Source organism: Mytilus edulis, chromosome 13 (genome assembly GCF_963676685.1).
Source record: "Mytilus edulis chromosome 13, xbMytEdul2.2, whole genome shotgun sequence".
NCBI lineage: Eukaryota > Metazoa > Mollusca > Bivalvia > Mytilida > Mytilidae > Mytilus > Mytilus edulis.
Window position 1 is genome coordinate 53515637 of NC_092356.1, and position 72089 is coordinate 53587725.

General features: G+C 31.9%; 2 protein-coding genes across 2 annotated transcripts; one reads left to right on the forward strand and one right to left on the reverse strand.

The window, feature by feature from the left end:
- Positions 1–1273: 1273 nt before the first annotated feature.
- Positions 1274–5503, forward strand: LOC139500992 (sodium-dependent glucose transporter 1B-like). The gene is made up of 3 exons (XM_071289931.1): positions 1274–1380; positions 2782–3073; positions 4390–5503. The coding sequence occupies exons 1-3, from the start codon at positions 1279–1281 to the stop codon at positions 5427–5429; spliced, it is 1434 nt and encodes a 477-aa protein (XP_071146032.1). The 5' UTR covers positions 1274–1278; the 3' UTR covers positions 5430–5503.
- A 361-nt stretch (positions 5504–5864) lies between these two features.
- On the reverse strand, positions 5865–22670 carry LOC139500993 (putative defense protein Hdd11-like). The gene is made up of 4 exons (XM_071289932.1): positions 22397–22670; positions 13316–13544; positions 12404–12480; positions 5865–6543 (listed from the first exon to the last, which is right to left on the reverse strand). Exons 1-4 carry the CDS (start codon positions 22602–22604, stop codon positions 6158–6160), a joined length of 900 nt encoding a protein of 299 aa, XP_071146033.1. The 5' UTR covers positions 22605–22670; the 3' UTR covers positions 5865–6157.
- Positions 22671–72089: the final 49419 nt, after the last annotated feature.

A 72089-nucleotide genomic window follows, 5' to 3' on the forward strand; every position in this document is an offset into this window, starting at 1 on the left:
GGTCAGGTTATGTTTATTAGTGCTTAAAATTCAACATCTTTAAAATTTTAAAGGAAAAAGATTACTACGGTAAGTATTTGTTAATGAAAATTTTAATCCCCGATAGAAAAATAATAATTTGCATCATAAAGCAGTTTTTCGTTAAAAGAAACAAAGCTGAAACAAGTAAGATCTAGTATAAACTCTGTAGGGGGTATGAAAGCATAAATTTCATTGATTTGATTCTTTTTTTTTAAACGATCTGTTACAAATTTAAACTTAAAAACTTCGAATTCTTTCTTATTAAGTTTTAATTTGTAACAGCACATGTACAAATCGGCCAAATCATTTCTAATGATGCGTGCATTTGTCCTTACCTGGAGAAAGGGAGATAAATCATGTACATAAATACGCATATTTTGTTTTATTCTGATACATAGATATATTATTTGTTAGCTGAAATAGGCATTGAACTAGCTTAAAGTTCTTAGTTAAAAACATTATCGAATATACCAGGCTTATTATTTTGCACACCAGACACGTGATTCGGCTTCATAAGACTCATAAGTGACTCGCAAAAAAAGAACATTTAAAAAGGCCAAATTAAAGAGCATTAAAAACAAACACTTCAAAAATGTTTGCCAAATCAGACTTGCACAATCTATACCTGGGGTTAGAATAAAACCCTGATATTTCGAATATTTCAACATTTTTGAAAACATTAATTTTACAGAAAAATTTGATTTAGGTGTATTCCCTCGATTTTAAATTTCCTCTTTTTGGAAATCGGCTGCTTGATATTTCTACAATAGCTTATATGTATGATGATAATTAAATACTATTTGAAAAAAAAATAATGGGTTTTAATTACTGGTTTTCCTCCAGACGAAGAGAAAGGGGGATGCCATTGATGTCTTTTGACAATACTTAAATAGTGTATCTATCCTTTTGAACTCTGTCGACATATTGTCTCGACATTCTTTGCGTTCATGCTTAATCTTCATTTTTTATTATAAAGTATATACAAAAGCATACATTAGCTTTTAAAGATCAGCAAACAGGACTATAATGTACATTGTACCAACTGAATGCAAAAGTTTTTCAATAAGTAATTCGACAATACACATGTTACTCTGGATGCGTAAGGGTTCATATTTCTTAATTTTTTTTAATAATAATTCATTAATAATTATAAATTATTCCGTTGAAGATTCAATAGAATACTTATGATTACGTAAAATACTTACATACATGTATAACTTATCTAAAGTTTTGATCTATTATATCTAGATGAACGACATGGAGATGAGGCATACAAAAGACAATTTGGAGTCAGAAGACTATACCAAAAGAGAAAAGATCGTCAAAACTTTATTTCTGATATGTTCAATGTTTGCATTGGTAGGTTTATAAAATGAATATGAGAAAACGATTTATTTAGTCAAAAATAAAAATATAATGATAATGATCAACAGTACTATTTAGTGAATTTACATACATAAAAGAGAGGGTTTTGCCGGTTATTTTCCTTTTATTTTGCAGTTCGGTATATTCTATTCTACTACACATTCAGTTGGAGTTCTGAAATATTTGTATCCATGATGTACGGGATGCAACTCTTGTTATACATTTCATTAAAGACAAATGACAACATCAGTTTTAGAGAATAAAACTGTAGCACGGAAACGCACATAAGGAAAAATTGAAGACGGTTCTTGTGTCCTCACAACATTTACCATAATCAAAATTATGTTTGACGAAGTTACCGTGTGTACAAAAATGTGCATACAACTATGTATAGACTAGGTACTGAGAAAGTATAACAACAAAATATTCTTAAAATTATTATTTCCCTTTAACCACTAAGTTATAACTGTTAACACAACTAGATGTTCTGTTTGATTTTATTGTTGTATTCTATACTTTCTCTTGTTATTTTTGTAGATTATTTTAAGGATTTACAGTGTTCCAATCAGAACATACCGAAATAAATGTATTTTAATTAGCACTTTGGTTGAATCTCGTATACAATATTGCAAAATTTCATCTTACACTATATGAGCGTTCCTGATGAAGGTAAATCCAGAAAAGCGCTTCGGACGCATTAAATTATTAAACGTGTTGTTTTCTATTTTTTACATCACTGGGTCGATACCTCTGCTGGTGGACTATCAGTCCCCGAGGGTATCATCAGCTCGGTAGTCAGTGCTTCGGTACTGACATGATTTAACAAACTTTATTAAAATTGTCCGTTTATAAATTATTATGAAACTAAGGTTTCAACTCCCTCAGGCAAAGTTGGCTTTAGATGAATTTGGCTATTTATTTTAGGTAATTTTGACATATAGCTCTTCAACGATTTTCGGTACTTACACATCTTCGGATTTCAAATGTTTGACTTTGAGCGTTCCTGATGAAGGTAAATCCAGAAAAGCGCTTCGGACGCATTAAATTATTAAACGTGTTGTTTTCTATTTTTTGGAATAGCATGAATTTAAGTGGAGCCAGACTGGTTATGTCGGGAGAGTAAACGTGTTCGGCTATGAATCAATTATGTATCATATGTATACAAAATCATTTGGCATATTGCCTTAAGACCTATAACAGATTGAGAGTAAATTAAAATTTCAAAAATTATCAACTAGACAAAATCTGAAAACGCGTAAAAAGCTTAATTCGTGCCATTTAATGAATTTTTTGTGCGTTTTTTACTTTTTGATTTGATAACTAGAAAAGATGACAGAAACTTTGATTAGTATAGATAAGAATAATTGCATTACATATTTGTTTGTAATCATTTAGGGACTAGAACAAGAGCTTACTGGTACAACTTTAAAAGATCTGATCATTCTTACTAATTCAAACTATGAAGTAATGGCACGTGCGATGGTTGGGTCTAGTGTTGGCTACATTATATTAGCTGTTTTAGGTGGGCCGTTGGTAGATAGATTTGGCAGATACTGTGACCTAATGGTGGCTCTATGTTTATCTGTATCTGCATTGGCTACACTGCTCACTCCGTATACACCCTTGTTTGGGGTACTGTGGGCGTTGTTTTGTATAAGGGGCATGTGCGCAGGTTTACAAAATATAGGTGAGTAGATAAATGTATAAGAAAGATGCACACCTACACGTAGTATCAAATACGGTAGCGTAAATTAGAAAAGAATGATTTCCAAATTTAAATTATCAATGCGAAAGGTATGATACTACTACCAAGGAAACCAAAACAAGGATGATCAATGACAATTCGAAGAAAAACAGCTGGAAAAAAAGACAAACACGCAATCTACATAACACATTCAACTAAAGATCAACAAACAAGAATCCTACAAACAATCGGGGAGTGCTCTGGACTGATACATGTTGGAGAAAGATGTGCCCAATATATGTGAATGATGAGCCTAAAAAGGTGAAAAATTTACCCGATCTGTGAATAATGTACCCAATAGGCGAATAATGTGCCCCATAGTTAGATGATGTGCCAAATATGCAAATGATGTGACCGATAGTAGAATGAATTACCCAATAGGTGAATGATATTCCCGATAGTCAAACTACAAAAAAAATGTATGGGCCCGATATGTGGAAGATGTGCCTGATAGGCGAATTATGTAACCTATAGGTGAAGGATGTGCCCGATAGGTATATGATGGTCCTGATATGTGAATGATGTGCCCGATAGGTGAATGATGTGAACGATAGATGAATGTGCTCGATATATAGATGAACGATGTGCCCGATATATAAGTGTATGATGTGCCCGATAGGTGAATGATGTGTCTAATAGATGAATGATATGTTCGATATATAGATGAACGGTGTTCCCGATATATAGGTGTGTGATGTGCACGATAGGTGTATGATGTGCCCAATAGGTGCATGATATGATCGATATATAGATGAATGATGTCCCCGATAGGTGAATGATGTGCCCGATAGCTTTATGGTCTGCCCGATAGGTGAATGATGTGCACGATAGGTGAATGATGTGCTCGTTAGGCAAATGATGTGAACGCTAGGTGAATGTTGTGGTCGTTAGGCAAATGATGTGAACGTTAGGGGAATGATAAGCAAATAGGTGAATGTTTTTCTCAATAGGCAAATGATGTGCCCGATATATAGGTGAATGTTGTACTCGATCGGAAAATTATATGCCCGATATGCAAATGATCTCGACGGTATCTGTCGTTGTATTTAGTATGCATTCGTGTGTTAATTCTTTGAGGCTTATAAGTTAAATAAATCCTGACAAACGATTTTACAACATATTGGATTAGTTGGTGTTAATTGTATCTATATATAAAAAATAAAAAAAATAAAAATAAAAACATTATCTTACCATTGCCGAGAACAATAAAAGAAGCATATTAACTTTATAAAAATTACTGTATTCTTTTTTTTTTATAGCTGGTCAAACTATTTTAATTGGGATATGGAAAGAAAAGGCAACAGGACCGTTACATGTTTTACATTTTGGATATGGCATTGGAGCAATTATAGTGCCATTGATACTTAATCCCTTTTTAGCAGTCTTGTCACCTGATAGTACAAATGAAACGTCGTTTATTGGACAGGTTCTAAATATCACAGATCAACATATCCGAATGAAACATGACAATGAAACAATTAGTCAGTATTTGAAAGTCTCGAGAATCAAAACCGGCTATCTTATCGTTGCAATCATTGTTGCATCTGTAGCTACTGTTTTTATTTTCTATCAATTTTGTTACAGACAGATAACACATGTGTCCATCAAGACAGTCAGAGGAAAAATCAAAATCAAAGAATTAACGAAATTTATTGATCCAAAGAAATGTACTGGTGGAAATCGTTTGTATAGTGTACAAATAATGGGACTTTTATTCTTTTATTTCTTCAATACTATTGGTGGAGAGATAATCATTAAAACGTTTCTCAGAAGTTACTCCATAGATAAACTGAATTTTTCGGGAGACGATGGGTCAATTCTGAACACTGCTTTTGCCATTAGTTATACACTATCTAGACTGGCAGGACTAATAACCAGTAGATATATACCAGTACGTATTTTAGTCGTACTCGAATCCTTCGGTTTACTGGTGACTACAGTACTGTTAGAGATATTCGCTCGACACAGCAAGCAGGCGTTGTGGATTTTAAGCATATTTCTGGGCATGTTTGTATCTCCGTTATACCCAAGTGGAATGGGATGGGGAAACTTCTTTATCAATTTAACAGGAACGGCAATCGCTTTTATCGTAACAAGTTCTGCATTTGGTGCAATGGTGTATGGATGGTTGCTTGGATATTTATACCAGAATTATGGATACGAAATGTTTCTACATCAGACTTTAGTTTGCGGAGTAATGTTATTTCTCTGTACGATCCTTATGGCTGTCGTTACACATAGTTCTAAAGGAAGATATAATAAGAGCAACGCTGATTTGAAAGAAGAAAGTGATGAATAAGATACATTTATGTCAATGAATTATTAGTCTGGGCCTTATATAGCATGTATACAGTATGAGTTTTAATATTCTGATAAAAAATACCACAAAACGAAATATTTTGACATTGATGATTAATTTATTTCAAAATTTCTTCCCAAAAAATGATGTATTGATTTATGTGTTGGTGTTTAACGTCGCTTTCAGCATTATTGGCTACTTCATGTGTAGCCAGATTTTATTATTGGAGGAAGACGGAATTTCTTGGAAGAACCACCGAACATTTGATGCATGCAAACTGGCTATCCTGGTCAATTAAGATTGTACTTGAACGCACTTTCCATGTGCGGAAAATTATGCAACTGTAGAATTGTCTTAGATGGATGGTGCTGATTTCTTATATCCTACAAGCAACGGCGTTTCATGTATTGTATGTATAAGAAATAAAACAACAACATTTTATATAGTTTTAATAGGAAAAAATAATCGCGAATATTCATAACCACTCTCTTGTCAAATTATAATAAAAGCTGCTATACCATATAACCTCCTGACATGGAGATGCATAACATTTAAAATGATAGAGGGACTTCATGTAGCATCTTTAATGAGAAAAAGACGCATTTCAGTAAACCGCAGCTAACCTAGGTTAACGTAAAATTATGTCCGAATATCCGGTTCGGAAATATGTGGACATTTTTATTCGATTTATATTTAAATTGTGTTTATTAGTATCACAAACGTTTCAATCATTTCTTCATTCCAAATAAGGATTTCACCATTTGAAGGAATGCATTATTCGTAGAGCCTCTACCTGCATTACCTCCACCACGCCCTTGAAACGAATTCCCCCGACGTGGTTGTTCATTCCATATCGACCCGCCCTCTGTCGGTGTTGGTTTAGTGGGACCCTCTCCTCCTGCTCCACGGGCAAAACTGTTAAACCCTCTATTGTTGTTAAATCCTCCAACATTGGGGGAAAAACCTCTTCCTCCTCCTGCTCCTCCCATGCCTCCCACTCCACCTCCTCCTCTGTTGTTGTTGTTGCTCATCCATGATGCAGTCGTTGGGTATCCCCATGCATCTCTTCCTGTTCCTGCAAATAAACCTCCCGCTCCTTCTACGACTGCTCCCTCTGGAATATAAGATATGTTTATTATAGTTGGACTGAAAAAGCTTTTGACAGAGTCCGGAGAATCGCTTTTATTTCGGCAGCATGCTTGACAAGTTCAATTTTACGCAAATATTTATGTATAAAAAAGAAGATGTGGTATGATTGCCAATGAGACAACTATCCACAAGAGACCAAAATGACACAGACATTAACAACTATAGTTCACCGTACGGCGTTCAAAAATGAGCAAAGCCCATACCGCATAGTCAGCTATAAAAGGCCCCGATATGACAATGTAAAACAATTCAAAAGAGAAAACTAGGCTAGCGGCCTAATTTGTATTAAAAAATGAACGAAAAACAAATATGTAACACATAAACAAACGATAACCACTGAATTACAGGCTCCGTATTTTGTTTTGCCTGACTATTTCGTAGTTAATGGTGAATCGACAGGTTAGTAACAATTACCACCTCCTAATGTTCCTTATGAAATGAGTGCATTTGAATAGGTATCGATCATTTTGATCAATACATTTATTCCATTCTTGACTACATCAATCCCTTAATAATCTCTGTTGCTCTAGATCTGTTTTTGATTTTTTGTCAGATAATCAAAATTCCCCAGTTTTATTCATGTTGTGCCAAGAAAAATGTTGCTTACCCCTAATTTTCTTTTCATTATTTTATAACATATAATTTAAAATGCAATTTTTTCAAATTCTTAAACAGAGGAGCGAACATCCTTAATGCCCTAGCCCCTGTCTTGGCTGTCGAAAAATCCATTAAAACATATGTATGTTGAAGACATTTCATAGTTTTTTTTGATAGCTTTTTTTTATAGTGTTGTTATAATGTCAAAACTTGTAATTAATTGAATTAATATAACTGAATAGCGGACTGCAAACAATAGAAAAATGTAATTCAAAGTTATATGAAATAGTCGGAAAGTATGTAGATGATCGAGTGACCATGAACAAAAAATATAATGATCTAAATCAGCAAAATATCAGCGATAAAGCAGCCTTCCATGCACTTGCACATGCACACACATCAAATCCTTGAAAAAAGCATACGCAAAAATCTATTTTTTTTTGTGCTTACTTCAATATTTATCTTATTAAACTTAACTGCTATAATTCAAACGTCAATTAGTGTCAAATTACATGATTTTACGTGATAAATGATAATAATTTGATGAATTAAAACAAGAAAAAATGTAAGTAGCAGCTATTTGTAACCCCCCAAAAAAAGCACAAGTGGGACGAATGTGTTGTTTAAATTTGGTTGATGCACTATTTCTTATATATTTTAAAAATTTATTTTATTTGCGTTATCTTTGAAATTGTCGCGTATTAAATGTATATTGAGCATTTTAATATTTTATAAATTATGTTTCCAATCTTTATACATGTATGGTATTTACTTCAAACAGATCGGGTGAAAAACAAGAGGCTCTCAAGAGCTTGAATCGCTCACCTTAATTCTTTTGGTTAAATCTCTCATCAATGATTATTTTGGCTTTTCAATTTATTTAAATGTTTTTTGGATCGTCCTATTTTCTTCAAAAGCCAAAAAAAATAATCATTTTCTCCTATGTTCTATTTTAGCCATAGGAGCTATGTTTCTTGACATACAAGGAAATAAAATATAAAATTTATACTAGATACTCTGAAACTCATTTAGCCTAAGTTTGGCTGAAATTGATACAGCAGTTTCAAAGGAGAAGATTTTTTAAAGTAAGTCAACATGATGAACAAATTGTGAAAAAAGTCTTTAAAGGGCAATAACTCCTTAAGGGGTCAATTGACAATTTTGGTCAAATTGACTTAATTGAAGATCTTACTTTGCTGAACATTATTGCTTTTTACAGTTTATTCCTATCTATAATTATATTCAAGATAATAACCAAAAACAGCAAAATTTCCTTAAAATTATCAATTCAGGGGCAGCAACCCAACAACAGGTTGTCTGATTCATCTGAAAATTTCAGGGCATATAGATCTTGACCTGATAAACAATATTACCCACGTCAGATTTGCTCTAAATGCTTTGTTTTTTGAGTTATAAGCCAAAAACTGCATTTGACCCCTATGTTCTATTTTTAGCAATGGCGACCATGTTTGTTGATATATCATAACTTCGGATACAATTTACAAACTAGATACCCTAAGGAACATTCAGTTAAAGTTTGGAAGTATTTGGCCCAGTAGTTTCAGAGGAGAAGATTTTTGTAAAAGATTACTAAGATTTACGAAAAATGGTTAAAAATTGACTATAAAGGGCTATAACTCCTAAAGGGGTCAACTGACCATTTCCGTCATGTTGACTTATTTGTAAATCTTACTTTGCTGAACATTATTGCAGTTTACAGTTTATCTCTATCTATAATAATATTCAAGATAATAACCAAAAACAGCAAAATGTCTTTAAAATTACCACTTCAGGGGCAGTAACCCAACAACAGGTTGTCTGATTCATCTGAAAATTTCAGGGCAGATAGATCTTGACCTGATAAACAATATTACCTCGTCAGATTTTCTCTAAATGCTTTGGTTTTTGAGTTATAAGCCAAAAACTGCATTTGACCCCCATGTTCTATTTTTAGCAATGGCGACCATGTTTGTTGATAGATCATAACTTCGGATACAATTTACAAACTAGATACCCTAAGGAACATTCAGTTAAACTTTGGAAGTATTTGGTCCAGTAGTTTCAGAGGAGAAGATTTTTGTAAAAGATTACTAAGATTTACGAAAAATGGTTAAAAATTGACTATAAAGGGCTATAACTCCTAAAGGGGTCAACTGACCATTTCCGTCATGTTGACTTATTTGTAAATCTTACTTTGCTGAACATTATTGCAGTTTACAGTTTATCTCTATCTATAATAATATTCAAGATAATAACCAAAAACAGCAAAATTTCCTTAAAATTACCAATTCAGGGGCAGCAACCCAACAACGGGTTGTCTGATTCATCTGAAAATTTCAGGGCAGATAGATCTTGACCTGATAAACAATATTACCTCGTCAGATTTTCTCTAAATGCTTTGGTTTTTGAGTTATAAGCCAAAAACTGCATTTGACCCCTATGTTCTATTTTTAGCAATGGCGACCATGTTTGTTGATAGATCAAAACTTCGGATACAATTTATAAATAAGATACCCTAAGGAACATTCAGTTAAAGTTTGAAAGTATTTGGCCCAGTAGTTTAAGAGGAGAAGATTCTTGAAATAGTTTACGACGACAGACGACGACAGACGACGACAGACGACAGACGACGGACGACGACGGACGTCAAGTGATGGCATAAGCTCACTTGTCCCTTCGGGGCAGGTGAGCTAAAAAATGGAAGATGAGAAATAACTTCCTTAGCAATGACTATCACTTGCATAGAATATTTCAATATCTATTGCGGGCGAACATCCTACTTAAAGCAAATAGATACCGAAAAAAGTTATTAAGATTTTAAATGAAAAAACGCTGTAAAAAAAGTCTGTTTTTGATGCAATGATTGTTTCCCTTGTACTGCTGGTCTGTTCTTTTTTTATTCATTTCTTTGGAAATTATTTCTAATTAAAAATAAAAAAACCAGGTAGATATAGTTGACACCTATAAGCCTAGCTTTTTGCGTAGTAATATTTCTTCGTATACCTGAATATATGTATATGTATATTATACTCTGTATATAAGTTTCTTATATGAACCATTTTATATTGATATATATATGTATACATTGTCGAGGTTTAAAATTTCCTTATTATGTACTATTCACATATAAATGTCAGCCTACAATTAAAGTGGTTTGCTCTATACAAGTATTCATTCTTAAGCTAATTGGACTATGAAGATGTATACAAAAGCCTTTTTGGGGTATAGTAGAAAGAATACTAATATTTACCATAGTCTGAAATAAATAGAAGAGGGGAAGTGAATTTCAAATCCTTTAACATGATTTCGTTAGGCTGAATTTAATTATAAATATGAATTGGTGCTTGACAAAACGTTTAGCAACCACTTTTACATAAAATTGAGAAAGGAAATGGGGAATGTGTCAAAGCGACAACAACCCGACCATAGAGCAGACAATGTTTGAATATGGATGAAATGGTAAAAAAAGAATGATGAAAAAACAATAAGGATCTTAATTAAATGCGTTTCCATATTATATAATCCATCCTTCTTCCATTTAGATTGTAATTCAGATCTAAAATACCGTGCACATCTATCTCGATAAAATAAAATGAAAGATTACTATTGAACACGGTTTTGATAAAATAATTTGGTTGCTTTTCTTAATTTTTCTCGTATCATAAAAATAGATAAAACATTTTATTGGATTTCAATACGGTTAACGATTACTAAAACATATAAAAACGTTTCGCCTTTCTTAAAAAAAGGAATTTCGGACATTCTTGTGGACGATAAGTCAAAGTGTTACTGTAAATTCGTACCAGACCAAAATATCCCCGTTTTCACATGCCCAAGCAACAGTTCCGCTCAGAAAACAACAGCAAAGTTTTCATCAATATAACATCTTTTCAACATAATGAAAAGAGTGTTTTTGTCTTCATATCTTAAGTGCTTTATATACAAACAGATGCTTATCTAGTTAAGGATAATGTTCTTTAAGTGTAAAAAGAAAATACAGAAAGAAATACATAAATGAATATTTTGCATAGAAAGGAGCTAAAATTAATAACCAAGAGAAGTTAAATAAAATCCTTTGGATATGTTAGAATATTTTAACCCTTGACAAAGACTTTGCCATTGCTTTGACAAAATGAGTATCATGCATATACCTTGTTCTGATTCTGAAATAACAATGATTGTTACAGCGGTTAAAGGAAGCGACATCTCTTGAATACACGCATGCGCTGTTCAAAACGTTGAATCCAGATTGTGCATAACGAATAAGATAATATAAAAACTTTTCTTATTTCTCACTGAAGATTAAATGTAAAATTAATAAAGTGCAAACACACATAGCTATTTCAGTTTAAATTGTTCGTGGGTTATAAGCCAACAATTAGCAATTTTTTTAAACCAATAAGAAACTGACGGTAAATGAGCATTAAAATAGTTATTCAATCTGCCGTGTCTATCTGGATCCAACTTTGTTTTAGAAGATTAAAATTATCGCATAAAACATAAGCATATATATAAAAAGCAATCGAGATAATTAACTCTACTTAATCATTTGCGCATTTCACATTCAAATCTTTAATATTTTCACTGAATTCTCAAATTTCTAGATCTTCTGACAGCATGTTAAAGCTAAAACTATATGCTCTTAAGTATGAACATATTAAGTTAAGAAGTGATATAGTTTTAAAATGGAATCTAAAAGAAATGAACAATTAGTACTGGTTATATATATAGGTTTCTCATTAAACCTTAAAATATGAAGTAATTCATTGTAACTGGTTTTCGCAAGAGGTTTAACTACTAGTGTGTTATCTTGCATATTAATTTGTGCAATAGATATGTAACTAAGGCACTACAGTACAATGACTCTGGAACAATCGAATTATAACTAATACCAATCGACTCTCGAACAATCGAATTCTAAATAGTAAAGATACCTCTTGAACAATCATAGTGTAAGTAATACTGCCAACCCTCGAACAATCGAATTATAATTCATGATTGACTCTCGAACAATCGAATTATAAGTCATGATAGCTGACTCTTGAACATTCGAATTATAAGTATTTTAAGCAGTAGACTCGCGAACAAATGCAGATGTAAGTTACTATATGTTTCATTGTTTTGTCAGCTAATTTAGTGATAAGAATCAAAGCTCCTACTATTTCTTTATCTAAAATGAAGTGTGATGATAGGAGAGTATAATACTGTCCCATATTTCGTATTGTTACCTGCAGCTTGACCTTGGGTCATCACTGGTCCTAATATGTCTGTCCAGTATGTTGTTCTGTTTGTAACAACTGTAGCTCTGCAATGTTTACAATTTATACTTAAGTATTATAATAGTACAATTATAAAAATATGACATAAAAAAATGACATGTTGTTTTAAGTTGTATACTAGTATCTATTTTTTGAGGTTCGGACGTTGGTGTGGTCTACTCCTCCGTTCAATGCTTTTGATAATTCCTTTGGTCATTTGTACGTTATGCTTTAAAGTTTGGAATCTCATACGATAGTTTGAGCTCATGGTTGAGTTCGGTAATTAATGATTTTGAATTTTTCACAAAGTAATGTAAATTGAGGTCTGGGGCTGACATGTCAGTAACTGCTAGTTTTCCTTTGATAATTTATGTTAATCATTGTCATTTTTCTTAGATACTTCTGTTAACTACTATATTTGAGTATTATAACATTGGACGCAGACTTCTTGAGAGTTTCATAGTGCGTATTGTTGTGTGTTTGTTTACTCCATACGTACTGTCCAGAGAAATATAGTGAGTGTTAAAATCTCACAAATATGTTTACTCCCGCCGCATTTGTAAGTCTCGTGTGGTTTTTTTTTTAAATTTTGGTTCATTTATATGTTTCGGAGTTTAGTGTGGCATTCATTTCACTAAACTAGTAAACATTATTATTCAGGGGTCACCCGACTAAAGCTCAACACCGCATTTTCTCGCTGCGTTTAAGAGTGATTGTTGGCCCGTAACCCCTTTTTTTTTTTTTAACTTTCTTTTACATATCTATTGATCAACTTGAAACTTTTTTTTTATCTAGAAGCAATTGACGTAACCTTTTCAAATTTACTTTATTGACTTTAATCCTACGTGTTGTATGTTATAAATAGTATAATTGATAACTTACACAAATCTAATCATATCTGCTGGACTAAAACTTGGTCCCCACCACTGTAACGTGACGGCATCCTTCCATCTGTCGTTTGAATGTGTGGCTGCGTCATTTCGTACAGAACACCACACTGTTCTACCTTTAAGGGGATCTTGAGAACTAAATGTACCGCTTGGCCAGTCTTTTGAGCCTTCTTCAGCTGCTATTATGAAAAATCCCTTAAAAGGAGCACCAGTTATTGTTACTGAAACAGAAAAAAATAATACTGTGAATTTTGTATTACTACATAACATAGAAAAAGTTGCGTTCAAGGTGTCTTCTGAATTTACTTTCATCAGAAACCCTTAAACCCAAACATTTGAACACGTCAACAATGGACATCAGGGATATCGTTTGAATTGTTTTACATATGTCATTCCAGGGCCTTTTATAGCTGACTAATCTGTATTGGTTTTTCTCATTGTTGAAGGCCGTACGACAACATATAGTTGTTTTAATGTTTGAGTCATGTTGTCATTTGTGTACAGGTGTCTCATTGTCTGTCCAACTAAGGTCAACTGTACCTGAAACGGCAGTAACTGTAGAAACTATGAAGACTGTATTCCACCAGTCGTAATTTACAATTATATTGTTTAACCATTTGGAGAAAACATGACGGTTTAGTTTAGTTTTGTAATAATGTGTATGGTTTGGAGGAAAGATACATTCACCTTTCAACACTATTATTGAGTTCAGTTTCAACCATTCGGCATTAGTTACCCAGCACAGAACCTAAATAGTACGTAGTCATTCAAACTGATAAATATCAACATTTACAATAGTAAGCGTATCATCTCTTAAAACTATAATATTTGTTGTCTCAACTTGAAATGTGTTGCTGTATGTAAACAATATGACATGTTCAAGAATCCGTCAAGTCGTTTCTCATAAAACGAAAAGGTACATTTATATGTTCTCACTCTAGGTGGATAAATATGAAAAAAACACGCGAGGAAATTGCGCAAATATTATAATTCTGAGCTATTACGCTTCATGTATGATCAATTGTGAAAGAAACAATATTTTATTTTTTTCTAAAAACAAATTAATGAGTTATAAAAGCAATTTGTTGACTAACAATGTATAAATAAGGATAAGAAAATAAAAAGTTGATATTGTAAGTAAGACCTAGGGCAACATCTAGAGACATTAAGTAAATAAACATGCATTTTTTCAACAATTAACAAACCTACTGAAATATATTTAAGCAAATGACAAACTTGATTCTTACAGATATGTAAATATATATTGCACTCTGAGTTTCAATTCTTTCAAATCTGACTCTTGCGGGACTATTCATATTCAGATTTTTTTTTTAAATGAATGACAGACTGCTTTTTGCTAAGAACAATAAACAGATTTTCCATAATGTTGTTTGAGAGTGTCCCCAGAATAACTGGCCCGGAAATATTGCAATACACTATTGCTGGTCATTTGATTATGGTCCATTGCGCTTTAAAAGATTATTATAATTAAACTTGCAAGTGTATAGAACATATAAAAAGAAGATGTGATATGATTGCCAATGAGACTACTCTCCAAAAGAGACCAAATGTCACAGACATTAACAACTATAGATCATACATGTTTATGGTTGATAAGGTATCTGAGTATTGTTATATTCGTTAACATGATATGCCAGAATGCCAGCTGACAATTTTGGAAAGATATGCACAACAATGAAACAAATAACAAAAAGACCAATTTCAGTTAAAACCACTTTACTATTTCATTTATCGTTGAAATGCTTTCGCGTACTTTTTCAAAGTATTTTGATCTAATGAAATAAGAATCGTCGCTTCATATATATATGCTTAAATATCAAAGGACTAAAATAATAATGATCATAGTAATGTTGATTGTGCAAAGCAGACAATTTTCAGTAACAAAAAAAAAAGGATGACAGATGGACTTCTAAAATCTAGTATTACATTTTGTCGTCATCGTTATGACCACCAAAGGAAATAGACATTATATAATTTGTCCGAACAATTGACCACCAAAGGTAATACACATTATATGCTTTGTCCGAACAATTGACCACCAAAGGTAATACACATTAATTTATATGATTTGTCCGTACAATAAAACGATTATTTAAGGTTGTATGTTCATCATGTGATTTATGTCTGTAATGAAATGGTCACTGAAGGAAAAAGACACAAATAGAAATATTAATCATGTGATCTGACATCTTATTATTACTGTATAATATAAGTAGATTAATCAAGATATGTCAGATGACAGGTACGAATATCTGCTAAAATATATTATAGTGTATCAGAAATTTCCTTGTATAAATGTGTTTCATATACTAACTAGACTATGTCGTTTGTTTTTTTTAAATAGCGTTACAACCGTACGATCCATGCAGTCCCCTCCTCTCAAGACCCATGGCTAGACAACATACAGTTTTGTTTTATTCTCCTTTTTGTATAATAAAAGAGATTAGTTTTTCCTAAAACTAAATACTTGTATCTTACAGTCAACAAGTTTTTAAAGAGAATACTAATTTTGTTCGTTTCTATTCTTTATGAAAGGTCTTCTTTACATGTGTTTTATTGTACTTGACCAAAACTTATGCAAATGAGAAAATATAAAAAAAATATGCTGTTTCAATTTGACCAAATAAAAGAACATATGTTTGTTCAAGGTATTCCCAAACTACGAAAATATACCAAAGGGTCTTTATCAAAGCATTCAGTCGTTATATGCTGAGGCCATCTGGGATGATGGTCTGGGAAATTTGGATTGCCACTGGAAAATGAGGGTATCTGGGATAGGGACAGAAATTTTGTCCGTCCGTCCGTCTGTTCGTTCGTCCGTCTGTCCCGCTTCAGGTTAAAGTTTTTGGTCAAGGTAGTTTTTGATGAAGTTGAAGTCCAATCAACTTGAAAAACTTAGTACACATGTTCCCTATGATATTATCTTTCTAATTTTAATGCCTAATTATATTTTTTATCCAATTTCATGGTCCATTGAACATGGAAAATGATAATGCGAGTGGGGCATCCGTGTACTTTGGACACATTCTTGTTTTATTTTTATTTTATGCATTGTTTCGAATAGTGTAATTAAGATAACAAAAAAAGAATTCGTTAAAGATAAAAATTTAGTACAACTTATTTAAAAAAGGTAGGTTTCATAACTTTCGTATACACATTACTGTATTCTAGTGCCTTCGTGTATTTCTTTAAACAGGTAAACAGTAGAGTTAAAAAAAGTGTTTTTTTTACAATTTACTTTATGTGTTATGTCGACACAGTTTTTCTTTAAAATGATTGTTTCTGTCAAATGTGTTCATTGACTGTACAGTTACATGTACTACAACAATGAACACCTGTTTTTAGATAAATGAGACAACCGTTACCTAGCTACCCTTAGCCTTTGTTCATATAAGATCTCTAAGTGATAAGTAAATAATGAGTCCTATTATTATTCAGTTGTTTTTATTTTGCTTACATCCAGATAATTTGGACTCTAGCTTTATATATTGATATTAATTTATCAGTAATACTAATATCAATTATTATCAATAATCTATTAAATTGAGAATGGAAACGGGGAATGTGTCAAAGACACAACAACCCGACCAAAGAGCAAAAAACAGCCAAAGGCCACCAATGGATCTTCAACATAGCGAGAAAATCCCGCACCAAGAGGCATGCTTTAGTTCAGGCCCATGAACAAACGCGTATTCTAGTTCAACAAAAATAGACGTAAAACCTAACATCGAAACATATAAATGAACGAAAACTAAAAAGATAAACACTAACATGTTTACTTCTTATCTATACAAAAATAAAATATAGCTATCAGAAGACTAAACATAAAGAGTGCATTATTTGTCCTTTAATTCCTCAAAATACCCAGAATGTCTTTTGATTTGTGATGGTCATTTGTACAGGCTACAGACAACCTACGGATGTTGAGTGGTTGACAGTAAGGTAGCAACAATGAAGGCATGCATTAATCTTATATGTATAAAAAATTACTAAATGTCATAAGCCAAAATTGTTAACTGGAATGAAAAACACTGAATGGTTTCTGCTTGAAAACACTCATATAAAAACATTCATAACCTTAAAAAAATGAAATGTATCGCTATTTTGACATTTGTACAAAACATTTATACACAGTTAGTGTAAACATGAGTTGTCCACCGACCAGGAAAACATACTGGAATATTTTAGAACAAAGACTTGTTATCTCAACCAACGAGTATCATCTTAATTTCAGTCTATTCAGTTGCATACATTATAACTATTTGATTTATAATTGTAAATAATTGCCATAAGTCCAGCGGCAAATATTTTATAATATTTCTTTTCGATTGCATCTTTTAGTTATATAAGACCAATTCAAACTTGACCCAAATACCAAAGGAGTATAAAAGGGCCTGATGATTAGGAAAGGAGTATTGAAAAGGGGGGGGGTAATGATTTGAATCTCCCGATTTGTAGACGATTTTGCCGTTTAAATTATAAATACAAAACAACTATTTAATCATCACATAAGCTATGATGAATAATGCCTTTATTAGAAAAGCTAAATCTTGAAAATACAACTTCCAGGACTTCATCTTTTATTTAAGTCAACAAACCATGTGCATGAAAAATAAAGAACTTGTATTTCATGCCGGCCAAACATTTTACATCCAAAATTAGATTTCTCTAGTGGCATTGACATACATTGTACAGTTGTTTTTACATTACGATTTGAAATCTCCCTTCTTAATGTAAGGATCGTAAAAATACAAATTTACATTAAACAGAATTTTTAAGTCGTACATGTATCAGTTAAGTGCATTATGAATAGGGTGTGACGGCTACAATACTTGTCAGGAACTGGTGTCGACAATCGATAAAAGACGAATTAACGTCCGACCAAAATCAGTTAGTATGTTACTCTTAGGTTTACAGTACATTATGAAAAGGGTGCAACGGCTACAATACGTGTCAGGAACGGGGTGTAGGCAATCATTTTCAGAAACATTAACGTCAGACAAAATGCAGTTAGTATGTTACTTTTGCGTATTCTTCTCGCAATATCTTACACATACGTACATAAAAATAGTTTATTGCCATAAAACTTGTCATTTGTCTATGACTCTACCATTTGATATCTTTTCCACTACATGCAAGACTGGGGTATCACGAACAACAACAAGTCTTAACCAATAACTGATCGATTTTACTTTGTTTAAAGCGTTAATAACATGCTTTTTGTAGAGTACAGTTGCTTTCCAGAATTTTGTACTTGTGTCTCGTGTTTATTTAATTGTAACTTATTAGTTACACGTAAAGTAGGATAGAAAAAATAATTATGTGCTCCAAGAGAAATAAAATTGCAATAAATGCTTGTTTGTACATGAAAGATGTGGACATAGTGTTGTAGGTTTGATCCACAAGTTGAAGCACAGGCTGTTTTAGATTTGAACCACAAGTTGAAGTACAAGGCTGCTTTAGTTTATGAATCATTAATCATAAAGTCACCATTGTGTATCATAATCATTCATAAAAAACAAGTTTTTAGGGGAACATATTCAAATGTGCTAGATATATTACGTAGAATCTGTCTACACCTATATTTCTCAATCTGTAATAATAATCCAATTATATTATAAAAAAACCCAGCCCACCAAAACCATACCAATCTGTTTAAATAGAATGAAATTCAAAACAGTGTAGCTGTGGCCATTGATTGACACATTAAATACATCCATTGACTGGGACATTTTACGTGAACATTTGTCTGTAACGACCACTGTTCACGACGTACCTACGATAGACATTTAAACTGTTGGATCACCAAAGGTTTCTTAACGCCTTTAATTATAAAATAATTCGAAAATTAATCAGGAATAACCTTTATGTTTTGATTTAAATAATTGATATAAATCAAAACATCGTGTTATTTCTGATTATTTTTTCGAATTACTTTAAGGTGTTGAGAACATGCTAACACTTCTAGGTCACCATACGACCGTCAAGAATGAGCAAAACACAAACTGCATAGTAAGCTACTAAAGGCCCCGAAATGAAAACTTGTATTTGCAATTCAAAAGAGAAACGTCTTGATTGTTTGCGGAACAATCAATAAAAAATAAGAAAGCATAAAAAGTAAACAGTCATATCCAATGCCGATATCACGGCAGTAGCATTACAAATATAAAAAAATAACAATGTCACACGGACAGTGCCAGATGTAAGGTGAACTTTTCTCTGGAAAGTTGAGATCTGAGACAATATAATGATAAACACAATCGTGATGGTGATAAATCGTAACAGTTAAACAGTTAAACAGTTTGCATGTTGCAACCCAGAAAACATGAAAACGGACAGAGAAGGATGCACAAACAACATACCACAATATGTAGAAGAAACACAGTATTGGCATCCCGAAAGAACATAAACATGGATAGTGACGGATTCATAAACACAATATACCACAATATAATATAAAATAAAATGAGGAAAATAAACAAACAAACAACAGTGAATACTAGCACTTTGGGAATATGACCCATGTATGTCATTGTGAAAGTAATCGCGCTTTATAAAAAAAGGTCATGATATTTGAAAAAAGCCTTATTAAACGACATCCATTAAGCTCTATTATCAGCCCACATTATTCAACATAAGCAAGTTTTCACGACCCAAGACTCATTTTATTACACACGATCCTTGTATGACATTAGTTTATTGATTAGTATGATACAAAGCTAGTTTAAGACACAAGCCCACTTTAGAACACGGCCCATTTTAAGACGAGTCATTTCAGGACCTATCCCATTTCGACACAACACATATTTTACGATACATGCTCTTTTTCTAACCTCGAAAAACGACGAAAAGATAGGAAGACTATACAAAATCTCAAAGAAAACAAGACTGGACAAACACGGCCCCCAGTGAAATCGATTGCTCTCCAAGGAGAATCAGTTTAAACTCTGATAATGGGTTCATTTCCGGTCAGTCGCATTCGGTGTCTCTTTGACACATTCCCCATTTCCATTCTCAATTTTATAATGACGTTGATTGAAATGAACTGTACATGTGGTTATGTTGATATGGAATATATCCGCACCAGGAAAATGTCAAAAAGTTATTATTGGACAAAAAAAAAACAAGACGAGCAAGAATACAACAATACAGTGACTTATGACGAGCGTCACGGACACAAAAAATTATGACAAAAAACACTCCTACTTTTTTGCCATAGTTTTGTATGATTATACTATCAGTATTGTGACACAAGATTTTGTCTTTATGGCCAGTAAATAATAGAAATGATAAAACAAATCAGAAAGATTTATGATGGTTTTATGTCAACGTCTAACACGAAAAATAACTTAAGATTACATATATATTATTTTACAATTAATTATAAATTGTGATACATTGTTGTTTGGTTAGAACCACTTCAGAAAAGCACATGTTGAATAATTACACAATATTGTTTGTTTTTGTTTTTATACAAAATATATAATACTAGTACACTGTAACACCCCTTTTTACTGCTTTATAAAAATTCAAGATTTAGTTATTGGAAGGTGGCGATTGATCATTCACTTGATTTCCTATCTCAAAATCTTGGTTCATCAAGTTTAATCTTTCTGCGATTTCTACATAAAAAAAAAATAGTTTCAACGATAGAAAGACGCCCGAATTTGATCGTTCATTGTCTAAACACTATGTAAGGTTTCGATGTTTTTAATATATACTGAAACTGCAGTCATTGCTAATGAGGGAAACTCAAATTGATTCAACCACTGTAGCAATATTAAAGCTACATCTTTACAGGGGAGGTAATGACGTTGCTAACGTAAAATGTTATTTTCGCGACGTCAAACTGTGACATATCGGGAAAAGATGCATTTTTTGACAGATTTTTATCATTCAAACTGATTTAATTTGAAAACGAGTGCATGGACTCCTATTTTTTAAAACGACATTTTGTTTCATTTTGCAGAGAGGTTATGTGGACCAAATTTCATAACTGTAAATAGTGCAATTCTTTTAATTTTGATAAATATACAGCAAAAAAAGACGTATTTTTCTCAATTCATGATCATTTGATAGATATGAGTTATTTCTGAATAAAAAAATGCATAAATTTTTAGGATATTTTTAAAATACAGAAATTACATGTTATTTAACAAAAACCAATTTGTGTTTATCTTTTAAAACAAAAAAGTTATGTCTTTCTTTCGAAAATAAAAATACGGCCACTAATCCGAATTTTGAGCAAAATTACAAAATTTAGACCTCATTTAACTAAAAAAAAGTAGCGCATGAAGGTATTTTTTTATAACATATTTGATTTAATCAGGCAAAAAATAGCCTATTATATGGAAATTTTCATCAAACTGTAAATACGATATCAAAACTGTATCGTATGCCCTTAAGAATTAATTTTTCCTGTTTAAAAAATTGACATACATGTAGCTCTTCATTTGTATATGACCTTCTGTTTCTATTCTGTTAATACGGTTTCTGTTAATATGGATATTAGGAGATGTTAGGTACACGTGAATGCCTACGAAAGCAACCCAACTACACAAAATTACCCTCAACAAAATACATCAAGTGGTAAATAATATTATGGTCTATATCAGAAGATATAGAGGTGTCTATATAATAAATGAAAGCTCTAAATCACCAAAGGTCTACTCAATAGTTGTATTTGTTTTAATTGGTCACTGAACTTGAATAGCAATTATAAATAAATACTAAGTAGTATCATAAATCGCACAACTGTTTTAAGCCACCAACTATCAATGAAAAGATTAAAGCAAAGTATCTATTGCTCTTTGAATTTAAAGACTATATCCAATAGATGCTTTTGAAATATTTTATCTGCAGAACCTTTATGAATACGAAAATTATATCCAATAGATAGTCTCATGCTTTTGAAATATTCCATCTACGGTACCTTTATGATATACGAAAATTTAACAGAATACGGTCTTTATTCAAACTTGGTCTACTAATATTTTAACAAAGGGTCTTGACCATGAATTATTTAAAGCTTTTCAATGATATAAAAACTTACCGTGTATGGGATTTCCAGCAGTAAAAGTCGTATTTGACACAGTTATTCTATATGGGGCTGGCCCCATTTGTTTTAAACACGGTTGGCCTGTATGTGGATGTGTATGCCTTGGTGTCATGTAAAAGCAAGCACGTTCAGGTGCGCCATCTGGATATCCAAGAATCACATGAATGAAACTTAATAATAATATCCAAGCTTCGAAGTACATGTTTGTATGCTATTCAAGATTATTATGGCAGAAAAAGATGAAGACACAAGTATTTGAAGGTGTTTGCTTCGGGGCAGTACAATTATATATGGAATGACAAGGAAAACGGCAAATGCACGGTCCGGTGATAAAATAATAAATGACCGATTTTGACCTTAGAGAATTACTTGACCTCAGTCTGTATACATGTGGAAACGGAGATATTTTCTGACATATCGTTTTTATGATTGACATTAAGAAAATGACACAAGAACATGAAACAATACACCAATGACTTTTATATCTTTTTTTCATTACAATGAAGTTGCATTTATTACGATTAATATATGATATAATGAGCTACATATTTGTAACTAGGGTGTGTATTTTTGCGTGACCAGTTGTTCAGGGGTGAATGAAATCCGTACTGCATTCAAAAGCCAAGAATGGTTTTAGTCAAATATTCCAAATAGAACAAATGTTCTTACTTTTGCATTATTAAGAAATATTTAAAACCTTACGTTTGAACTATTTAAATATATAAAAAACAAGTTGAGATAGAATATATGCCAAAGTCACGTAAGAGAGAAACTTTTGAGGGATAATATAAATTTGAATTATAATTAGGAGGTGTTATTGTTCAATTGAGGGAAATATATGAAGTTTCAAAATCTAGAATTTAGTATATTTAGTTTTATGCCTTGAAACATTAAGAATTTGTCTTTCTGATACTTTATCAGCTTTCTCTAAAACATGTATTACGGTTATCTTCGATAGAGAAACAGCAACTGCGACCATCATCAATTCCAAATTGGCAGCGACAATTTAGCGCCGATAATTTTCAACTGATTGCATCGCAGCAACTCTTCATGGCCGCTATAATACTACTTTGCATAGCTGACGAAGCAACTATTCATGACGACCATACATTTGTAATTCCTTATTGACATATTTTCCAATGAGAGCAACAGCGAAACAATAGTACATGTAATTAGAAAATAAATAAAAATTCAGAGTTGAAATATTAAATGAATAATTCCTATATATGTTGATAACTTAATAATAACTTTATGACAAGTTTTTACACCATTAATTGGTAAATGAATACACCCGTAATCAGACATAAACATTTATAGCATGTACGACATGGTGCCCTCTTGTACATTTATTATCTGTTATACAACACGGACAATAGACTGTCACTTCGCTGACATTTGGACATTTGCTACATACGTTGATATATTCAATACACTACAACCTGTTACGAGTGGTCAAATTGTGTAAAATACACAATTCACAGTAAATCATATGCAAGAACATACATGTAGAGATGTAATTTCTTTGAAGTGAAAAACTCTGGGATAATTATCTCTTAATTACCTATTTTATTGAGGTCTTGACACCGTTTTAATAACACTGTAAAAATGTCGATGAACTAACTAACATTATACAGCAAAGAAACAAATGAGAAACAATTTACATGCATGTCGTCTTAATATTTTATTATTTATTTGCTTTAATATATACTATAGAAATAGAGTTCCCAATGACTACAATTAAAGCAAAGGTGAAACAAATTGATAAAATATCAATATTTTAACCATGTATAAGTTCATTGACAAATAGAATCATAGAAAAATTGGTATTATCTTAAGATCATGCAGTTGACTTTATTTTCTCGAGCTGTGTTATGCTCCCTCCCAACCACATGTAGGGGTAAATTCAGTAAATAAATAAACGTCATTTAGGGACCGCCCATTTCGGGAGAGCTTTCTGTATAAAACTGAAGCTCTTTTGATTGGTTGATAATGTTTGTAATAAATATTTTTTCATAGATGAATCAAAACTAGAGTTGCTAAATGACTTTTTTTTACTACAGGGTTGAAAAGTACTCGGGTCAATGAAGGAGTTTAGTGCGAATCTACAGTGTTTGTAAACGGTTTATTCCTTGAATGCCAACATCCTTTGATCTACCGACAGTTTACCTGTAAAATTATGTTGGCGTTCAAGAAATAGTTGCAAGTAGTTATCACAACAAAAATGCATGCTTTTCAAAACAAGCATGCTATCAAATTAAACAGATAGGTAAAGGTAGCTAAAACAAGTTCATATTTGTCAAGTTTTAGAAAATCATGTGTTGCTGTTACTGCATTTGTACTTGAATAAATATGGATTATCTTAAAATGAAACTTTGAAAGATTTAAATCACAAAGTTAACATTTGCATATTGTCATGAAATCTAGTTGGCACAAATTCTCTTTGGACTTTAAATAAAATTGAGAATTGAAATTGGGAATGTGTCGAAGAGAAAACAACCCGACCATAGAGCAGACAACAGCCGAAGTCCACCAATGGGTCTTCAATGTAGCGAGAAACTCCTGCACTATATATATAGTTGTGTGTACTGTAATATTCTCCCATTTTACTTGATGGAATTTCTTGAAACTTTGTATCTCATGTAAGATTACTATGTCTTATTTTGTTCAGTTTGTTCAGATATTATTCTTGTTTTTGATATTGCACCCTTTTTGCCGAGCCTACGACTATTGTCGCAAAAGCGAGACATTGCCATCTTCATTCCGTCGTAGTTAGTGGCGGCGGCCACCACAAATATTAATTCTGTGGTTAGAGGTTTACAAATTTTAATATCTTTCTCAAACTGTCATTGAGTTGTGCCAACCTTGGACAGAACCTAGTTTATGATCAAAAGCTAGACTGAAATTTTGTATAAAATTTTATTTTCTGTTTTCCCATTTATTACTTGTAAATGGACATAGTTTTTCTTCCAGTTAACATTACATACAGTCTACAGATAAAGTTGTTTAAAACATTTATAAGATTCATCAACCATCCTGGATTTTCACAGAAGCTTCTTACAATCAGAAGATAGTATCTAAAGGAAAATTTTAAATAATGTTTTCCCTGTTTTTGTTGAGCCTGCGACTTTTGTGGCAAAAGGGAGACCGCGATCCTAAACATTCACACTGGAACAATAGACAACCGACAAAAGTAGGCAAGACAATGGGTTTCCTGGAACCCTTAAGAATTTTTAATTGTAGGGATTCATAAAATAACACTGTTAATGTGATTGTTATGATCACAACTCATCAGAATTCTTGTAACCCTATTTTATGGATTTTCTTAAAACCTTGTAACGTTTCCAGCTTGGAAGTTATCAAATTTACTTTATTATTTCTAATGATTTTTAAAAGTTTAACAAATTGTTCAATTGAAATCTTCATATAGTTTATATTAACTTACAAAATATTTAAAATGAATGGAATTGAATAAATCTTTAATACTCTTTTTTATTTTAAGAAGTGTCTGTATTATACTAAATTTCTTTAATATTTCTTATATGTCTTATGTAACACTTCCATTCCCAAAATATCTTTTTTTTTTGGTAGAAAGTTATAAAAATGTTTTAATTTTCTTTATTTCTTTTAAAAAATTTCTTATCAAAAAGTAATAATTCAAGTTCACTAATTATTTTAGCCTTATAAAACATTTAGATTGTTCTAAAAACACCTATAAATTGTTATTATATAAACACCTATAGTTATTATATAAACATCTATTGAAATATTTTGGTTGGCATTTAAGGAATATGTCACATACAAAATGTTGGCTTTCGAGGAAGACACCTTGCAAACATGGCCATTTGAATACCTAAAAATGCCGCATGACCCTATGTTTTTATACGCCCGCCCAAAATTTTGACGGGACGTATTATGGTATACAAATGTCCGGTGTCCGTCCGTCCGTCCGTCTGTCCGTCGTAAACATGTCGCACCGTAACTTGAGAATGACTTATCTAAATTTTATAAAACTTAATATAGTTGTTTTTTATGATGGTCAAATGATCTGTATACTTTTTGGTGAAAATAAGATTTAAACTTTTGAGTTACGGCACTTTTTAACTAAAACAGGGGTGTGTTTTTTTTTCACATGTCGCACCGTATCTCAAAAAGGATTCTTTATTATTGCTTAAAACTTTACACACTTCTTAGTTATATTATTCTTTATATCTGTATACTTTTTGGTGATGATTCAAAATTTCATTTTTGAGTTATTGAGTATTTTGTAAAAAAGGGGGAGGGTTTTTTACATGTCGCGCCGTATCTCAAAAAACGATTTATGATTTTTGCTTAAAACTTTACACACTTCTTTGTTATATTAATCTAAAGATCTGTATACTTTTTGGTGATGATTAAAAATTTCATTTTTGAGTTATTGAGTATTTTGTAAAAAAGGGGGAAGGGGTTTTTACATGTCGTGCCGTATCTCAAAAACGATTTATGATTATTGCTTAAAACTTTATACACTTCTTTGTTATATTAATCTAAAGATCTGTATACTTTTTGGTGATGACTCAAAATTTTATTTTTGAGTTATTGAGTATTTTGTAAAATAGGGGAGGGTTTTTTTACATGTCGCGCCGTATCTCAAAAACAATTTATGATTATTGCTTGAAACTGTACACACTTCTTTGTTATATTAATCTAAAGATCTGTATAGTTTTTGGTTTGATTCAAAATTTTATTTTAGTGATATTTGTAAAAAAAGAACAGGGTGGGGGGGGGGGGAGGGGGGTTCACATGTCCCGCCATGTCTCAAAAGCAATAAATGGTAATTGCTTAAAACTTTCTCAGAAACTATTTATGATTATTGCATAAAACTTCCACACAAGACGTCGGGCGTATCATGCGCTCATGGCGCAGCTGTTTATTATTGTTGCAAAAGATGGTTTACTCCTGGTTTCCCCACTTTTAATTCTACCAATTATCTATTAGTTAAGAAAACAAAAAAGACAAAAGGTTTAATGAGCATACAATTGTATAGTCTGTTCCAACTTAGGTATATAGTTTGTAAGTGTTTTTCTAGATATTCAGGTTGTTTTTTTGTATAGAAAAATAATAAAAAAATCAAATATTTTTTCTCAGAAATTTAATATCAATTCAATCAATTCATTCAACATACATATACAGCAAATAACTAAAAAATGATATTCAGTTATAAAATTGTCTTTATGTTCATTAGTTTCTGAATGATTTTCATGATAGAAATATATTTATACACTGAGTTCTCTTTTATTGCAAACTTTATTTAATAAATTACAATTAAGTCACAATTAACAATAATTCACTTCATTGTTCAGTTCAAATGGAGAAGATGGGATGTTGCGTCAGAGTATTCTACCACGTTGATGGGACCTTGTTGGTATCTGTATATGAGTCTGGTGTCTATTACTCTGTATGGTCGTCTTTAATGTGGGCGGGTTCCTCCTGCTGCATACTGGATAATGTTGCATTATGTTAGTGCCTTTGTCTTCTTCAGTAGCTCAATGATCTCGTAGATGTTTGGGTGGGCGTGTTTGAGTCGCTTCTTATGTTTGTTGTGTCATCCTTCCAGGTGATTTGTGCATGGTGCAGGGTCCTTCTATGTAATAGTGGTTCTAAAGAAAGCGGTAGTTGTCAACCCAAAACCCTGTCACGTAATCTGTAAATGAAGTTGTAGCGGGTATGTTTTCAGTTTCTCCAATGATTTCTAAAGTGTTTAGCCAAACATCGTCAACAAGGTGGGTAAAACAAGAGGTACCAGTAGTACTGCGGCTCGTCGTATCAGTTAAGTAATGTCTTCATTTTCGTTATAATAAAACTGTAGTCCATATTTCTATGCCTTTCGCCATATACACTGGGTGAAGTGGAAGAAGCAGCCTTTCACGGTTACCCCTGGACATAATGTCTGTGTTGCGTTGTTGGTTGCTGTCTCGTAGTCAATAGACAGTGTTTCTGGTTGAAGTTGTAACTGGTGTTGTTGATCAATGGCTACTGAACAGTTGCATTTATATTCTAGTTGTTAAATTTAATTGGATAATTTTATATTTTACTAAATTTTGAAACGGCGTATTGCATTGAACATAAAAAAAATTAAGTTGAATAAATTAAAAGATATTCAAATTAGATTTATTCTATCAAATCTTTAGTTTCATTATTTTACTTTTCACCTTTTTTTCAGAATGTACCAATAATTAAAAATATTTGTTGATAAATTGAAATATTTATTCATTTAAGTACACATTTTTTTTTTAATAAAATACATTATCCTACCAAATACATGTACATATAAAATAAAGAAAATTTTTGCACATTTTCCTTGATTTAATAGCAGAATAAAATATTCTTTTTTAATTTTACAGGTAAAATAAAAGGTAAAAATACTACGGTGGCAGAATGCGGCCATGAAAGAAAAAAAAATTATGTTGTTCCCTCAAGATACTATGTCGTTCCCTCAAGATGCTATGTTGTTCCCACAAGATAGTTATCTCGTTCCCTCAAGATACTATGTCGTTCCCTCAAGATAGTTATCTCGTTCCCTCAAGATACTATGTCGTTCCCTCAAGATGTTATGTTGTTCCCTCAAGATAGTTATCTCGTTCCCTCAAGATACTATGTCGTTCCCTCAAGATGTTATGTTGTTCCCTCAAGATAGTTATCTCGTTCCCTCAAGATACGATGTCGTTCCCTCAAGATGTTATGTTGTTCCCTCAAGATGCTATGTCGTTCCCTCAAGATACTATGTTGTTCTCTCAAGATAGTTATCTCGTTCCCTCAAGATTTTAAAATTGTATTGATATATGATTCATTTCGCCCTTCGAAGCGGAACTGTAAACGTGGCCAGATCCCAAAAGTAGAATATTTGCATAATAATAATGATATAATAATTCTGTATTTAAAGAGAATAACTGAGAGGGGATAGGAGGGGTCCTGATCCAGAAATCCCGGGCTTAAAAACACGAACTCTCGAAATCCCGAATTTAAATAAAGTAAATCCCGACGTCCCGTAATCCGAAAAAAAGAATTCCCGGATCCGAAAGGGTCAATCCCGAAATCCCGAGCTTAAAAACACCCGATCCCGGAGTCCCAGTAAAAGTAGCACTCCACAGTTAGATGTGTAGTTTCGCATTTTGGCCCCTGAGGATTTTTCAAATATAAGAGCTAGTGTGCAATAAAATTCATTTTTGGATAGCTGAGTATTAAAATAGCCTTCGTATTGGGTTTATATGAACATCAAGATCATATAATGTATGTAATATAGGCTGTTTTCTGTATGACAGTCCGTATTTGTATGTCCATACCATACATTGGTCCGGCAACTTTTGTAATGTTTTTTTCCAACTTTTTGTCGCACGAACTTTGTGATTAGATTTTTCGAAAAAATTAGGCGAAAGACACCCATTTTTTATTTGATCATTAGGAAGATTTATGAAAACTGTTTCTAAAAAGGTATCATTCAAAGGCATTGGAATTCTAGTTTGATCCAAATTTTGGGGGGGATATGTGACATGCATGTTTACCCCCTTTTTGCAATATTTTATGGTAAATAAATGCAGAATGTTGCCATGGATACACAGAAAAGGAATTATTTTTCACCCTTTTAACATTTGAAAATTAAATCTAAGGAAGATACTGATTACATACATATGCACATGTACAACACAAACAGTTAGGTTAATGTATTAGAAATCCAGGAATAGGAGATGATAAAACATTTTGTGGCTCATTTCTAATTTTATTTTCTAAAAAAAGAGTGGTAAAGGGTTATTTTCGTGCAACGTTTTCGACCTTTTCATTTTACGTGTTTTCGTGATTTGGTGTTTTATTTCTCGTTTTCTCGTGTTTGGTTCGATGTGCGTGCTTCGTATTTCCCCTTATTTATTTTCCGTGTTTCGTGTCGGTGGTCTAAATTTCTCGTTCTTGCATTGTTCCGCATTTGATTAAAAAGTGAATTGGAAGTAACTCCACGTCTTTACTCCACCGTTTCGAAGTTGGAAATAAAGAATAAATCAATATAATTGTATTGCTATGTTGAGGGAACGAGATAACTATCTTGAGGGAACGACATAGTATCTTGAGGGAACGAGATAACTATCTTGAGGGAACGACATAGTATCTTGAGGGAATGAGATAACTATCTTGAGGGAACGACATAGTATCTTGAGGGAACGAGATAACTATCTTGTGGGAACGACATAGTATCTTGAGGGAACAACATAATTTTTTTTTCTTTCATGGCCGCATTCTGCCACCGTAAATATGACTATAATTCAGAAATAAACTATAATTGTTAAAACAACAATTCCCTCTATGTTTACATATACATGTAATTAAAAGTGGGCAAACCAGGATGACACCCAGGGCTACATTTGAACTTTCATGGATGATATATGAAATTTTCTAATTTCTAAAGGTAAATCAAGTATAAATTTAATTCAAGACAAAGATTAGCATTAAGTCAATGGGAGATTTTTTACTGAATTTACCCCTGTATCTCATCTTTAAAATTGATGAAGAGTTGTCTCATTGGCACTAATACCACATATTTTTATATCTGTTTGTATTATTATTTCTGTTTCTTCCTATTCGCACTAGCATGTGCCAAACTAACAATTTAAATATTCAACGTGTGGATTAACCAGTAGTATGTACATACATACATACAAAAATCGTTTAACTTAACTCCATTTAACAAAAATGTCCCGGAATCTACATGATTCACCCGATTACGTATTCCAAATTAAGGTTCGAGATCAAATGGTTTCGGCTGTAAGTCTATAGTATATCCTTTTATCAGACAACTCTGCAGACAACTAGACATGTAAATAAAACACATAAGTAAATAAATATAACATGGTTACGTAAAAAGTCACTCAAAATAATTATAACTTGTTAAATGGAATACATGTAGTACAGTAATATAATTTATGGTGTAACATTAATTGATTCTATTATATAATTTACAATGCACCATAACATGAAATTTTGTAGGATTAAACATGATTTCTTACTTGTTTTTGCCTGAAGGGTTTCGTTATAAAATATGATATTTCTTGTTACATTGGTAATGCATTACAAATTATAAATCGATTAACGGTTTTGAATTAAAAAGTTACTGTATCTGAGTGCAAGTATAACTAAAAAAATGTACAATATATAAAGATTATGAAATGTTTTCCCAGGTGCGGATTGACAGTTATCTATCGAATCGACGGCATTGAAAAAGCTCAAAATTATCTCCCTTTGGTGCAAAAAGGATATTTTTTGGCATCAAAAATGAAATATCTCTTTTAACGCACCGGCGACTTATATTATTTTTTCTTCAAATGCGCTGTACTTAAACTAAACAATTATAAAATTTAAGCGATTTAGTAATTAATTTTTTTTTTATTTCGATAATACCTCTATTTCGCCTATAAATAGGTCTACAGAAAAAAGTACTTTTTTTTTTAAATTAACAAAAAATAAATGCTTCTTTATAAAGGAAGATTGTAAGCTTAAATGAATGGTGACCCCATTTTCGAAAAAATATTTTTATCATTTTTTTTTATAGAATGAATAGCAAAATCCAATATTAAACAGAAAATGAATTTATACCCTCGAGCTTAATACTTTCCGCCGAATGTTATTGTATTAGGGTTTACGTTTCAAGTAAAACTTGAAGAAAAACTTCTCATTTTGTTCATGATCAATTACTTCTAGAGTCGGGCATTTTACAACATGACAAATTATAAAGTAAAAGAAACTTTTGTATTTTGTTTTTAGACAATTTCTTGGTACCATTAATTTGATAAGTTTATAATTTTCGGAGTTGCTGTCTCAAAGAAGAATATCCCGCATATAAATAAATTTTTCAAAACGATTTTTCTATAAAGTATATCCGGTCGTATATACACATTGCCACATGAGAATGTTTTAGTCCTTCAACTAAAAAAGCACGCCTTTTCCAATTGTTGATTCCTTTTATAGCTGACTAAAGAGTATTAATTATTCAAAAATATTTCAAAGTGAATGAGATTATAAGCAAGGATCTTCGTTTGAATAGTTTCACATTTTGTCATTTCGGGGCCAGGTTTTGGTAGGGTTCGTGTTGCTTAGTCTTTAGTTTTAAACACACCTATCACACAACGCATTTAGATTATTCGTTTCAAAGATCTCAAATGTAGACTGAATACTATTCATATACAACAAAATTGAGGATGGAAATGTGGAATGTGTCAAAGAGACAACAACCCGACCAAAGAGCAGACAACAGACGAATGCAACCAATGTATCTTCAACGCAACGGGAAAATCCCACATCCGAGGCCCCTTATTAAAATTGTGTACTAGTTCAGTGAAAATGAACTTCAAAACATATAAATGAACTAAAATGAAAAAAAAAAAAAAACTGGCCTGGGTACTTATATGTTGGTATATTTAACTGTCTAAAACTGTTCGAAGCAGAACTTTCAAAATCAGTTCTAGTCTTATAACTGTCAGCAGAACTGGCCAAATATCTCTACCAGTAGAACTTTCTGCAGAACTGTTAGGATTATAGAACAATTGTAAATGACGTCACTGCAGTAAGGGCTTCGTTGATGAGAAAAATGTTTTGAAACACATGTATTATATTCTTTTGACTTATTTATATTTAAGACAAAGACTTCTTAAGACTGTTCTATGGATAGAACTGACTAAGTCAGTTCTAATCGTAGAACTATTCTAGTCGTAAAACTATTTTAGCCGTAGAACTGTTCTTGTCTTAGAACTGACCAAAGATTTGGTAATTTCTAGGTAGAACTGTCTAAAACTGTTTTAGGGTAGAACTGTCAGGATCCGTTCCTAGATAAATTATATAGACATATTTTACAAAGATTAATTTCTTTTTCTAAATGTATATCCTGTTGAATTTACTTTAAATAAAGCTAATACTAACAATGACCACTGCCCTTTTCTCGATCTTGATAGCTATATCACTAATGGAAAGCTGAATACTAAAATTTATGATAAAAGGGATGATTTTTCATTTCCTATCGTTAATTATCCGTTTTTAGATGATGACGTTCCCTTGTCACCATCTTACGGTGTTTATATATCTCAACTTGTCCGATTCGCTCGTGTATGTAACAATGTTTTAGATTTTAACGAGAGAAATTTATGTATTACTGAAAAATTATTACACCAGGGTTTTCGATATCATAAACTAGTCAAAACATTTACTAAATTTTATCATCGGTATAAAGACATCATTCGTAAACATAGCTCAACATGCAGACTTCTAATACGTTCAGGTATTCACATCCAATTTTTTATGGAAATATTCTTTATAAAGCACACAGGTATCAGTATTCACCTCAGAAACTTACAAAACCTTTGAATAGACTTATTAAGAAGGGATATAATTACGATACTGTTGTCAAGTCATTAAAGATTGCATATTTTGGCGTTAATATTGAGTCACTGATAAGGTCTTTGCATCGGAACTAAACACATTTATTAAACAAAAAAACAAAAAAAAAAACAAAAAAAAAAAAAAAAACAGTTGTTGGCATGACACGGGTTATATTCTTCTCATATATGTTATGATGGTATGATACTAAACCCCTAACGGGAAGGATTGTGCCTGATGTTCATATGATGAAATCATAATCTTTCAGTCAGTTTAATTGAAGTCTGGAGCTGGCATGTCAGTTAACTGCTAGTAGTCTATTGTTATTTATGTATTATTGTCATTTTGTTTATTTTCTTTGGTTACATCTTCTGACATCAGACTCGGCTTTCTCTTGAACTGAATTTTAATGTGCGTATTGTTATGCGTTTACTTTACTACATTGGTTAGAGGTATAGGGGGAGGGTTGAGATCTCACAAACATGTTTAACCCCGCCGCATTTTTGCGCCTGTCACAAGTCAGGAGCCTCTGGCCTTTGTTAATCTTGTATTATTTTAATTTTAGTTTCTTGTGTACAATTTGGAAATTAGTATGACGTTCATTATCACTGGACTAGTATATATTTGTTTAGGGGCCAGCTCAAAGACGCCTCCGGGTGCGGGAATTTCTCGCTACATTGAAGACCTGTTGGTGACCCTCTGCTGTTGTTTTTTATTTGGTCGGGTTGTTGTCTCTTTGACACATTCCCCATTTCCATTCTCAATTTTATTCATTGTAGTATTTGCCTCGATATTTGTGCATCTCATTTCCTTTTATTTGTATATTGACGTACAATGTAGCTATAACGATAATAACACAATTAACATTTTATGTAAACTTTTACAATATTTACAAATTTACGTCAACTAAGAGCATTATAAGATAGGTGTACATAAACAATTTGTGTTTAATATGAGAAGAGAGTTTGTCAAATCGTGTAAAAAAATTGATATAAAAGAAGCTATTCGATCATTGCTGCTTTTGCATTCGGGAAACTAAAAGCAATGCGTAATAAATATACAAACTGTATTAATGTGTCAACTGTAAGATGATATTATCACTGGGTATCATCACCATCGTATTTAGGTATCATTGGCCTGGTTATCTTGTTCTTCATATAAGAAAAACCTCATTCCTGTACAAAATAAAACCAGCATATAGCTACCTGGGTACTTATATGTTGGTATATTTAACTGTCTAAAACTGTTCGAAGCAGAACTTTCAAAATCAGTTCTAGTCTTATAACTGTCAGCAGAACTGGCCAAATATCTCTACCAGTAGAACTTTCTGCAGAACTGTTAGGATTATAGAACAATTGTAAATGACGTCACTGCAGTAAGGGCTTCGTTGATGAGAAAAATGTTTTGAAACACATGTATTATATTCTTTTGACTTATTTATATTTAAGACAAAGACTTCTTAAGACTGTTCTATGGATAGAACTGACTAAGTCAGTTCTAATCGTAGAACTATTCTAGTCGTAAAACTATTTTAGCCGTAGAACTGTTCTTGTCTTAGAACTGACCAAAGATTTGGTAATTTCTAGGTAGAACTGTCTAAAACTGTTTTAGGGTAGAACTGTCAGGATCCGTTCTTGGTAGAACTGACCAAATCAGTTCTATGTTATTGCTGTTCTAGCTAGAACTGTATAAAAGGTGTCAGGATGACAGTTCTACATACTGTCCTAGAACAGTTCTCCTGACAGATTCTGACAGATTTGATGAGAGGTTACAAGTGATATCCACTGTATGTGAAATCAAGTTGATATGTTTCATTGACTAACATGCCTTAGCACTATATATATATATATATGGTTTACGATTATAAAAATATTGTCACAGAATCCAGGCGAGCTACATGCATAAGATTCACCTAAAACTGCAGATGTTGTTCCCGTCGTTTGACTTTTTTGTTAACGTCAAATGAAATATTGCGAGGGTATCAACCGAAAGGGTAAATCCAGCTGCGTCAGTACAAAGCAAATAAATACATTTTGCCATGATAGCCCTATTTGTAAAGGTTGTTTTCCCATAGAGTATCGCACTTTCTCATAAATAAACTGTCGAAATATTTTTTTCGTTTGACACACTGTGACATAATCCATGTTTTAGCCTAGATAAATTATATAGACATATTTTACAAAGATTAATTTCTTTTTCTAAATGTATATTTCATTGTAGTATTTGCCTCGATATTTGTGCATCTCATTTCCTTTTATTTGTATATTGACGTACAATGTAGCTATAACGATAATAACACAATTAACATTTTATGTAAACTTTTACAATATTTACAAATTTACGTCAGCTAAGAGCATTATAAGATAGGTGTACATAAACAATTTGTGTTTAATATGAGAAGAGAGTTTGTCAAATCGTGTAAAAAAATTGACATAAAAGAAGCTATTCGATCATTGCTACTTTTGCATTCGGGAAACTAAAAGCAATGCGTAATAAATATACAAACTGTATTAATGTGTCAACTGTAAGATGATATTATCACTGGGTATCATCACCACCGTATTTAGGTATCATTGGCCTGGTTATCTTGTTCTTCATATAAGAAAAACCTCATTACTGTACAAAACAATACCAGCATATAGCTACCTGGGTACTTATATGTTGGTATATTTACTATAATGTAGCTTTTCGTAGACAATGAACAGAAAGCCAGACAAAGAGTAACTATATCTGTTGATGATGCTACATAGTGAATATTTCGTCCATTTTGTACAGGGTAAAAATAAGATACCTCATCACATGACTATATTGTGTTTTTTTCCACACTGTCTTACATATATAACTAAGATAAAGGCGAAGTAACCAAGCAGTGTTCTAGTTACAAGTATTTCTGAAATCCTCTATCGATTGCACATCAACGTATCTTTAAAAGTTACTTCTAAGTCACTTCTGGTCGATAGCACTATATGAACAACACGTTTATAAACGTACAAAATTAGGAATCATCAACCAAAATATGTTTATAATCGTGGGATATTCAACTTCGTTATATTCGGGTTTAATGGCAAAAAAAACCCCGAATAGCACAATTTCGATACAGGTATGGTATTCCCGTTTGAATAGTTTTGCACCAGTCATATTTGGACCCTTTATAGCTTGCTATTTGGTGTGAGCAATTGCTCCATATTGAAGACCGTGCTTTGACCTATTTTGGTTTACTTTTACAAGTTGTAACTGGGATTGAGAGTTGTCTCATTGGCACTCATACCACATTCTGATATATCTATGAACCAAAAAGCTCTTATCTTAAATGCCATGCACTTTACTTCAGTAAAAGTTAAAAATGTTTTCAGATCTGACAAACGTTCAAACCTGATATTTAATGAAAGCGAGGTTCTAACTCTTAAGACGACCGTAAATGAAGTTACCTATGCTTTAAGGTCTCTTGTTTTCATATAGTCCCTTACGTTTCGACGTATTTATACATTTGTGAATTTTATATATTTTGGTTAGAACTTGCCTCATCAAGGTTAATAAACAAAAGCTATTTGGACGCTCGAAATTTCTAAAATGTTATTTTGTTTTAGTAACTTTCATGATTTAGCAAAAGTAGAACCTCCTTATATATCAATCACTGCCTATTATTTCATGAGTGTGTTTGTGTAATTTACATCAGGAGCACAGATCCTATGGCATAGGTCATAAATCGAAGAACGCAAAAAGCTAAAAAAATATTTCCGTTATTATGAAAGTCAAGTTGAAGGTGAAAATCTACAATATACAAATTAGTTTAATGTAAACAAAAACATTTGGAATTCGTCAACATAATCGACATACTCGAATTTCTATTTTCATACCATTTACGCAATCCGTGTCCAAAACAATGATCATTACTTCGATTTAAACAATTTTCAGCATGTTAACAACATGTGTCCAATGTAGCTTACGTCAGCCACCACGCAGTTAGTGGTTTTGTATCATTTCGGATCACATTATTTAGTATATAAATAAGATGTATTATCAAATTACATAAATCACTACAACTGAGATTAAACAGTAATACCAAAACACTTAGATAACTCAAAATGGTGGCTATCTCTGAACAGTTTGTTACGATGATGGTTTCTGTAGTTGTAATGTTGGTTGTTATTTGTTCTACTGGTTATTACGAGAGAGAGGATGGCAACGAAGGATATGAACGATACGACTAAATGTAAGTCTATAAAAGTGTGACTTGTAATTATTCATATATGTATGCAATCGTAATTATTGGTACGATTTTTTTTATTGGCAATCAAACACGATATCCTTTTTTTTTTTATCATATTCATGTTCTTAGATAGATTATGTATTTATATATAAAAGTTCTACGTATCTTGAATGAGAACATGACAGTTTGCAGTAGTGCTAGTTTTTTGTAGTTTTAATTTAGTTTGCATGTTAGCATTTGCGCTTCCTATCACACACAAAAAGCTGAAAAAGACCATCTAAAAAAACAGCATTTAAGAATTGTGAAATAAAGCAAACATGACATGTTTATAAGTGACGATTCGAGCTCTCCATATGGTTTTCCTGATAATCATTAGTGTCAAAAAATTATGTTACAATCTATAATTAGTAATAAATATCGTGAAAATACGTCAGAATACTATGATAGAAGTGCAGTTGAAACAATTTATTGGAAACTGAAACTAAAAGTTGTATTCACCACATCCTATTACTAGCTATCAATTCATCAGTGTGTCTTCAATTTCTATTTAAACAATTTTTATGCGATCGTGTAAATTATAATTTTTATGCGTCTTTGATTGCCACTAAAATAGATTTTGCGATCGTGTACATCAGACTTTGATCTGTATTAGTCTTGCACATTTCGTGCCGACAGCTGGTTATAGGGCGTCCCTCAGAGAATTATAAATTGGACCTTAAAACTTTGATGTACCTGAAAAACTTAACCCCATCAATGGGCGCCGTTTACAATAAAGTTAGTATTTAGAACACCAGACATATCCAATGAGAAAAAAATCACATTAATTTTCATACTCGTTTTTTGTACTTGTTAAGAGGACGCAATCGGGATCTAAACCCTATACATACGTTGAAGTATAAATAAATAATATAACATATTTTAATTTTATTTTTCAGAATATTTACCCGAAACCAAATGACAACAAAAGATGCTTTCTGTTGAAGGATGATCGAAAGAAATCTGTATATCATTAGCAAATCCATAGATGATATTATTTAATATATGAAATAAATCATATAGAAGAACAAATCATTTTGATACATGAAAAACGGATTAAGAGCCTTTATGTATCTGTCACAATTAAGTACAGAAGTTTTCTTTGGTTTAAATTTTGCATTTAACCGTTTCATTTTTTTGTGTTGTCAAGAATAAGCCTGTTATTTTTCTCGCACGAACTTTTTCAAATTTTTCAAGGATCATTACATTAAAACAGTGCAAGTGATTGCATCTTCCTAAATGTCTTTTCAAAAATTATAAAATCCATATTCAGGTTGTGAACAAATTAAGAATATATATATATATATTAAAGTCGGTTCTACAATGCAGTGAAAGAACGTGCCGTTCAAATATGACATTTTAAATGGTCAAAAAGGCCGAAAAAGCACCAGAGAGAGAGATGTTTCTTTAAAGGCTTTTGTTCGTTTATGAGTTTATAGAAGATACACATTCGATCAAACAGGGCTAAACTACAATTGCAGATTAATATATTGCTTTCTGTTATGCTAGATTAGATATCATATCTAAATAATGTTGATAAACTACATATAAAAAGGTGCAGGTACAGTGTGCGTATGTAAATAAGAAATATAATAGTGAACAATGTTCTACACTGTCACTTTTTGTCACTATATGTGCTATATATACACATTATATGACAATTTAGAGTACAATAACAAAATAATCGTCTATTAAATGAAAGTGTTAAACATGGTTCTGGTATTTTCCAGCACCAAACTGTATTTATAGACATGTATAATGCCACTATTTGTCTGTCTTTTATGTATTAAAAGAGACTATTTATAACAAACATGGTTTAATATTTAGGGTACGAACATATTTTGTCCTTGCATGACAACAAATTAACTGTTGTTTTTGCGAATTTGAGAGACCCATTAAACATTAGAACAATACCAATAAAAGAGTGTTTTAAGATTAATATAGTTTGTCATCATTTGATTACAAAGCACTGATAGTTTAGCACTGCATTAATTCCTCAGACTGTTTACGCTGTTTCAACATTACATTTGTTGGATGTGTACTCTTCTATTGGTACTCATTGTATTGTGGCGTTACGTCATGTTTTTTTGTTATGCTTATACATCATTATCTAATGTAATGAAGAGTTGGAAGCTGACAAACATGTTTAACCCCGCCTAATTCTGTGTGCTCTTGTCACGTGTCACTGGAATGTTGTAATTCAGTCGTTGACTTTGGTTGCTGTCAGCTGTTTGATTTGGCGTTTAAGATGTTTTGATTTGAAAGATATTGATAAATCTAATGTAGATGGCACGCAAGTCTGGCGTAACTTATTATAAGAATAGTAACAATGTTGACTTTGTATATCCGTCTGTTGTATTTGTTGTTAAGCTAATGTACAATTGTGGACCCATTGACAAAATAGAAATCCTCAATATTTGTTTCACATTAGGACCATTTTTAAACAAATCTGCCAATCTTTACTGCAGTTCACACTAGTAAAGGTTATTGGTTAAATAAGAAGATACGATAAAAGTTATTGCGGCACTGCAACAACCATCCATAAGATACGACAATGACGTAAATGAAAGCAAGCATAGGTCTCTCACGGCCGTCAGCGAAGAAGAAAACACAATTTAGCAAGCACGCAACCCCAACCTTAAAATGTGAGTAAGTGTCACAGCAAAACAATGAAGCAATAATAAATTAGAAATGGATATAGTATTTAAGCATTCTTCAGTTACTGAATTAAACAATAATTGTTATGATAATAGTATCAATCTCATCATCCCTTTATATTAATTTAACTCTTCTTTTATTTGTCATATTAATTAAAGAGGGGCGATAAAAACCACAGGTACATTCAAACCGATAAGTATTAAAATAAACTGACAACGCAAGGGCTAAAAGAAAAAAGACCCACAGACAAATTATAGAACACACAACACAACATGAAACACTAAATACTGAGCACAACGAAAGAAAAAGAGCAAACTATTTCATCATTTTTTTATATTTTATAGAATGATTGTTATGTAATTGTTTTAAAAGCCTTGTTCATTTAAGTGTAACAAAAATCCGTTTTCTACTTCATAAAGATTTAAGGGACTGATTATCTTTTCAACAGGAGTTTTATTATTGCAGCTTTGTCACACAGTCAATTTCCGGCAAGATTTGTATATCAACTGAGCCATCAAGGTAGTCAATAAAGTTGCTTGAATATTCAAATCTAATATAAGAAGATGCTAAAATAGAATGTTCGTAAATCCAACGTTTTCGTCAAAGTGGTCTGCTATTAATTAACTTTTGCACATTCCATCTTTTTCTTTTAATTTTGGCATAAATATTCATACATGTAACTTTCAAACGATGCTATATGAATCTATATCAAAAACGTAAACACTAACTTCTGGCCTTGAAGGCATAACACTTTGCTCAGTGCTCGGAGCACAAAAATCATGATAGAAACATGAAATCCAGCAATTTGATTGGTTGATTTTCGAGTCTGAGTACAAAAATCATACTCGAAAGTTTTATGACCGTGAGATCCTTATTGTCCCTTTGGTATCTTTCGTCCCTCTTTTATACAATAGATGTACAATGAATGATAACCATATATACATTTCTACACATGTATCTGTTATACTAGCCAATTTTTATATTTAATCAGATGATGATACATTTTTACATTTATATATTATGAAATTAAATGTCCCAAGTCCAGTGGTTCTGGTCCTTGTTAGTCTTGTATATATTTCTAATTTAGATGATGTCTTAAGTTCACTTTCACTGAACTAGTACACAATTTGTTAAGGGACCAGATGAAGTCCGTCTCCAGGTGCGGGATTTCTTGTTGTGTTTAAAACACATTGTTGGTCTTCGGCTGTTTTCTACCCTTTGGTCGTCGGGTTGTTGTCTCTCAAACACATTCCCTATTTCAATTTTCAAGATTGTTGCTTGTCGTTGATGGCCGACATTAAATTATAGTAAATTACAACCTCATCACTTGAGAGATATTTTATTCATTTGTAAATGTATTTACTCATAAAATGTCATATTAAGTATATAACAAAGCACGACGCCTCCCCTATGAAAACCATGCAAACTTACATAAAATTATGAAAACATGACTGTCTGATGCAAATTTATATTTTAAAGCGTCAAATTAATATTTGCTCTCAGAAACCTTAAAGCCAAAATCAATTCACACTTGATAGAAATGATGTTGATGCATGCAATTCTAATTTTTTATGTATCTGATATTGGGATATTTATTGTTGTTACAACAGAATCCCATGCATAATCGGAATCCATCGGCATTTTATCATTCAAATTATCTGCTGGTTCCGAACTGACTTTCCCTCCAGCATCAAAAGCTGTATCTATTCATTTAAAAAAGTAACAGCTAAACTTGATAACAATAAAACAACACATAAATCAATTCACACATTCCTTTTTTTATACTTGATCGGATGTTTTATTCATAGTTACATATGTTCGAAATGAACTGCATGCAAAATCACTGTACCATCGTACTTCGCATTTATATTATCTGTTTTAGAGATCTTGAAAAAAGACTAAATACAATATCATTCGTATAATAGTTATCGAAGGTACTAGGATTATGATTTAGTACTCAAGATGCGCGTTTCGTCTACATAACCCTCATCAGTGACGCTCACATCAAACTATTTTTACAGCCAAACAAGTACAAAGTTGAAGAGCATTGAGGATCCAAAATCCCAAAAAGTTGTGCTTAGTACGGCTGAGGTAATTTATGCCTGGGATATGTAAATGTTTATAAGTTATATTGTCTAAAATGCCGTAGGTCTGTATATTTTTGTCGTTTATAATAATGGTGTAAAAAAACAAGGCGAGCTACATGTATAAAGATTCATCGAAGCCTGCAGATGTTTTCCCCCTTATTTAATGATATTTAAATCTAGATTTGTTCATACAATGTTAAATAAATCAGTAAAAAGATCACTGAACTCATGACAAGAGTCTGTGAAATAACCATCCATATATTGTCCGACATTTTCTTTCAAAGCCAAAATGAAATGTTTTGGGGTATCAACCAGAAGGGTCAATCTAGATGCGTTAGTACAAAGCAAAGACTGACATTTTGTCTTAAGCCTATTTGTAAAGGTTGTTTTCCCGTAGAGTATCACACTTTTTCATAAAAAAAACTGTCGAAATGTGTTTTGTATTCGTTTAACAGATTTTGACATAATCCATGTTTTAGCCTAGATAAATTATATATAAACATATTTTACAAAGATTAATTCCTTTTTTCGAATGTATATTTCATTGTAGTATCTACATGTAGGTCTAAATGCATCTATATGTGATTATCTTATTTTCCCGTTAGTTGTATGATGACGTTGATATGACGATCGTAACATTATTCAAATATTGAATTAAATTTTACGTTATAAATGTATTTTAACTAATATTGGACATGTTGGATATAAGCACGGATTAAGTATAATGATAAATATAAAGAAAGCTAAACGAACATTGCTATATAAGCATTAGTGAAACTAAAACTAATTTGTATTTATGTTTCAACTGTAAAATGATATTTTCACTGAGTATCATCACCATCTTGTTCATTGTAGGAGAAAAAAACGCATTAATGTACAAAATAAGACCTGGCTACTTATATTTGGGTTTATGTACAATATACACTAATGTATATTTTCTTAGACAATGATCAGACAGCTAGGCCAAGGGTTCAGCATTTCGGTGTTGATGATTCACAATGATTATTTCGTTCCCTTTGTACAGTGTAGAAATGAGATACCTTATCACATGACGATATTATGTTTTTTTTACACATTATCTTATATAACTAAGATAAAGGCGAAGTTACAAAGCAGTAGTATAGTAATAAGTATTTCTGAAATCCTCTATCAATCGCATATCACCTCAACTTTAAAAATTACTTCTAATTTACCTCGAGTCGATAGCACTATATGAACAACACGTTTATAAACGTACAAAGTTAGGAACCATCAACCAAAATCGTGGCAAGTCAACTTCGGTATTATAGTACAAGAAGAATTTTGATTTAATGGCAGAATATAACCCGAATAACACTAAATTGATACAGGCAAGGTTTTCCCGTTTGAATGGTTTTACATTAGTCATTTTAGGTTCCTTTATAACATGTTGTTCGGTGTGAACCAATGCTCCGTGTTAAATACCGTACTTTGACCTACATGTATAATGGTTTACCTTTTCTAATTGTGACTTAGATAAAGAGTTGTCTCATTGGCACTCATACCACACATTCTTATATCTATGAACCAAAGAGCTCTCATCTTACAAGTACCCACTCTAAACAGTATGGGCTTTGCGATTCCGTGTACTATAGATGTTGACAGATATTCGTCCTCTGGTTTCTAATTGGTAGTTGTCTCATTGGTTATCATACTTCATTGAAAATGTTATTATAAATATCATGCACTATACTACAGTGAAAGTTAAAGATAATTTCAAATTTGACAAAAAGCCCAACTTAATATTTTATAAAAGCGAGGTTCTTACTCTTAAGATGACGTAAAATGCTTTTGGGTCTCTTGTTTTAATAGCCCCTGACGTTTCCTCGTATTTGTACATCCGAGAATTTCACATATTTTGGATAGAACTTGCCTTATCAAGGTTAATAGAGAAAAGCGACTTGGAAAGTTCTGAAATATTATTTTGTTCAAGTAACTTTCAATATACACCAAAGGTCGAAGCTTCTTATATATCAAGCACTGCCTTTGACATTGTATTTCATGAGTGTGTTTGTGTAATTTACATCAATATCTTATCTATAACTCCATCACATCCTGTAAACGTCTATACATTATAGCTATCCCTACAGACAGTTCAACTGAGATGAAATGTATAGGCATTATCCAGCTTTAAGTTAGTTTGTAATGAAAATGCATGGAAACAGCAAACAGCTTTTTAACGACAATCAGGAGCACGAATCCTGTTGCATAGGTAATAAATTAAAGAACGCAATAGGATGCATAAACTGACAAAATATTTGCGTTATTTTCAAAGTCAGAATGAAGGTGAAAATCTACAACATACAAATTAGTTTTGATGTAAACAAAAATATTTGGAATTCGTCAACATATTGGACTATCTATTTTCACACTATTTACGCACTTCGTGTCCCAAAACAGTGGTCATTACTTCAATTTGAACAAGTTTAAGCATGTAATCAACATATATTTCTAATGTAGCTTCCGTCAGCCACCACGCATGTTGTGGTTTGGTATCATTCCGGGTCTAACTATTTGGTGTATAAATAAGAGTATTTTGAAGGCATATACATATTTACGACAACTTATAGTTAACTGTACTACCAAACCACTAGGAAAACTAAACAATGGTGGCTATCTCTGAAGAGTTTGTGAAGATGATGGTTTCTGTGTTTGTGATGTTGATTGTTATTTGTTCTACTGGTTATTACGAAAGAGAGGACGGGGGCGAAGGATATGAACGATACGACAAATGTAAGTCTATACTAGGCACATTTAGCTTAATAACAAATGTATTTAACATATTTTCTGATCCCAATTGTGCAAACATCTTGAACTGTGACCTGTAATTATTCATACCTGTTTGCGATGGCCGTTATTGGTACGGTTGTCAATCACAAATGATCTCTTTTTTTCCCTCTTTATTTTCTTTAATATATAATTTGTAATTCGAATTAGAACATTTTGAGGCAGTGGCAGGTACTCTGTAGTATAAGTTTGTAACGAAACATGTGTGTTAAAGATAATAAAAAATGATAGTTCAAGTTCTTTATGTTGATTTCAAGTTAATCAAGTTCCGTTACAGAATATATAGTACTATTATTATTTTTGGAAATGAAAATCTTGAAAATTATATAAATAACAAAAAAAACCCAAATTGCAATATAATGGATATTGCATTCGTGTACAGCAGATTTTAATCTGTGTTTTTATTGCACCTTTCGTACCGATAGCTTTTTATAGGATGTCCCGTAGAGTTCTTAGATAAATCCCGTGGCGAACCTTATAAACGTAACAGCATAAATTGGAGCCTTGTGCAATACGGTTTGTATTTAGAACACTCGATATACCGAATTTGAAAATTACTTTACATGCTCTATTTGTATTTTTTTAAATGAATAAGTTGGTGACCTTTATCATATACATACGATGAAATAGTACGACAAAGACATTTGACATTTTATTAATTTTATTTTTCAGAAGCTTTACCTAAAACCAAATTACAACGAATAGTGTTTTCTGTAAAAGGATGATCCAAAGAAATCTGTATATCATTAACAATTCCATCGGTGATTAATTTATATGTAAAATAAAAAATGTAGAATAAAAACTTCACTTTAATATATGGAATAGTACCAGGATTATCATTTTATACGCCAGACGCGCGTTTCGTCTACACAACACTCATCAGTGACGCTCATATCAAAATAGTTAAAAAGCCACACAAATACAAAGTTGAAGAGCATTGAGGACCCAAAATTTCAAAAAGTTGTGCCAAATACGGCTATGGTAATCTACTCCTGGGGGTAAGAAAATCCTTAGTTTTTCGAAAGTTTTGTAAACAAAAAATTTATAAAAATGACCGTATAACTGATATTCATGTCAACACCGAAGTGCTGACTACTGGGCTGGTGATACCCTTGGGGACGAAACCATTCTTTATGTGCCCATCCAAAGACAGTAGTCTTTTGTAGAGACGTTGCCTTCGATTCATTTCTTTTATATTTCTTTTTGGTTAATTGTTTTGTTACATGTATGAATAATGCCGTTAGTTTTTTCTTGATCTGTTTCATATGTTTCATGTCGGTGCTTTTTACTAAGGATAATGGTCATTAGAGTAGTAGATTCAAATGATTGATTCTTGCTTAATGTCTTGTCAAAATTAAAACATCCATATTCAGGATGAGAACAAATGAAGAATCAGTACATTCAAGGTCTGCTTTACACGGCATGTAATTTAGGGCAAAGAGCAGTGTGGTGATATTGTAAAAGGACAAGCATGTTGCCATGGAACAAGCCAATAAAAACCCTTGAGATAGTAGTTTCTGAAATGGTTCTAAAGTTATTAGTAAAGAGAGAAAAAAATAGGGTCAAATATCATTTGAAGATGAAGATATTGCTATTGGTTGTGCCATATTCAATATCTACTTTAAATATAATTGCTGAAGTGATACATACACAATTCAGGTACATTGCACCTATGTAGAAGATAATAAATGGAGAAGTGACAACACTTTCTACACATTAACGTTTTGTTACCTCTGTGCTATTTATAAACAATATTTATCGGAGTAACAAACTAAAACTGAGGGAAACGCATTAAATATAAGAGAACAACGACACAACATTAAAATGTAACACACACACACACACACACACACACACACACACACACACACACACACACACACACACACACACACACACACACACACACACACACAACCGGACTAAGCATTAGACAAAATCCTTTGATAATAACAAATATAACATCAAAACCAGCTACATGAATTTGGGATAGATAAGTACCGTGACACGTCTTATAGTAATGTAAATTCACACTCAAAAATAAGAGAAAACAAACGACACAACGGAAACACAACGTTAAAATATAACACACACAGAAACGAACTACATGTATAATATAACAATGGCCATCTTCCTGACTTGGGACAGGACATTTTTAAAGGAAAAAATGGTGGGTTGAACCTGGTTTTGTGGCATGCCAAACCTCTCTCTTTTATGGTCATGTGAAATATAACATAAAAATGACAACACAACATTACAGGACTACAATATGAATAAATAGGAGAACACAATTGACAAGGAAACACACGAATAATCGCTTACAAAAGGCAACAAGTTTAAAATTTTTAATACGCCAGAAGTGCATTTCGTCCACACAAGAGTCACCAGTGCAAATGAAAGTGCAAATTAAACATGGTACTGGAAACCTCCCTGATCAAGATGTATTTGATGACATACTACCTGTCTGCCTTTTGTGTATTCAAAGAGACAAATCAAAGTAACAGCCATGGTTCAATGTATATATTGTGTGAATATGTTTTGACCAATGCAGCATCACGAAGCAATTGTTGTTTTAGCAATAAATTGATACACTCATTAAAAATTCTGAACAATACCAATAAAAGAGTACAAAAAATGTATTTCACATTGAATACAACCAATTCAAGTTCTTCATCCTTTCAATATAAAGTACTTGTATTTTAGCACTGCACAAATTCATTTCTTCCTTAGACTGTTTACGATCTTTTTACATTTCTAAAATTTGTTGGATGTGTACTGATCGGCGGAAAATAGTTGGGAGAATAAAAGTGTTGTTATTGACTTATACTAGATTTCATTAGCTGTTTAGATCCAAACTTTCTGTATTTTGTCGTTATGTCATCGTGTTTTATATTTACTTGTGTCGCTCTGAAGAGTAAGGCCAGTCCGTATTCTATTTAACAATATTTGTCTATATTGTTCTGATACACCATTGCATAATGTTATGGAGGGTTAATCGATGAAAACATGTTTAACCCCATCCCATTCGTTGTGCTTTTATCCCTTGTTACTAGAATGCCATAATTCAGTCGTTACCTTTGGTTGCTGTTCGCGTTTGATTTGCGCAATATTGATGTAGATGATACTCACCTCTGGCGTAGCAAATTATAAGGATATTTGATGACTTTGTTTTTATTATTAGGCTCAGGTACAACTTTGGAAAAAATGACAAAATAACGGTTTTTTCTCTTCAATATTTATTTTTTGACATGAAGGCCACTTTTGAACAAATCTGTCAAGTTTTACCACTGCGCACATTAAAAAAGGTTATTTTAAAAATAAGAGGATAGGATATTATTGAGACAACCAACCATAGAATGCGACAATGGCGAAGATGAAAGCAGCTATAAGTCTCCGTACTGCCCTTAACAATAAGGACAGAAATTAAAGGTCCCGAAATGAGATTATGTTAGAATTTTTAAGAAAAAAAACAACAAATAAATTGACAGGAACAAGCTACTGCTACTGAATTACAGACTCATGACTAGATACAGCAACATTCAGAATGTGGTCGGGATAAGCAAGGTTAGTAAGCACGCAAACATATCCTGAAAATGTGACCATGCTCTTAGAATCTTAAAAGCCGAAACCACTTCAGACTTGATAGAAATGAAGTTGATGTATGCAATCCTATGACCATACGTTGATAGTGGCAATCATGCCATATAGGTTATAATAGAACCCCATGCACAATCAGATTTACATCTGCTTTTTGTATCAGTTCTAAAAACTAAAAGGTAGACAAAACATATGCATTTACTTGTTAATATGGAGTATTGATATAGTCATATTAAATATGTTTTCGGTGATTGAAATGTTGGCACAAAAGCCAAACAGGCAATAACGATTCCTGAAGCCTGCAGCTTTGATCCCCATATTCAATGATTTTCTAAATTAAGATTTTTCATACATTAAATCATTTAGAAGATCGCAGTACTCATGAGTCTGTGGTATTATTATCATTACATTTGCGCAACAGGAAATTTGGAAAGCCAAATGTAATGTTTTAGAATATCAAAGCCACATGGATCTATTCAGCTGCGTGAGCACGAATAAAATAAATTCATGTTACCATAAAAATATTTGTATTCCTTGGAGTGCTTTCTTATAAAAACACCGTCGAAAGTTTTTTTTACCTTGATTAACATACTTTGATATTGTAAAATTATACTTTCATTATTTATAGAGTTATATATTATTCTCCCAATGTATATTTTGTGCCTGTTTGTCTTATTTGCCTGTTATTTGTATTTTGATGTAGTTATAACGACAATAACATAATTATTTACAATTTGATAAAAACCATTAGGCAACAAATGTATGTTAACAAATAGTATCATACAAAATGGTGACAAATGTGTGAGGTACTGATATATAGTTATCAATGGTACCAGGATTATAATTCAATACGCTAGAAGCGCGTTTCGTCTACATAAGACTCATCAGTGACGCTCAGATCAAAATAGTTATAAGCCAAACAAGTACAAAGTTGAAGAGCATTGAGGACCTACAATTCCCAAAAGTTGTATCAAACCTTTTATAATGATAAATAGAAAATAATCGAAATAATTGTTTTTTCTGCAAAACAAATATAAAAGTATGAACTCTAAACTTTTATGTGTCAGGGGATGAAATGTTATATGTCTGTTATTTTGTACAATGTAAAGAATATTGGTATATCCTTATACAACATTGTTTTAGAAAAATCTGATATAAACGATTATATGATCAACACTCATAAATAAACAGAATTATGCAAAATAAAACCAATCTTGGTCTAGAAACGATTAACTTCGTACGAGAGAGAGAGAGAGAGAGAGAGAGAGAGAGAGAGAGAGAGAGAGAGAGAGAGAGAGAGAGAGAGAGAGAGAGAGAGAGAGAGAGAGAGAGAGAGAGAGAGAGAGAGAGAGAGAGAGAGAAAGAGAGAGACTTTTCTCAATATGCTACTTGCTTGCCATTGTAAATAACAACGACGCCATAGCAAAAATTGCGATCAACAGATTATAAATGTCTGTTTAAACTCCAGGGTGTTTCTAGGTGGCATATCACTACAGGGCTTTCGTCCTTTGACGATAGTGTTGTTGAGAAATTCCATTCTGCCCTTGTTTGAAGAGCCGTTAATAATCTATTAATCTAATGTTCTGTAATTTGTTCATTGACGTAGCAATATATAACGACAATTACAGAAGAATTAGAGCTTTTATCCCCCAATCCACTAAACAAAAGAAAAATGTCAGAATTATTATACCTCTTACAAAGCATATATATATATATAAAAAAGAAAGAGCAAATTAAACAACAACAACGACAACAAGTAATTAAGTCTCACCTTTTTAAAACATTTGATATAAAACACAATATGATATTAACAGATCAATTTATAAAAGAGCCACTTTAAAAAGAGTTATGAGGGACTGTAAAAAACAGATTAAAATACATTTATATTACATCTATAATATATATCAATATAACTGATTTTATTCAAAGAATTAGGTTTAAAAAGACTAGCATCACATTTATTTCAACTGCTGTAACACTTCGCGGTTTTATACATCTTTATAAAGGATACCTCTTTCTGTGCAATATTGTATTGACCTTTTTCTATATCTTTTGAATAATAATACCAAGAACACTTTTGTTTTATATAAATCATAATCGAAGTAATTGACTGTATTAATTTTGATTTAATGAAGAAAACAAAAACATATTATAAAAGAAATTGAAACGTTTATGGAGAGCTCGATTTAGCTGTTCCTCAGATAACTGTTAAATGGAGTTTCGAGATAAGAGAGAAATATTTCAACGTACAAGAAGATCACAGTGACCCAGCATTCTTTAATACTCAACAAACCTCGCTACACATTTCTGCAGGGAATTTAATTTTGATTGTATCAATAAATGTGTTCCTATACGTGATCATTATATTTTCCGTATCCGATACTTTAAAATTTTTAATACATATGAAATGGAATTTGCTCATTGTAGACAGCCATATATATTGCCCTACAGTTGTTGACATCTACGTCCAGTGATATCCTACGGAAATTTTTTCATTGTTTATCATTCCACATATCGTTATTCTTAAAGGACTTACGCATGTAAAGGACAAGGTCCCATTAGGGCCGTTTTTGGCTTTTTTTTGTTAAAACATAATTTTCATGAAATTAATGAAATTAATATCGGAATCATTCTGCAATTATCTGTTCCTTAGTAGCACATGCGGATATTATCTGTTAGTAAAGAAGAAACCTGATTTTGGGTTGCTTGAAGTGCTTTGATTACGTCAAAAGATGGAAAAAAATGTTTTTTTGACTGAAATCCTTAGTTTTTAAAGACCTTCACCAACATGAGTTATAGACAAGAATGATGATAAAGATTGCATTCAAACGGGATTTTCTGACAAAGAAAAACAATGATTTGCTCACGTTAGCGGAGTCCTTAAGATATGAAAAATACTCTTTCCTAAAAAAAAACTTGCCAAAATAGTTATATCAAAGCGAAATCGATGAAAGAGCTGAAAATCTCCACATCCGGGATTAAAGTATGATGCATTGTATACGTTACATTAGTTTGAAGGGTTTCCACTCCAGTTAATTCTAAAACATTTACAGATTAAACAAATATTCCAACCAAATATTGGAAGGTTCAAACTTCCTCAGACAAAGTTGACTGTAGAAAAATTTGTCCTTTTATTTGATGTCTCGTTGTCATTTAGGTTGTAACGTTTCTACTTATATATGCATCCCATACTTATAAAATATTTTGGGAAACGGGCGCTTTAGACCAATGAATATTTTTTCAAAGTTATTTCATTTTAGCAACTTTCAAGATTAAGCAAAACTAGATATATCATTCATTGTCAAGTATTTCATGAGGGCGTTTGTGTCATTGACAACCATTACATATCTATACTTGTATCACGCTCTGTTATCGTCTATCGACACAGCTGTCAATCAAATTATAATTTTCAAAGTTAACCACCATAAGGTATGTGGAAAATCTTGATTCAGAATACTTTTTTTGTCATCTGCTTGACGACCATGTATTTTTTCATAAAATTGCGGATCAGAATATATTTTTCAAAAAATAATACCCCTCTCCCTTATCATTATCTTTGAGACACACTGTTCTTAAAGATATTAATAAACAAGGGTACCTTGTTTTCGAAAGCTGTAACAATAAGGCATTTGTAACAGCTTTAGACCATTAAATCAATTCTCATAGTCTTTAAAAAAAGTTAAATGATAGTTACCTTATTAAATATCTTATATATATACTACCCGAAATTGATTTGCAGTTTTTGTTGTCGTTTACTGATTTTATTGGCAAGCAAAATGATAGTCGTTAGTATAACACCTTACGTAACAACATAATTGTGTGATTTTGAAAGTCAAAATGAAGGTGAAAATCTACAACATACAAATTAGATTTTAATAAACAAAAACATTTGGGATCCGTCAACATATTGAATTATCTATTTTCACAACATTAACGCATTTCGTGTCCAAAACAATGGTCATTACTACAATTTAAACACGTTTCAGCATGTAAACAACATGTTCCCGATGAAGCGTCCGTCAGCCTCCACGCATTTAGCGGTTTTGTATCATTTCGGGTCAAAATATGTATTGTATAAATAAGAGTTATTTTAAAGCATATGCATATTTACGACAACTTATAATAAACTGTACTACCAAAATACTTTGATCATTTAAAATGGTGAATGTCTCTGAAGAGTTTGTGAAGATGTTATTTTCTGTCATTGTCATGTTAATTTGTCATGCAGCAAGGTATTACGAGAGAGAGGACGAGTACGAAGGCTATGAACCATACGACAAATGTAAGTATTAGATATGCATATAAAGCTCAAACATATTTAAAGTTGAAACTTTGACTGTGTCCTGACTGAAAAAAAAATATAACATTATAAACTTAAAACAGTAATTGCTCATATTTTAACATAAGTGTCATTATTGGTACGATTGACTCATTTTATAATCACGCATGATATCTCCTTATTTTCATATGTATTCTTTTGAAAAACTATTATGTTGTTTAAAAAAAACTACGCAATTTGTATTTAATTAACATAACAATATTACGTATTGCGATGTTTTCTGCATTTGTAGACAAATGTTCTACTTTGTCGCACATCGACATAATATTCTTACGAAACAGCATTTAGAAATTATGAAATATAGCAAACATATAATGTTTTAGAATATTTTTTTTTCATCAAATTTATCAAAGATAGTGATAAATTATGTCACATAATGTAGAACTATTATCCTTTTTTTTGTGACAGCAATATCGTGAAAACAATTATTCTTACAACAGTAAAGGTAAACCAAGTAACCGGTAATTATTTTCAAGACTTTTATTCACCCACTTTTTAAATCGATATCTGGTGGAAGATATAGTAGAATCTGCGTCTTCAACCATTTGTTAAGTTACCGTGTTTGTGATTGTCTCCAATGGCCATACACTACAATGTGTTTTGCAATTAAAAACAGTAGATTTTGATCCGTGTTATAATTGCGATTTTCGTATCGATATATCTGGTAATAGGGTGTCCTATAGAGTTATAAGTAAGATTCCAAAGCTCGATATGTCTGGCAAACGTTACCAGTTATGGGCGACATACATAATACAATTAGTATTTATTATAAACAAGAAATTCATTAAGAAGATGTACAAGGAAAACACATATATTTGTAACAAGATAACTTGGTAGAATTAGAAAATTAAATTAACTGCTCATTCATGGAAATCTTAAACAGGATGATGCTTGAAACATTAACAATGTACATGTATTGATAATAGTAAAATATAGAAGTATGACATTTTATTCATTTCTATTTACAGAAGATTTACCTGAAAGAAAAACGACAGATGCTTACAATTGAAGGATGATCGAAAGAAATCTGTATATCATTAGCAAATCCAACGATACTTTTTAAATAAATTATATACCATTTAAAATCTTAAATTTTGATAATGTTAAAAAGTACACATGTCATCTCAACAAGATGGTCTTGTTCATTTATCAGGTTCTGGTTGTTTGAAACATTCATGGCCAGTATTTGTATTATTATTCCTCCTTACAGCAGATATCGGTTGCACCAAGTTGATCATGTCTTAAAAACCCTGCCTTATTTTGTTAGCTGACATCGATATAATAGCTATTTGTGGAGTAATTACAAATGATTGATTCTTGGTAGCTTATAATTAATGTCTATTCAAACGTATTTAATCCATATTCAGGTCAAAAACACTGCGGTCCTACAAGGCATTGCATCGAGGAGTTGGACAGAGATTCACCACTAAAAAATAAGGATTGACTGAATATGGGCAAATATTTTGCAGTGTAACAAGACACCAACAACCTCTTCTTTTACCATTTCAACTGCATTTTACTATTTGTTCTTACCTTGTGCTATTTACATCGTTGTCTCAGATTAGGGGAAGGTTGACCACTGATAACATGTTTAGTCACATCACATCATGTATATGCCTAGTAGGGTAGGACACTATAATTCAGTGGTTGTCGTTGGTTGCTTTTCGGCCCTTTGAATATTTCGATTCGAGCTTTACCGATGAGTCTCATGAAGATGGACAGCGCATCTGGCGTATTTATTATAATCCTTACCTTGTAGCTTTATTTAGTTTTTATTTTAGTTTTTAGTAGATTGTTTTATCACACAGCAGGTGGCCATTGTTATTTTTGTATGAAACGATTAACATTTGGTCCTTTCTGGTCTTTATAGCTGATAATATGTAAACAAATTTTGAAGTCCGTACGGTAACCTTTTAATTCATGTTGAAATGAACAATCTGTTTCATAACATGCTCTTAATACAGATACTTATAACCATCAAATCAATATTGCAATAATCCAAATTAAAAGATTGTGACAAGAATATTTTTTGTTTATAAATCATCTCATATGCGATACATGGGTTGTACATCTCTGAAGCAAATTTAATCTATCAATTGGAGCGGTACTTTCATACCGTGTTAATTGAAAACCGTTCTTTCATTGTATGTCTTTCAAATGGGTTCAGTAACAGAGAGTATATAATTTTTATAATTCGTTCTAATGTTGTACTGTTACATAACTATCACAGGTTAAGGGAAGGTTTGGATCCCGCTTACATGTTTAACCCTGTCACCTTCTTTCTTTTTGTGCATCTCCCAAGCCAGGAGCCTGTAGTTCAGTGGTTTTCGTTTGTTGCTGTGTTACACATTTTAGTTTTTCGTTCATTTTTTTGTACATGAATTAGACCGTTAATTTGCAAGTTTGAATTGTTTTTTACATTGTCATGTCCAGGCCTATATAGCTGACTATGCAGTATGGTCTTTGCTTATTGTTGAAAGCTGTACAGTGATCTATAGTTTTCAAATTCTGTGTTAATTTTTTAACCCATCAAAAATTGAAATTTAAAAAAATAAATTCCCCATTGGCACTCACAAAGGGGGACGAAAGATACCAGAGAGAGAGTCAAACTCATAGATAGAAAATAAACTGACAACGCCATGGCTAAAAATAAAAAGACAAACAGACAAATAATAGTACAGAAGACACATCATAGAAAACTAAAGACTAAGCAACACGAACTCCACCAAAAACTTGGGCTGATCCTGCTCCACATGTGACACCCGTCTTGTTGCTTATGTTATTACAAATACGGTAAATAACCAATTCAGTAGGTCACATTCGTGAAAAGGGAAAGGGTATTGTAGTTACGACATAAGGAACATATCCGATATCATCTGTGAAACGGTTATTCCAAAACGGTCAACCAACTCGTGATGGCGTCCGTAAAATTTACAAAGGGTTGATTTCAATTTCACCATTTTGAACTCTTGGTTTAATAGCTTCCTTGTGAGTAGCAATCCTCTATCAAGGAAATCATGATAGGAAATACAAGCCCGGGAGTATCGTATCAATTGGGAGATATATACTCCATATGCAGGCACGTCTTGAATGTTGCTACATAGAAATGGAAAGTTCACAATTGGGCAGCTGAAATCATCTCTTTTGTCGTAAAGTTTTATTTTTAACCAACCCTAATTGCCAATTTCTAGATGTAAGTCAAGATATGAGGCAGACTTAACTGTATCTAAAGTATACTTTATCTCCAGTTTGATGGGATAGATTCGTTCAACATAGTCACCAAATTTTGTATTATTAAGTGAGAGAAAATGACACAAACTATTTAATAAATCAAATTTTGAATTGAATTATAGTTTGCCTTTTTATCAAGGAAGTAATGAACTCACACAGGTCATTATTTTAAACATTGGAGCATATTTCATTGAAACATGGTATCGTCAAGGTTGATTCGTCGAAAGAATAACATATCTTTCTGAAAGAAATCGATTTCATATAGGTATATCAGATGACTGTTAAACAAGGAAAGCTCTTCAGACGCATAATATCAACAATATCTTATTTTTTTTTTCTTAATATATTTTATCACTACTGGGGAACTGTTTGTACCATAGGATATCATGATCTAAGTAATCAGTTGAAGTACTGACATGACGTAGAACTTTTCTTTAAGTTTCCATTGATTAGTTTAACACCTTGGTAAGGAAGTTTATAACTGCGTTCCTATTTAAGTCTGATTATTGCCGCTTTGTAAGCAAACTGAGAAAGAAAAAAAATACACCAACCATATGGATATCAGTATAAAATGAGGTACAGTTTTCAATTTTGGAGCCAATTTGATGTATTTGACTGTTAGAAGCGTACATATCGACGGCTCTTCATGAAGACAAGTACAAGGCGCACAGAAAATTTATATGACACTTGACATCATGATATATACTAGGTATAATAAGGGCCGTTTTTTGGCCTCCTTTTTGTCAATTGTTTTTTCTCATGAAATTAATGAAATGTTTATCGGATTTTTTTGTAGCACACGCGGATTTTATCTTTTAGTAAAACAAAAACCTGATGTTGGGTTCCTTGAGTGCTTTGATTACGTCAAAAATTAGAAAAATGTTGTTTTTGGACTGAAATCCGTCGTTTTTAAAAGGCCTCCGCCAACATAAGCCATAGAAAAGAATGATAATAAAAATATCCGCATCCGTAATTCAAGTAGGATGCATTTTATAAGTTACATTAGTTTTAAAGGGTTCCACTCTACTTAATTCAAAGACATTTATAGATCAAGCATATATTCCAACCAAATATTTGATTAAATCGAGTTTCAAACTTCTTTCAAAAAGTTAACCATAGAGAAATTTAGCATTGCTTGTGACATCTCTTTGTCATATAGGTTGTAATGTTCTATGTATGAATACATCCCTGATTTTAAAATATTTTTGGAAAACGAACGCTTTTGATGCAAAGACATTTTTAAGAGTTGGTTCATTATAGCAAATTTCAAAATTAAGCAAAACCTTCTGGTATATCATTTATTGTCAAGTATTTCAGGAGGGCTTCTGTGTCATTAACATTCATATCATAATGTTACTTAAATCACACTCTGTTACCGTCTATCGGTACAGCTTTCAATCAAAATTTTGATTTAGCTTGACTACAATTTATTTTTCATCAAATTGCGGATCAGAATATATTTTTTTATTAAAAAAACATATCCCCTCTCCATTGAATTTTAATGATCGTTATCTTTGAGACACACTTAACGATATTAATATACCAGGATACCTTGTTTGTAAAAGCTGTAACAATAATGTACAAATGCAATTGTAACAGCTTAAGACCAATTAATCAATTTTCAAAGTCTTAAACAAATAGCTGGATGATCGTTCCGTTATTAAATATCTTATACATGTTATATATACTACCCGATATTAAATTTGTCGTTAATTGATTTTTAATGACAATTAAATTGATAGCCGTTAGTATAATACCTTACGTAACAATATAATTGTATTATTTTGAAAGTCAGAATGAAGGTGAAAATATACAACATACAAATTAGATTTATGTAAACAAAAACATTTTGGATCCGTCAACATATTCGATTATCTATTTTCACAACATTAACGTAATTCGTGTCCAAAACAATGGTCATTACTTCAATTGTAACAAGTTTCAGCATGTAAACAACATGTTCCCGATGAAGCTTCCGTCAACCACCACGCAGTTAGTGGTTTCGTATCATTTCGGGTCAATTTATTTAATGTATAAATAAGATTCATTTTGAAATCATATACATAACTTCGACTTCTTATATTAAACTGTACTACCGAAATACTTTGATAATTCAAAATGGTGACTGTCTCTAAAGGGTTTGTGAAGATTTTGGTTTCTGTATGCGTGGTGTTGATTGTTATTTGTCATGCAGCAAGGTATTACGAGAGAGAAGACGAGAACGAAGGATATGAACCATACGACAAATGTAAGTTTTTATATGCATATTTTAATTAGATAAAACATTTATACAGTTTAAACTCTAACTGTTTATATATTTCTCTAAAGGGCCATAGTTGGTACAGTTTTATCTTGTTTATAATCACAAACGCTATCTCCTTATTTTCATATTTGTTGTGTGTAAAAAGTTAAATCAATGTTCAACTATATCCAAATAATTCGTATATTAACGTTGTTATATAAAAGAGCATGCTAGTTGAATAAAAACATAACACTTCTCAGTATTGTAATTTTGTTAAATTATGTAAGAACGCAGACAACTGATTTTTATATAAAAAAAAATATATATAAAGTATATAAAATAAATACTCCTTAAAAGTTCCCATGAGAATATTTAAGAATACTGTTCAAACTGTCAATATTGATTGCAAGTTTTGATCTCCAAATTTATCAAAAGGTGTTAGATAGTTTTTGTAACGCAATACACAACTATTAATTATTATTTTGGAACACCAATATCGTGAAAACCAATCTGTCCAATGCCAATAAGTAAACCTTAATCAACTTACATGTAGTTGGTAACTTATATTTTTTCCACACCCTTTAAATGGCTATCTATCTGGCATATGCAGAAGAATCTTTTTCTCCAAATGCTATTACAACTATTACTATGCCACCGTGTTGAGCATATTTTAGAGAGTCTTTCCAATTACCACAGCATTTCAATGAACTGCGTTATCATAACAACTTTCGTACCAATATGTCTGGTAATAGGGGTGTCCTGTAGAGTAATACGTAAGATTCTAAGCCCGGTCGTATCTAGCAAATGTAACCACGTAAATGGGCGCGCTGGATAATAATTAGTATTAGTATCAATTACATGAATTTACTTAAGGATTGAATGCTTCTTTTGGTAACTTCATTGGGTGTAAAAGCGTTGACCGAAGTACATTTTGTATGAGGCGCAGCGCTTCATTCTCAATATGTGCGCACGGTCAACGCTTTTACAACCCTATGAAGTACAAAAAGAAGCATTACATACTTATGATTACATTTTTAGCTAGGATCATGAAAACACGAATTTTATCATTTTTTGTAATTCAATTTTTCCTGTGCTCTTTATTTGGGGACCACGTGTTAACATGAATCATAATATAAAAAAGAAGATGTGGTATGATTGCCAATGAGACAACTGTCCAAAAGAGACCAAAAATGACACAAAAATTAACAACTATAGGTCACCGTACGGCCTTCAACAATGAGCAAAGCCCATACCGCATAGTCAGCTATAAAAGGCCCTGATAAGACAATAAGTTTTATTGTGTAATGCAAATGCTTAAGGAATAACATGTGATGTGCATTTAGGCAATCAGAATAACGTATTATAATGAAAAACACATCTAATGTAATTATAAGAAAATAAGACATATCGGTTTCTGACGGTAATATAAGATAAGATAGTATCAAATTAGAAATTAATATCATTTGCTTATTATCATGATGCTGGAAACCTTTACATTATACATGATACTGATAAAATATAAAAGTATGACATTTTTATTCATTTCCATTTTCAGAAGCTTTGTTAACTGGAACTAGATCGAAAGAAGCTTACAGTAGAAGGCGGATCGAAAGAAATCTGTATATCATTAGCAAATCCATCAATAATTTTATTTGATATATAAATTAAATAACATAAAAGAAAGTTTTACATTTTTATCAATGAAGAACGTACACATCTTACCAAGACGGTCATGATCATAATATCAAAAAGTAAAATCACAAATATGTTGTACTCCGAAGAAAATTCAAAATGGAAAGTCCTTAATCATGTTAATCAAATGGCAAAATCAAAAGCTTAAACACATTAAATGAATGAGTAACAACTGTCATATTTCTGACTTGTTTAGATTGTATGAAACATCTAGTATTGGTATTATCAGTCCTCTATACAGCAGATACTACCTACACCGAATTGATAAAAAAAACGTGCTTTATTAAGTAAGCTGATATCGATACAATAGGCATTACTGGAGGTTGATCAATGTCTAGTCAAACATATTAAATCCATATTTAGGTCGAGAAAACTCTGAACCTACAGGACATGGCATCTATGATGAAGATCAGGGATGTTCCTTTAAAAATGAAGAAATACTGTATATGGAGAAATATTTTCCGTGCTACAGGCCACCAACAACCCCTTCGTATACGTTTATAAAACTTGGCTTTCACCCGAACTGGTTCAAATAACAATTGAAATTGAACATATATTAAATGATTGGTTGTGCTATAATAAATACCGACTTTAAATATAATTTCAAAATTGAATGGACACATAAGGGGTTCAGCTTCAGTGATGATTTTGATAATGAAAAAATATAATATACACGTAAACATAACTGTCTACATGATTACATTTTGTCACATCCTGTGCTACATATAAAAATGATTTGAGAACAACAAAGTACAATCTTAAGTCATGCTTTCTCAGACTATTTTTAATGTCTTTACACCATATTGTTCGGAAGTGTGCTGATTGACATTTCAGTCTAAGGGAATATAGTTAATTTATAATTGTTTATAGGATATGACAAATCATCCAGTAACTACTAGTACTTATATAGCGGTAGTTTGTGTCCTTTGCCTTCATGCCATTTTTTCTGTGTGTGTGCTGTTGTGGAGATTTATGCAATTTCAACAGAATTTACTATGTATAACAAAAGAAGATGTGGTATGATTGCCAATGAGACAACTCTCCTTAAGAGACACAGAAATTACCAACTATAGGTCAACGAATGTGGTCTTATATTGTGCTGTTACATCGTTGTCCAAGATCAGGATCAATTAGACCGCTGAGAACATTTCTAACCCTTTCACATGTTGTATGTGCCTAGCTAGTCGGATAGAGTGCTGTAGTTTAGTGGTTGTCGTTAGTCTGTTTGGTTCCTAATGTTTTAACTTGAGGTTAACTGATGAGTATGTAAACGGACTGTCGTACTTATGAGGAGCATTGCATCTTAGTTTTTATTCTAGTTTCAGTATATATTTTTTGACACACATCAGGTCATCGATTTTCTTTTAAAATTGAGTTACATTTTGTCCTTCTGGGTCTTTTATGGCTGATTATATTCGATTGTTTATTTCATGAAGCTCATAAGGTAACATTTTAATTGCTTAAAGTCACGTAATTTGGACTTAAACGCCATGGTCAGTACAATTGACGGCCAGGACACAAGAATAATCGTAGTGAACTGCCGACATTCATCCATCCATGTTTTCTCATTAACAATCAAAATACAAGCCCTTAAGATCAGTGTATAGTAAACGAAAATCTCAAATATCAACAAAAGTAAAGAAACAAAAATTGAGTTGGCTTTAAAACTGAAACTGTTGTTAATGTTATTATGAAAAATCCGTTCTATAACACTTTCTTTATACACAAGAAACAGACACTTACAGCATTGCAGTCGATATTTTTATGATCTGAATGAAAGATTGTGACTAGAAAGATTTCCGTTTATAAATAATCTAATATGCAATACGTGGGTTGTTCATCTCTGATGCAAATGTAATCATATCTCTTTTGGAACAGTACTTTACGACCTTGTTTGGTACAAAAGGTTGCTTGCATATGACTTTCAAAGTGTAAAAGACAGTACCAGCGAGTACTTGCAGATATGTACTTTGTGTTTCCGTTGTAATTGGGACGAACAAGCATCCTGCTGCATCCACTCTGTGTTTTTGTTAGATGTATTTCTATTTAAATACATCTGATGAATTCAGAATGTTTCGTCTGATTTTTAGTTGATTTTTAGTATTCGTTCTTATGTTGTACTGTTATATCACTGTCAAAGATTAAGGAGAGGGATGGGATCCCGCTAGCATGTATAACTCCACCACTTTCTGTAAGTATGTGCCTGTTTTAAGTCAGGAGCCTGTAATTCAGTTGTTGTTATTTGTTGCTGTATTACATATTTGTATCTCGTCTATTTTTGGTAAAAAAATTAGGCCGTTAATTTTTCCGTTTGAATTGTTTCAAATTTGTCATTGTAGGGCATTGTATACACGTAGCTTTCTATGAGGTATGGGCTTTGCTTTTTGTTGAATGTCATATGGTGACCTATAATACTTGATAACGGCTATTTCGAACCGAATAGCAGAGGTAATATTTGATTACCTGTTGAAATGAAATATTGGATTGATCTTGGATTTATTTTTAGGTTAATTTTGGACAGTAAGGTATACACTTGTTATGGTACTTATACATCATTAGCATTCAAATATTTTGATTTGAGCGTTTCTGCTGAAGGTTAATCTAGGAAAGCTCTTCCAACGCATTAAATTTTCAAAATCTTATCTTCATTTTTTTTAATATTAATTGTTCGATACCACTGCTGGTGAACTGTTTGTACCGTAGGATACCATCAGTTCAGTAAATGATGAAGTACTGAAATGACGTAGAACTCTTCTTTGATTTTCCATTTATGAATTAAGCATCTTGGCATGGTTGTTTAAAACAGCGTTCCTATTTAAGCATGGTTAATGCCGCTTTGTAAGTAAACTGAGATAACAAGAAGATAAAAACACCAACCATATGGATATCAGTATAAAGGGAGGTACACTTTTCTATTTTGATGCCAATTGATGTATTTGATTGTTTATAGCATACATATTGACGGCTCTTCACAAATAAAGTACAAGGCACACAGAAAATCGATATGAAACCTGATATCCTGATATAATTATCACAATTAATAAACCGTATGTAAAAGTCAGTTGTTTCAAAAAATTTCAAGTATCATATATAAAGTTTTAGAAAATGTATTGAAACGTGAATCTGAACCAAAGTAACTTAAGCGTTAGTGTTTGAGGTTGTACGTTAATTCCTGTTTCGTATTTGTATTAAAGAGAGGGACGAAAGATACCAGAGGGACAGTACAACTCATAGATCGAAAACGAAATGACAACGCTAAAAATAAAAATGACGAAACGACAAATAATGGTACACAAGACACAACATAGAAAACTAAAGACTTATTTTTAAAACTTATGTTTAAGCGAACTTTACTTTAGATACCAAGATATGACTCCGATGTTATTCTTCTCCTCATTGAAAGCGTCAGTTCATAATTTGTATTTCATTCATAAAAAAGTAATTACAAATCTTATTTGATTTGACCAGTATGATACCAGTTGCTTTAATGGGGAAAAGTCATATACATATAAGATAGGCAACATAAATTATGCCGTTAGTTTTGTCGTTTGAATTGTTTTACATTGTCATTTCGGGGTCTTGTATAGCTGACTGTGCGGTATGGACTTTGCTTATTGTTGAAGGCCCTACGGTGATCTATAGTTGTTTATTTCCATGTCATTTTGGTCTCTTGTGGAGAGTTGTCTCAAACCGCATCTTTTTATTTATATTAATATGAGAACACTATAATTTTTGTTATTGTGCAACAGTGTATCGGATCTTCTATGTACATTACAAAAATACATGTCACGAATAGATACATGATAGGATATATGTTTTATATAATAAACCCGAACAAACTATTTAGGAAAAGGAATAGTCACTGGTATCACGATGATTGTACTTTATAGCGTTGCAGTGGACGGGTGTTTTCAGTAAATAGCGATACGTATTCTATTCAGGATGTGCAATGAATGCGTTCCTACCAATCATTCAATAATTATCTTATACTAGGGTCTTGCAATTATCATTGATATGGTCATATCGATAAATTAACTGTTTACAAAACTTTGAATTTTTGAAACACTTAGGCTTTTCTACCTCAGGAATAGATAACTTTAGATGTATTTGGCAAAACTTTTTGTTTCTCAATGCTCTTCAACTTCGTACTTTAGTTGGCCTTTAAACATTTTTTTATTCGAGAGTCACTAATGAGTCTTTTGTAGACGAAACGCGAGTCTGGCGCAAATACTAAATTTTAATCCTGGTATCTATGATGAGTTATTTTCAACCATTGGGTCAATGCCACTGCTGGTGGAGTTTTAATTCCCCGAGGGTATTACCAGCCCAGTTGTCATCACTTCTGTTTTGAAAAGAATTATCATTGATATGGTCATAACTATAAATTAACTGTTTACAAAACTTTGAATTTTTGAAATATTAAGTCTTTTCGACCTCAGGAATATATAACCTGAGTTGTGTTTGGCAAAACTTTTATGAAAATTTGGTTCTTAATGCTCTTCAACGTCGTATTTAATTTGGCCTTTGAACATTTTTTATTTGAGCGACAATGATAAGTCTTTTGTAGACGAAACGTGTGTCTGGCGCAAATACTAAATTTCAATCCTGGTATCTATGAGATTATTTGCATAAAAAAGTTCCAGTAATGTATGAAGTACAATCCTCCAACTACAGTTAATAAGTCCGATTTTTGTAGGACCTTTTGAGATTAAAATATCCTGCAACAGAAGCATATTCCCCCCCCCCTGATATTGTTTATTTCCAAGCATTCTATTAGCCTAAAGGTGTTTGTGTCATTGACACCCATATCATATGTTTTAGTATTAATATATTTATGTCTTTTTGAAAGTTAAAATGAAGTTGACAACTTTACAACATACAAACAAGTTTATGTAAACAAAAACAATCAATATTCTTTCTATTTTACACCTTTTACGTTAGTCGTATTCAAAACAGTGATCATTAATTCAATTTTTATTAGTTTAAGCATGTAAAACAACATAACTTTGATGTAGCTTTCGTCAGTAATCACGTATTTACTTTTGTTGATGTATAATTTAGGTTAATATTTAGAGTATACATAAGGTTGACCTTTAGGGATTATACATATTTACGCCAACTCATATTAAACTGTTCTACTAAAATACTTTAAACATGGTGGCTATCTCTGAAGAATTTGTGAAGATTTTGGTGTCTGCCTTTGTGATGTTGATTGTTATATGTTCTGCAAGGTATGAAGAGTACGAATGATATGAACGATACGACAAATGTAAGTCTTCAATATGTAATAATGGCTAAACTTTATAGATTATATTTCATATGCGATCCAAAAATAATACAAAAAATTACCGACTGTCACCTATAAATGTTTAATAATAGAATCGATACGTAATGTCTCTTCAGTGATGACCGAGGGCAAACTGTTTGAAAATCCGAAACCATATTCAAACGAAAGCAGAACAACTAAAAGGATCTAAGTATAAACAAAACAAGACAGTTATTCAGAGATTTTCAGGATGGAGATACGTTTAATAAATTTAATTGATTTCTAAATTTTTATAGTAGATAATTTCAGTCGTAATGTATTCTGCAGTTTTGGACAATCGGTCTTTTATGGGTAGAGATGTCCTTTTTCGTCTAATATTCCAAATTAAATTGCTTATCATTATGGTCAACAATTGAATTGAATGTCCAACTCCATCAAAAGAATTCATATGCATACATAAAAAATATGCGTAATTAGTAAGAGATCATGTCAAAATTTGGTAAAGCTATTTTTTTTCTCGGTTATTTAAACAGACGTGTGAACATGTGTACTTCTTTTTCGCAAACTAGTACACTTTCCCTACGAAACAGCATGTAAGAATTGTGAAACAAGGCAAACATAAAATTTTAATTAAAATTATGCTGAAATTATAATATTCCTTTATTTTTTTACACGAGAAAACTAGAGGATAAGGTTAAAAAGCCCTTCAATATTTATTTCTGTAAAAAAAATATTTAAGTTTTGATATTTGAATTTATCAAATTGGTAATTGTTTCTTAACAGCAAGAACTTAAGAAATCAAAATGTGAATATACGTCCAAAACTTTTTTTAGGTTAAAACCAAATATTGGCAATTCAAGTTTCAAAACTAATATTCACCACATACCAGAACGGCAGATGCCGTAGGATATGTGTGCGTCTCTGATTGCCACTACAAAACAATATGTTGTGCAATCTTGTACAGCAGCTTTTGATTTGTATCATGTTTTTCAATTATTTTTACCAATCTTTGGTACAAATTGTGTCTATAGAGTTCCAAGTTTTATACTGAACCACGAAACTAGAAATATCATTTCCAAAAGACCATTATGTGATAATACATTATCGAACTAGAAAATAACATTTTATGACCGTTGATCGTTTAGGCTTGATAACTGTATTACTATGAATCTGATCGCTTTTATCCTATACATGTCTTAATAATTGTAACATGTAGAACTATGACATGTTATTCATTTTATTTTTCAGAGCCTTGAGTTGAATGCACATAAAAGACGATTTCTGAAGAAGGATCGGTGATCGAACGAAATCTGTATATCATTAGGAAATCCATCGTTAGTTTCATCAAACATATCAAATAAATTTTATAGAAGAAAAAGTTTTCTTAATATATAAGCAAAGGAGAACACAACATTCCAAGAAAGCCATGCTATCAATTTTAAAGTATCTGAAACATTCAGTATTCGTATGATTATTTCTCTATACAGCATATATTGGCTGCAATGTGTTCACGTCTCGTAATCCGTGCCTAATGAAGTAAGCTTAAATCGGGATCAAGCTAAAATGTGATTATAGAGATAATGCAAAGATATCTACCAGTATCTGCGAGTACTTACCGTTCACAGATATTACCATGCCACGTTTGGTATTTTTTTTTCTGCTTTGTATCAATCTGATGAGCTGATCCTCTTTCAACTGGTTTGTACTGGCTGTTTTTATGTTGTTATGTTTCATCATTCGTGATGTACCTCTCCGAAGTCTTTAGTGGCTTGTAGTACAGTGTTTGTCATGTCTCTCATACGTTCTTACGTAAATTGTTTTGTTATAAAAATGTCGTTAGTTTTCTCAGTTGAATAGTTATCTACTTTTCATGTCATCTTTTTTTTTTCTTTCTTTCAAATCTATACGATATGGGTTATTCTCATTTTCGAAGGTCGCTTGGTTGCCTATAATTGCTTAAATTCACTTCACGTAAAATGTGTTTAATCCTATAATAAATTGCATAATAATTGATAACATGATGATTGCATAACAAAAATATTGCATTCATTTAAGAGATGTATCTTTTATCTATTTATATATACCTCTTTTATAAATTCATATGCAGTTTTAAGAAAGTGTCAGCATTTTAAAAGTTGGAGATTTGCTGTCAAAAAATCTTTATATTGTGCTTCCTTAAGTCAGGTGATTTCAACTGATTTTTACAATTCTTTTTTTTGTCGTCCAATGCTTTGGGAAAGTTGATCGCGGACAACATATTTACCTTGCCACATACTGTATGTTCCTTGTAAGACGACGGCTGCAAATCAGTGGTTTTTAGTTGAGGTCTGTTTAACATGTTTAATTTGACCTTTTAAATGTTTTTATTTGAGCGTTACTAATGGTTTTGTCAAAATCAAGCATTTGGTGTGTTCGTAAGAAACGATTTACATTTTGTCCGTTCGGGGCTCTCATACTTAATTATATGGAATGATTCTGTTCATTTTCAAAAACCGTACGGTAACCTTTGATTGCTTTAATCTACATCATTTTGACCTTGATGTACAATTTCATATTTGGAATGATTAGGTTGATTTTTCGAAGAACTCAGCAAGATTGACTACTAGGTTTTATTGGTGAAATAAACCTAATGTTCTTCTTCGGTAAAACTTGCATTCCTATTGGTATTTGATTAAACCTAACCCTGAAAGTGCAAATTCCGAATCAACAATCATTTGTGAAAGAGGGACGAAAGATACCAAAGGGACAGTCAAACTCATAAATCGAAAATAAACTGACGTCATGGTTAAAAATGAAAAAGACAAACAGATAAACAATAGTACACATGACACAACATAGAAAACTAAAGAATAAACAACACGAACCCCACCAAAAACTAGGGGTGATCTCAGGTGCTTCAGAAGGGTAAGCAGATCCTGCTCCATATGTGGCACCCGTCGTGTTACTTATGTGATAACAAATCCGGTAAATAGTCTAATTCGATAGGTCACATTCATGAAAGGGAAGGGGATTGTAGTTACGACGTAAGGAACATATCCGATATCATTTGTGAAACAGTTATTCCAAAAAAAAGAAGTGAAAGATTAGTGATACAGTCGACGAACTCATAGGCCAGAACTTTTTCCCAGTGGCGCGCATACAAAATCCCCTCAGTGTATAAATACTCAAAATCATCAAAAGTAGAAGAAAAATTAATAAGCTCGAAAAAATTACCCTATTCCTAAGTTCATAATATTTGCCTTTTGAGTGATGTAATTGGTAATCAGTACTACATTGTATAACAGAAGTACAGAAAATAGTAGCCAATCATTTAATATTTTATTGATTCATTGGAAGATTGTGTCTTGAAAAGTTGCTGTTCATACAGTAGGTACTTTGTGTTAATTCCAAATCTATTAGCAGTTGAAATAAAATATCTGAAGGACTTGTAATTTAATTTCTTCTTCACTGATTACGGTAATTATAGACCCATGTCTTTCAAATATTTATCTTTGATCGTTCCTGATAAAGATAATAAGACAGTTGTTTTTCATTCAATCAAACGTAAGCATTATACATAACTTCAATGTTTGTTTCTCCTCACAGAAAGCGCACTTTCATAATTCCAACGGCAATATATACGAATTAATGCCATTACTTTTAGACTCTCTAGTAGAATGATAGTTGCTTGTATTTCATAAACTCTGTGAAAGAAAAAGAATCCCAATATAAAATCAATTTTTTGTAACGTTAATTATAGCTTAGAATCCGCAAAAATATACCTCTGATTTATTAAGCAAACTACATGTACATGTGCATAATAAGTAATACTATTTTGAAAACCGTAAGGACAATTTTTATTTACTTTCAACAGTATGATACTAGTTTGGGTAGATATGGATCTGTAAATAAGTTAGAATACTTTATATGACAAAACTTCATTTTCTGTTATTGTGTAACGTAGTATCATGGGATTTTCTATAATAGAATGAATTTCAAATATCAAGAAGAGATACATGAAAAATGGTATGGGTTTAATGTTTACATGAATAAACTATGATAGACCAAAAATTGACATTTTGATCATTATAATATTCTTTTATAGTGTATATATATACATATATAGCTGGAGTTTTTCTAATAAATAGATAATAATTGTCTAGGAACTTTTAATAAACAAAGAAAACAGTAGTATAACGCTTTTCAAAAGTAAAAACCGGAATGGGAACAACAGAATCACGAAATTGCAACAAAAACAAACGCACACATACATTGAAACTGATCTACAACACACGGACTGTTTCTCTGACATATATTATTTTCAAGCATTCAATAATGGTGTTTGTGTCTTTGCCACACATATAATATATATTCAGTTCTAACATATCTATGTCACTTGTGAGTAAAACTGAAGGTATAAATCTATCAAATTCCATTTAGTTTTGTGTAAAAAAAATGCATTCTTCAACATATGTAAATTTGTATTTTTATATTGTTAACGCAATTCGTGTTAAAAAGAATGATTATTACTTCAATTTTGATTAGTTTCAACATGTAAAACAACATTTTCTATGTAACTTCCGTTAGTAATCACGTAATTAGTGTTTCTGTGTTATTTCGGGTCACGTTTAAAATGTAACATGTATAAAAAAAGATTCGTATTTGAAGTAAATACTTCTTTACGATAATTAATATTAAACTACACTGCCAAAATACTATCTAGGATAACTCAAAAATGGTGACTGTCTCTAGATTGTTTTTGAAGAGTTTTGTTTCTATATTGGTGATGTTGATTGTTATTTGTTCTATTGGATATTGCGAGAACGAAAGGGAGAACGAAAGGGAGAACGAGAACGAGTACGAAGGGTATGAACCTTACGATAAATGTAAGTCTTTTATATATGCATCAGTCTAAGAAATTTGTTTATATCTTGCTATATGTTTATGAGTATTAAATTTTCTACATTTTTTTATTCCATGTTAAATATCACACGAATTGAAACATATAAAAAAAAATTCAAGTTATGAAATAAAGTAAAAAAGTGACAATTTCAATATCTAAAAAAAAAAGATGAAGATAAAGGATCATTCTGCTCATATTTACCAGCAAAATTATTTTTATTTTTTGTTCATCAAACAGTGCCTTTATTGCAATAGCCACATGTATTACTTCCATTACTTTGACTGACAATAAGTACCTAGATCAAAGACAGAAATGATTAATCCGGCTTGTTATTGCTTGATTTATTTCACTTGACTGTGCGTGGTGTAACCAAATCATACATTCAGTTCATTTGTATATCAGTTTGGTGACACTGATTGGTGATTACAAATCAACTATAATTATAACGGCCATCATCCTTATTGCTCACATCTTTAAATAGACTGTCTTTATGCATATTGAAACGTGACCTCCGCCCGATCAGTTGAAATTACATTGGTAATAGTATCACATATTAAAAAAAATATTCATTAACTCAATCGTTAAACATACATGTTTGATATTAAAACTTCTAACGTACATGTGATTGGTAACATTTTTCATACTATACGTAATTTTAAAGCAGTATTGAATTTATAAATTTACGGCATAATGTTCCACTGTGGTAAATAAACAAGACCATATCATCGATCTGCACTATTAGACTAATAAACCTGTTAGATAAATAACTAATGTTGACAATTGAGAGTCAAGAGTCTATAGTTGAGATATTTAAATAAGGGACCATCTAACAAAAATATTGATTTACACATCACAATACCAACTGTTATCATCCGCGCAGGAGAATAACTCAGACTGCTGAACATTGCGCTGGTTTGGTAGAAAGAGGGCACAATTTAATTGACTGAAAATATCAAAATCCTTACTTTAACATGTTTCATTTGGGTTAACGTAATTAATATAATAATAAAAAATTATGTTATCAATAGAAAAAAATCATTACTTCTGTTGAGACGACCCCTTCAAAAAAGGTTTATTGTCTCTCGAGTCTCGTTTGTTGTTTGTCAAAAGTATTCATGTCTCTAACACGTCTATTATATTATTTGATCGATTTTTGCTTTATGTAGGATTATGCTGAAGACCTTTCTTTTACATGTTTTGATAATGTTCAATTACACATTGTTAAAGAGATTAAATGTTCTTTATTGTCATTTT

Bases quoted from the DNA above. Each gene is read 5' to 3' on its own strand.
- LOC139500993 (XM_071289932.1), bottom strand. From the start codon at position 22,604: ATGTACTTCGAAGCTTGGATATTATTATTAAGTTTCATTCATGTGATT. The intron at 13,545-22,396 runs GTAAGTTTTTAT...TTTCTGTTTCAG, and splicing joins TGCTGGAAATCCCATACACG to TAACAATAACTGGTGCTCCT. The intron at 6,544-12,403 runs GTAACAATACGA...CTTATATTCCAG, and splicing joins GACCCAAGGTCAAGCTGCAG to AGGGAGCAGTCGTAGAAGGA.
- LOC139500992 (XM_071289931.1), top strand. From the start codon at position 1,279: ATGGAGATGAGGCATACAAAAGACAATTTGGAGTCAGAAGACTATACC. The intron at 1,381-2,781 runs GTAGGTTTATAA...GTAATCATTTAG, and splicing joins TATGTTCAATGTTTGCATTG to GGACTAGAACAAGAGCTTAC. The intron at 3,074-4,389 runs GTGAGTAGATAA...TTTTTTTTATAG, and splicing joins CGCAGGTTTACAAAATATAG to CTGGTCAAACTATTTTAATT.